Source organism: Myripristis murdjan, chromosome 6 (assembly GCF_902150065.1).
Source record: "Myripristis murdjan chromosome 6, fMyrMur1.1, whole genome shotgun sequence".
Classification (NCBI taxonomy): Eukaryota; Metazoa; Chordata; class Actinopteri; order Holocentriformes; family Holocentridae; genus Myripristis; species Myripristis murdjan.
The window spans coordinates 24,475,546-24,547,634 of record NC_043985.1 but is presented as its reverse complement, the minus strand read 5'-3'; the positions used below and the strand labels follow the sequence as shown (position 1 = coordinate 24,547,634).

Below are 72,089 nucleotides of genomic sequence, written 5' to 3'. Positions count from 1 at the left end.
AACTGAGCTTGCTTCGTGATACAGGCATCAGCTGTACTGCTACTGGTCATACTAGCTAAGCTAGCTAATAAGTTGGGTGATTCAGGACTTCTCTCATAAGCGCTGGAGCTCGATGACTGAGTCAAGGTTTGTTTTATTGGTAGTGGACTAGACTGGACACAGCAATCCCGGATTATTAGTTAGACTTTTGTTTGTTAGCACCGAGCGGGGACCTCGCAGAGCACAGATCACAGACACATCACAGATTCGCCTGCGGAACAGATAAGTTATGTGTTGTCATGCTAACATTATCTGATGGTCTTGTTGGAATACCGGTAACTGTTAGCCTTATTGTAACCATGGTAACGTTAGCTAACGTTAACGTAAACGTCACTTGTTTTATGTTGTTGTGCAGCTTGTGTGGGCGGGGCATAGTTAGCTATGGGTTAGCCTATTGTTGACTGCCTGTTCACCTATCAGGGTTGCCAACTCTCACGCATTGGCCGTGACAGTCACGCATTCAGCCTCAATCTCACGCTCTCACGCTCGAGAGAGAAATCTCACGCCAAATCTGACTTGTTTTCTATTGTAAATTTTTCCACTCCATCCGGTCAGGTGTGCTGGATCTGGTTGATTATTATTATTAGTTGATTATTGATTGTGCAATGCCGCGACTTGCAGTTAATTTTGTGCGCTATTTTGCGGAAGCAGCAGGACGGCATGATTTACGTTGTATCCACGTTCGCACGCTGCGTGCATGACTGTGCATGTGCTCGTGCATGAGCGCCTGTACCATGAGCGCCCGTACCATGAGCGCCCGTACCATACTGGAGCACACCCCCTCCATCCGTGGTTAAGTTGATTTAATTAAACAGTCAAACGTTATTTTGGTGGTCCATAGATTAATTTTTATCATGTGGATTGAAGTTTGCCTCGCCCATATAAATGCTCGGGAAATCGGGAAAAATAAGAGGTGTAGGCTATTAATTCAGGCATAGAACTGTATGCACTCACTCCACATCTGTGGATGGAATAGCTCCCTACAATAAACAGAGGGCTATCATTTTTATATGACGGTCACATACATCCCTAATGAAAAAAATGTATTTATGTAATTTGCTTCTCATTCGGTCTCCTCATCTGTCCTCTCCTTGCAGCGGAGGCGAGCAGGAGACCTTAGGATGGAGGAGGCACAAAATAGAGACATGCGAAAAGAGGGCTGTGTGCCACTTTATTACGTCCCCCTTTTGCCAAAGTATCCAATAAATTTTCACTCTTCTACAGCAGAATGCCGACTTTTTCCAAATGAAAGAAACACTTGGGGTTGGAACTAAAACATGTGAAGTATTGAAAGCCAAGGCCTGACAGTTCAGTTGATTATCACTGGAGTTCAATTCAAATATATGTAAAGCTATATTCAGATATGACCTTTTTACAGTTGTTCCTAAGACACCCTCCTGGTCACACCTCCCACTGAAGTGAAAATGATCAGTACTGTGATCAGTCAATATTGCAGCCCCCACTGTCACCCGACATCTAATTCAGAGGAGCTGTGTTAATGTCTATGGCTTGCTCTGACAATCAACACAAGAGCCTATATTCTTTGATACAGCACAATACCCTGTTTTCTTTCACTCCTCGCTTCTTTTCAGTGATATGCTGGAGAGAGATGGATTCCAGATAGCGGCAGAGGAACTAATACCACAGCAAGACAAGTTAGACAGGAGAAATAGCATAGCTCTCCTTTGCCTGACTTCTGGGCAGCAGGAGTCAGGGAAAAAAAAAGCACAGGATCTTGTTATAACCGCTTAGGCTTATGGTATCCATCACAATACTCAGGTGGCAGAGCAGGCATATACGGCTAAAATCTATCATTACGACTTAAGTGAATCCTCCTGCCAATATTCTGCATGTCCTTTTACGCTTTGCGCTTTCATGCATCAGCTCATTAATTTTGCTAAAATGTTAGTATAGCCCGGGTCATTTCAGCGTGTCCCTGGTGTGTCCCCTCCACCACTGGCTCTGTCCGTCACAGACAGGCCTCCCCGCTGCTCATCAGGCTTGAGAACAGCTTGTGCCTGCAGCATTTCGGTGGAGCGTGATGTCTACAGACAAGAGCGAGCATCTGCACCGGCGATAGTAGTGGCCGCTCAGCTCCACTCACCTGGCTCACACTGCTCATTTGACCACCTAAGCAATAGAGCAGGCTGTGCCCAACAACATTTTTTCCCTTTCATAGGGTCTGGGAGAAGAGTCTGGGAGCAACATCCATCATCATTGCGCAGACATCTAAACAATAAGAGGCGATACAAAACCATTTCATACTGCACAGTTCACAAGTCTCAGTGAGGATCTTCCAACCTTCGATCCTAACCTTTATCTAGATGCATCTGCACCCTTCAGCGCTGTGTGACATTTTTATGCAACAAATCGCCGTTTTGGCTACTTGTTGTGTTCGTTGGTTCCATGGCATGACTTTAAGGGGCAAAACAACAAATCTGAACGGAGCGCTTGAAGAGTGTGGAATGAAAGGCTTGGAGTACAATGCCAACATACCAACTTTAATTCTGATTTGGTGTGTCTGTCCAGGATGTCCCGTCCTACCCTGAGAGGATGTCTATTTTCACCAGCGTAACCCGATTAGTACACACCGTATCTGAGATGCTTCCAAAGGCCAATTTCCAGGCATCTTTCATGTGTTGGTTGAGTCAGGTCCTCCCAAGGTCGTTCTGCCAATTTCATGTTATTTTTTGCCAAACAATGAAATACGTTTGAGTTCATCCTTTTGCTAGTACAGTACTGATAATAGTTCAGTCCTCTCTGCCTGATATCTCTTCACCTACACTAGGGAATAAGAGCTGACTTTCCACTAAAACATATTTCACGACAGGAATACTTTTTTTTTTTTTTTTCCAGTGGAGTAAAATCCAGGACATGTGGCGTAAATGCGGACTGCTGATAGAGTCTCATGCCTTTGCCAAGGGCTTCAGAGCTTTCACGGGGGCTTTTGTGTAAATCCATCCCTTACGACTGAAATGCCAAATGAAGCACTTTAATAAATCTGTGGATTTAATGGCGTGGTTGTCATTATCATTGTCTTTATTGACATTATTTAAATTTGAAATACCTGAAATATTCTGAGTTCAGCACATTCATGGTCAACTTAATAGTGAGCATCGCTACCAGTTGTGGGGGTGGCAGTGATCACTGGCTTGCAATTGGTCGAATATTGAATGCCGCAGTCATGCTGTTCAATAGTGACACAAAGCGCTCGAGGACATGTCCTGCATCTTTCACATTCTCTTAGTGATCTGTTCAACCCGTAACCACCTCATAAGAATACCCTCTACCACAATGATTAAGCACATTGATTTTCCTGTAATTGCTATGCTCGCCCTCTTTTGGGGGCCTGAAGAGTGGGAGAGCCATAGTTATTAAAGGAATAATGGGTAAGTGCTATTTACATTGCTCTGTTTGTAAAATAAAGGGTAATTAGGTCGGAGAGAGGGATGAGACACTGCATCTGGCCCCAAATGTGAAGCTCTGTGTGTGTGATTAGTTGCCAAGAACATCCCCAGATGGCACCTATTGTATTACCTGAGTGCATTAATTAAAGATCCAAGCAATCCTACCTCGCTTTCCCTTTAGAGTTGTGTGCAAGCCGGAGGACATTGGCAGATGCCCTTTTCCTGTGGCAACCTGTATATAGAGTGCACTCACTAAAACCGAGAAGCCTCAGTGACATTGTAAGAGCTTTGCAGGAGGAAAATCAATCTAAATAAGCAGCAAATATTCAAATTAAGCATGAAATTTAAAAAAAAAAAAAGAGGTTGTGTGTGAGCCATACAAAGTATGCCCAAACATACATGAGGTGTTGTATTCATCTGAAGCCTAAGCTACCATTAACTGAGTTTGATTCACAAGAAATTCACTCTGTTGTTGTTAAGAGGTACTTAACTTGCAGCAGGCAGTTTGATTCGGTCTGCAGACATTGAAATGCATTTGGTGGTTGTTGTGTCTTCACCTGATGTGATCGGTTTTCCTGTGCCCTCCGCATTTATTGCAGATCAATAGCGTTTTCATTAGACTATTTAAAACAACACAGCCTGCCTGCCTGATAGTGTTGAGCAATCCCATCACCTCCCTGAACATCACCGATGACATGAGTGTCATTCAATAGCCTGTCTGAAAAGTTTGGTGATAGAGGCGCTCTGCTGGAAAACACACACACACACACACACACACACACACACATTTAAGGTTTGGAAGATGAATGAAAACAAATTAACAGAAGCATGCTGTACTTCAGTTGAAAGCATAGCTGTTGCAATATTTTAAGGACAGCGTGAGGCAAGTTGGGTTTAACACATTCTTCTTTGAATGTTCACTATTGCCATTGTTCTTCAGGCTTACCACAGCATCAGACAAAGGCCATTCGACCTTCCACTGCTGCTAACTAGCTGACGGTATTCCAAGGTATTCCCCATGGAGGAAATTCCTTCTTCTTGAAAGAATTAATTTCTCCCATGTGAGCGCCGCATAATCGCAGTGGTTACAACTTTATTCCGCTATCACACTGCCCAGGAAAGCACTGCAACACCCAGACACACACTATGACACTATTTAAAAACCACACACCTGCCACCTGGCATACTTTGTCACAGCAACGTCATCAGCCGGCTTGATTCCAGCCGAAACAAGGGATTTCACATCACTGCAACTTTTCTCAGCAGCAGTCTGCAGCGGTTTCGTCCTGTCATGAGTCTTTGCTTCAAACTGGGAGAAACAATTGAAACGCAATCTATTTAGTCGATGTAACAAGGAATATACATAATTTTTGTGGATTAATGTCTGATTCTAATTCCTTGCAGTGGGATTTATGTAATTGATTCCAAATAGATTCAGATTCCTGCAGGCTGAAGAAAAAAAACATTTGTCAAGCCAGAAATATTTCCGGGGGCAGGTCAAGCAGGGCAATTTTGCACACAAGCTAGCCCATGTTTGTGACATATTTAAAGCTTGTTTATCAGTGATGGTCTGTCTTTTTGTTGTTTTACAAATTAATCTACACTGTTTTGTGATTCTGGAGCTTGTAGTCCAGAATGTAGAAGGAGTTGATTCCAATTTTATTTATTTGTTTATTTTTTTATTTTTTTACATTTTCACAATGATGGCCTTGTGAATCCCATCCCTAACCGGCTGTCCAATGCCATTCAGTAGTCAAAACCCTCTGGCACTCACTTTCTTCTGCATGTGTGTGTGTGTGTGTGTGTGTGTGTGAACTTTACAGCTCTAAACCCTTTGATAAGGAATGACAACCAAGTGATTTTTTGTTGGGTGAACATGATTACAACAATATAGTCCCCATATAGTTTCCTTTTTGGTAAACGTGGGACCATGACGCAAAAGAATTTTTATTTAATATCATGATAACAAACTGTTAAAAGAAAAATAAAATTGAAGTCCACTCAGTGACAAGCTTTATGCAAAATGTTTACCTCTCACAAGCTTGTTTTATCCAAGAAAGTCAATGTTTCCAGACAAGCCTTTTGTCTTTGAGAAAGCCCTCTTCTTGAATGCTATATTCATCTTTCCATGTGAAGCAATTGTATGCTTCCCCCAGCACAATTACCAAACCATGACAGCCCATTTCAGCTTTGTCTAACTCCTCACTTACCGTTCCAAATATATCCATTACCATGTAGATTGGTCCATTATCCTCTGCAATAGGACACTTATTTTCAAGCGAGATGTTGTTATTTTCTGTCTCAAAATGGCTTGTTTTAAAACCTTTGGTCAAGAATTGCTCCCTTGCCTCTACCCCCAAAAAAGAAATCTCCTTATTTTAGTTCAATTAGAGAACAAAAGTTTTCCCTGATCCTCCTTAATTTCAGACCAACATCAGGTTGAAATAAATCTACACATAATCTATAATGTGAGAATCAGACTTCACAAGGTTTACTACGGTTTCAAACTGAGCGTTGACTGACCTCTGCCTCCTTTGTCTTTCAAACTAGCCCACCTGACAAATAGCCATTTCAGCAGTCACAGTGTGTGGTCTCTCCACCACAGTGAATATTATTGTCCCATTTCCACTCCGAAACCACCTTAGACCATCAATGTCCCTTCTTTAGGCGTGGTCCCCTGATCCCAGGCCTGACAAGGACCTGCCAAACCACAGTTATTTCTGATCCCTTAGGCTGACAAGCCAATCCATCTTCACCTGCAGAGTAACTTTACTCCGTTTGTCATCAGTACCCGCCCTCTATCAAGGAGAACTGAAATAGATATGGTAAAACATTCGCTGCCTCCTGATTGACCATGACTTTCAAGAATGAGTCCTCGACATAAAATTTTATTTCTTCCATTTATAGTTGTTCTGAAATAACTATGATTGTTTTATAATAAGCCAATATTCACAAGTGCACTTAAAACAAATCTCACAAGCACTGAAAACTTGTCTCACCCCCATCTTTTGTTTCTCATTGAGCAAACAGACCACATCAATATAATGGCAGCAAAGTATGACTGTAATAATTTAATTCTGTACAGTATATTTAGAGGGCAAACAGCTAGGTCCTGAATGTTCACACACTAGCACGGAGCCAATAAGCAGTGTCAGGTTTGCAGCACTAACAGGATTAAGCACCAAGACTTTATGTCTTTTACAGCCGCTGGCAGGCACAGGCCTGGAAATAATGGGATCAGTTCTCAAGCAGTTCATCATGGAAGAAACCACCTCTTCCCACATTAGCTCAATGTGAAAGGCCCCACTGCATAGGCAGTATTGCATAGGCCTATGGTTGCCCAGGAACACACCCATAAATAAACTGCAAACAAATACTGACATCATGGACAAATACATGTGGAAACATCCAGTGTGTAGAGACAAGTATTTAACGGGTAGTAACCAATTTAACAAACAAGGACTGCATAAGGGGGCAAAGGTTCATGAAAGAGTGCCAGTCAATCACCCATGCCTTGTTAATGACAGATTTAAAGGAACACAGTTCATAAAGTCTACAGTGATTTTAAATGTGTCTTAATTAGTGAGCCTGTGTTTCAAACTAAAACTTTATTTCATCATGCGTAACAAGCCAGCCAAGGCTACATGTACTTTAAGTGATGTAAAACAGCATAAAGGAGACACAGGAGGAACATGAAGGGCAAAGAGCATGGATTATTAAGGTTAGTGAGTTATGTTTAAAGGCACGCTGAAACCCACAGGGACTGGTGGCGGTGCTGTGCTGCACTAAAGAGATTTGCTAGATGGCAAAATCTTTAACTGCCAAAATAACAAGCTATGACAGTTACACAAAGTATTGTATATCACGATCACTCAGGAATATCAAAAGCATTAATTCTCGTATCAGGATTCATTACCATGAATCAAAATGGGCCCACATTGAGGTAAAGTAAAGTTCCATGTCTTACGGCATTTCCAGGACTCTGCACAAAAGAGATAATGTTTGAAGTGCTAATACCTAACATTAAATTTGTGATCCTCAATGAAAAGAGAATGCGTCATGCACAGTTCAGTTCATTATCAGCAAAGCAGTTCTTTGCTCTCATTTAAGCAGCAGTCCTTTGAAGGAACACGTTCTCTGGCAAGCAAAACGTTAACACTCGATGACTAAATATAGGGCACGCATCGATTTAGATTTGAAGTTAGTTGCACTTCACAAGGCTTTTTATGGAACACATCTGTGACTATTTATAGAAGCATTTGAAATACTCACACGGGTGCTGTGCACAAAGCAGTCTTGGTACATCATGGATTTATTGATCCGAAAATCATGGATAGCACTTTATTCGAAACTGTGTTCACAGCACATTCATAATGCTTGAAAGAGACCCTCATTAAAACTAGATGATAAATTGATGAATGCTGGTTTCAATTCTGAGTTTCGTAACAGCAGATACAGATTTCTTTGTAAAAATATCACCCCGTATGTTGACACTCTTCTTCATGTTACGGTCACTATGTTACAGTGGAGTGGGATCTTATTTGCGGTCCTTATGAAACCTGGTATGTGTAAATCAGCATTCACATATGGAGACTGATAGGTATTCATTATTCAGCTATTCTGCTTTATAAATTTGGTTTCCAAGCAGATTGTGGGCAAAATTGAGCCGCTTGAAATTCCACTCAATAATAATTTAAAACAATATTCTTTGGAGCTTACACCATTTAAATAAATCATTTTTCTACTCTTCAAGTCACGTGTTTCTAAATTCTACAGCATTTCTATTTCTGTTTCTCAGCATTGCATGTGCTCAGGGATAATATACGAAGCTGCAGGCAGGAGGAAAACTGTTAGAGGCAATGAAAGTCGCGGTATAGTAGTACAAGCAAGAACTTCAATCTACTTTCTACAGAAAATAGTCTGGAATTTATGTGATAATGTATTCTAACAGATAAGAGATGTGCCATTCTTCTAGAGAGCACTCCTGCAAATATTATTTTCATAGGTGAGTGATGGCTTGTGATACCTTGTCACCACGTTTGCCCTCCTGCACCTGACAAAGAAGGCCAACAGTCCTCCAAAAAATTATTTAGACCTCCATTTGGCCAATTAACACTACCCTGCCACCTAACTCATGATTGTAGCACTTACCTTGGGCTAATTAGTGTGATGTGAAAACACAAGACCTTACATCTGAAATTATCTTTTTAGCTCACCTGCCAAGGCTGAATAAACTCAAAAACCTCACTTCTCATGACTCATTTTCAGTGGGCAAAATGATGAATACATGTTTTCCATACAATTACAGTATGTCACCCACCCATTTTCAGTGCTATTTTGTGTATATAATATCCAAAAGGACAAGAGATGATTTATAATTTCAATTTAAAACTTGTTCAGTCACTTATACAATAGATCAAGTACGTAATTCATCATGAAGTGGCCCTCCACATGGGAATAACTTTAGCTAGGTTGGTTAACCATCCAGGCAGGGAGACAAGCTTTGCAAACATAACAGAGAGCCAATCAGAAGCCTGTCTGATACAAAGCCATTGTTTTGCATTCATTTGACTGAGTCACCAGAGACATTGTCCAGTGGAGCAAAGTCTTAGAATAGGCAAGGACCACAGACTGTACAAAACTAAGGCATTCATTTCCACTAAAGAAGGAAATGAATGCCTGACATTTAGCACTGACCGGGTGGAAATTTCAGACCCTGGCTAAAACGCAGAGATGCATCATTCCTGAAGTTTAGCCAAAATCTTCTTAGTGGTATCTCAGATATTGTGTGTGCCACATGGACGAGCAAATTAATGGAACAGCACCGCCCGTGGGCTGTACTTAAAATAGTTTTTCACAGGGTAATGCACTGCTTAATACTGGAATAAGGCCACGGTAAGGTAGTGGTGCCCTGTTGGATAACATATTGCATCCCAAATGAATTTTAGAACTGCGATAGAGTGACATAAATCAGTAGAGGAGAATTTCTTAATAAAATAGAGCTTAATGACACAATAAAAGTCCTATCAGAGGGACAGAATTTTTGACCTCTTCTCTTCATTCCAATATCTGTCAGTCTTATTTTGGACCCTTTGAATAAACATGGGCAAATCGTCCCTGAGGGCACAGCGATTAGGCCAGGGGAACGGTAATGAAATACCTGCTTGAGAAAGACCCTGCTTTATTACTCTATTATACATGAAAGGAGCTGAGGGTTCTTAGAAGCCCTCGTTCAAAGCAGGAATCATTGCCTCACATCTCTCCTATGCCCATTTTCATTCACTCCCCATTAATTGCTGTTTATTTTGCTTCCTTTTTGCAAATGAAATGGAAGCCATTCCGGATTAGACATGGAAGAGATTTTGCATGTCTGCCTCTAAGTATGCATCTTGAGAAAATTACTTTAGAGAAAGGGAAAGAAAGGGAAAACTGCTCCAACACAAACATTATTTTCTTAATATCAGTGATCAGCACTTCAGTGGGAGCAAAGGAAGACAGTTACGGTTGGTGGCATGTTTTTATTTTAGACTTAATTTCCTGTCTGCCTGTAAGATTTTCAACAGTCTCGTCAATAAACACGGCAGTTCTCATATTCATGTATTCCCCTTTTTACATTTTAGAAGAATGTCTAGTCAAGTGACAGCCTCCTCTTAATTTACACACATTGGTTTTCATTTGACAACTCTGTCTGAAGGGCTCGGGATAAGGGACTGACAGTGAAACCACTGACTAATAGAAAACTGACTAATATAAAAGTATATCATTAATAACAATGTTTGAAATAAGTTCACATGATACTTTACAGTTTATACATTCAGTGGATGCTCTGATCTTTTTTTCACAACAGGTAAGTAATTATTCTTGCAAATGCAAGAACTGACATGAGCAACAAAGCAGCACTGAAAACAAAGAAATGTATAATGGAAATAAATAAATTTGACATTAATAAGTTTTCCTTCTAATAATATTGTTCATTTCATGTGCTTTTATATCTTTTTACTGTTAAGTGTCTTCAAGCACCAAGAAAAGTGCCTTACAAATAAAATGTAAAAATACTAATAACAGTAATGACGACAAAATGCATACATTTTACTGAGGAAATTTTGATTTGTATGGTCAGCTGATGAAGTAGTGAAAAGGTGACTTTTCACTCTGCGACGGATGATCAGCAATGACTCTGCAGTCCTCGGTGTAGTGGTAAGATGTTCCTATCATTATAGACCCAGGAGATAGAGGAGTTGCAACCAGGTGGTCAAAGGTCATCGCAAGGACAGAAGGGCCCAGACACCCAGCAGAGGCACACTGCAGACCTGAGTAGGGCATATGGTTCCCCAGAGACCGCGAAGGGAAAACACGAGGAATGTGAAATACATCAATTTGGGAAGGTTGTAGACAAGGGCATGAGTTGCACGGCGCAAAGAGAGACAGACAGAACATGCAGAAATTCTAGCCAAGAGTGAGTCACAGTAATCTAGTAGTTTCATTTCAGTGCTCGGGGGTTGAGAGGCGATACAAATAATTGTGCAAGTAGGTTTTGAGCCTGATTTTTAAAAATAGATGTTTCCGATTCCCTAAGATGAGCGCTCAGACCACTGACCATGCTGTAAAATGAGTGCTGTGAAGGAGAAAGACTTACCATCTGTTAACTTTTTAGAAATGATAGGGCAAGTTAAAAGCCCAACTGGAGCATAGGGCCCAAACAGGCGATGCAGTGCTGAGGTAATTTGTTATATGAGAGAGCAAGTCCACAAAATGCCTGTAGGTATGTACAAGTGAATGCAATGATGTGTTCTGTACTGGTTACAGGCAGTTTTTCAGCAGCAGTCCTGGATATGCTGTCGAGGTTATACCGAGGGTGGTATTGGTGCAACCAGATAAAGAGCATATGATAAAAAAAAGTGCATCATTTTTTTGGCGTGTGATAAAGCTTATTTTAGCTGCATCTTGGTGTAGATATGAGCTCAGTAATGTCATTTTTCGGCCTGAAGTTTTGGCAAACACACTCAAGAAGATCTGAAAAGTGCAGCGATGTGTGTGCAACTTGAGTAGTGATTCTGAGTTGCTGTTTTTTGTTTGTTTGTTTGTTTGTAAGTTTCAGTTTTCTCATAGGAAAGCCTGCTAGCACTGGAAATGCACTGATGTCTAATGTGGTACAACCAAGGATACATATTGTCTTCAATAAATACTCTTTAGAGCTTCTCCCCACATGTCTCATTCATATGTAGAAAGTACACTGTGTCTCTCTGTTATGGGTGCAAATTAGAATATATTGCATGAATCATAAAATTAGCACAATCATGTGTCATGGCATGAGACTAACTAGAGCAGGAGTAGGGAGTCATCCACCATGGAGGGCCGAGAGTATTAATTCACTCCAGTGTAGTCTCTGGTTGGAGTGGAAACCTGTATACTCTCAGCTGTTCATGACACGATTGCCCACCCCTGAGCTAGTAGACTCAACTGGCTTTTATGATGCATTCGACAAAACTTGGAAATCTGAAAGACTTAGGACATGTTCTCTTTGAGAAACCAGTGATACGTTCCCAGGTTTGGAATACATAAAACAAAAACAATGTACACAGACACACTCACACCTATGAGCAATCACAGTCACATTTCATTGGCGTTTAACATTCCCTCTTTGGTTTTCCCTCAGTGCTTGGTAACACATAGCAGAGGTGGCCATTATATGGGAAGTAATTGCCCTTAAGAAGGCTAAATCATTAATATTAAGAATAATTAATCCTCAGTAGTATTCAAAGAGTGCATATGAGTTATTTTCATTAACAAAATGACAGTCACAATGGATTTTATACAGCATGTGCCCCTGAAGCCTACACTTACTGACCCTCATAGGTTTTGTCTCAGAAATATCACTTGAGTTATCAGAACAATAAGGGCAGTGGGGATTCCTCCGAGGGGAAATGTTGAAGGGAAGTGGATGAGGCCACACTAACATGGCTAATCAAAGGGGGCTCTGCAGTGTCTAATCCCTTTTGGACTGGAGGAGGACACTAGAGCTACTGGAAAAAATCCACAACAACAGGATAACATGCAAAGGTCATAGAGGAAAGGCCAAGGCCAGGAATCGGACCCAGGATCCTCTGCAGTGAGATCGCATCACCAACCGACTAATTTATTTTAGAGAATATGCTCTTCTTTTCATGCTTTTTGCTTGCAATGTTGATCGCTGGTATGTTTGACACATTTCAGGATTTACTGTTTAGTAAATATGTTGTTATGCTGTTGTACCCTGTCTTCTCAAACTTTAGTAAATGAAACTTAAAACTACTGAGCCACAATGCCACCTGACAGTGTGGGATATTCTTCCTCAACTAACTAGAGGGCAGCTGTGTGGTGCAAGCGAGGCAGGGATTGGAGTGCAAGTGAAGAGGCAAAGAGAGCCAGGAGAGGTCCACTGGGACAATTGGTGCATCTGTGCCTTGTTAACCTCTCCATATATCTGTGTGTCTGAGTAGGTGCTGGACGATGAGCCCAGTACTGACAGCAGGCTGAAGTTACCGCAACAGTGGTGTGGACAAAAAAAATGTTACCTCAAAAGCAAAGTATTCGCACACACTGTTCAACTTATTCCCAAAAGGGAAAACTTCTGCTTTTTGGCAGTGGTGGTATGTAATCTCTGTATGCACATTGTGCATTATGTCTCTGTGACTGGGTGCTGAATAAAACAGACAGAAGCACATGCCCTTCCTGCCTAACAGACTAAAGACAAAACAGGCCATTTATTTTATTTGAGAAAGACTGTACAATGCATTCAGAATTATGCAACAACTTTTTTGAAGTACTTAAGTGACACAATTTAGAATTATATTTCAATGTTATTGGATTGTCTCCATATATGTACCCTTGGATACATATTACACATTAGTACTGAGTACATTTTAGCCTTTAGTGCCACCTAAATTGCCCAAGAGAAACTTACTTTTACTCAATTACAGATTCTTCCAATTATTCTCCGTGTTTTATGTCCCTTGGAGATTCAGTGAAGGTTTAATGGGCTCTCAAAGTGTCTCACTACCCTTTCTCTCATGACTTATAATAGGAACAGACTACAGACTTAATCCTGAAAGATTGTGAAAATGGAGGTCATTAAACTAAATTGCTGATCCTTTCATGCTTTCTTGTCATACATTGTGAAAGTGTTCACACAGACGCCAGGACAAGGGTCAAACATGACAACAAATGCATGCAATATTGCCAGTTAGGACTTTGCCTCTGATGGTATTTTAAAATGGTGGGTGGTGCATTTGGGGATCAAAAAGAACAAACAAACAAAAAAATAAACAGCTGAGATTCACAGTTCTGGTCTGCAGAATTGGGACAGTAAGAGATGATGGTTGGCACAGAAAATTGAAAAGTCTATGAAGGGCACAGACTCTGTGTCCTAAAGCATGAGCATCTTCTAGGTGTTTGGGTGGAAAACATGGACGGCATGCACAGTTAAAGTCAGCGACACTACATTGACTTTAAAAATTATATCTGTTAACACCATAATGCCATGGTAGCACTTGAACAAAGACATTTGCTGAACAAATTATATAATGCACCCAGTGAGTTCGAGTTAGAGAATAAGTTACATTATGGTGTGTGGAGCTGATGCCTGTGAGACTGTTAATGTACTGTACTGTATATCCTTTGTAGCACTTGGCATATAAGAATAAACAAGTCATATTGATTGAATCATTCTCAAGCATGAAACACCCTAAATCTGCAATGGCAAGTACTGGTACAAGTAAATCAAACCTCCCACTCCAAGTTTGCCATCAAAGCTCATTGAACGAATCTGACAGCACTTCTTCCAGTGTTCGGCGATTTGCCTTTTTCCCCACCCACTCACTCACAGCCAAGCACTGAGCAAGCTGAGCTGTCTCAAGCTTATGCTCTGAGACAAATGGATTGTGTAAATTATCAAAGTATGCAGCACAATGAGCCACAAGACCACTTACTGTACTGTCATGCAAAAAAAAACTGCTATCTTAATTCTGTTTGGGCTAAATCAGTTTGTTGCATTAAACCGTCACATATATTTCACTTTCAAACCCGCTCTCTGGGCAACTGGTGCATCCTCGAACCTCATACACACAATAAATAGGGAATTAATGTAATTGTGATTTTCAACTAAGCTCACGTCACGTACATTTCCATTTCCACTTTTAAGTGACCCTGTACAATTTGCTGCTCTTCTTCTGATTCGGCTTCCAGTTCCAACATGTATGGCTGAATTATTCCTTCAGTATAGTGCCACTTGCCACTGTGTAACATACAGTAGCTAGTAAAACAAAGAACAAGCAGAGGTTTGTGTGTTTGATGGGCAGATTCAAAGGTGAGCAGGTGTGTGAGGGGTGGGAGGAGACTGGACTGGGGGTCGGGACTCTTGCATATTCACTGATCAACACATACTAAATGAAGGCAAAGATGTAGAGTTACATCTCCATCTTTTAATGGAACAACATTTCTTAATATGTAATTTTGTTGAGCAGAGATGAGTTTAATCAATGGCAGGAATGAGTCTTTAAACGGTTAATGCAGTCAGTCTATAGAACGCTGCCAGAAAGTTATGAAATGTTACTGTGCATATGAATGCACAAATGAATAAAAAGACTGAATCTTCTAGACCTGTTTCTCCCATGTATCTAAAAATATTCCTCATGTGCCGTCTCTCCACTAATTGGAAGAATAAAATGTCGCCCCTCCCCTCCCATGGCGTTTCCTCCATGTGTGTTTGTTTTGAAGAGTAAGAAGGATGATAAAAGGCAAGTAAGTAAGTAGAGTTTATTTGGTACAGCACCTTTCACAGAGCAAATGTCACAAAGTACTTCACAAGAAGGCAATAACAAACTTTGGCAATACAAAATAAGCACAATGCATAATGTGAAGTTGAAACTACTGTAAGCTTGCAAAAAAAAAAAAAAAAAAGGTTCATTGTAGAGCCAGGAACAGTGGAACAGTTTGCCAATCTTCTTGTCAATCATCTTGTTTGTTTATGGTAATATTTATTTATTTATTTATTTATTTATTTATTTATTTATTTATTGTGCAAAAATTTACAAACTGTGGATTCATTTGTGTTAACAAGGTACATGTAGTACCTTTAATTACCACTGCAAGATTTCAAAGACTAGTCAGCAGCCTTATATAACAATATTTGTTTTTGTGACCCAGCGGCTCATATCCTCTTTGATGTATGTGGCACGATCATTAGTGTGCAGAATTCTTGTTTTACATAATAAAAGTGTTGGTAATGCTAAACATATAGCAGGGCTTTGGAAGCTCCAGAGACTCAGTCAGAAACCAAAACTGTGCGTTGGACACAGCTAAACTTATTTCAGAGGAGGCTGCTTTTTGTTGTTCATAATTTCAAGGTTCGAAACAGGAACAGACATTAAAGTTGACATAAGTCAAGGTCTCCTGCCTTTAATAAGTCGAAGTAATGAACGGGCATAGGCGAGTCAACTGAGACTCATTAATGTCTGGTTGATGTCCAATGAGACTAAGATATTTTTAGTCACTGCTATTGTGCCTTATTACCACGTTATACCCCATTGTAGCTTAATGATGCATGCCCTTTAATTTATGTAGGCTACTTTTTTTCCATTTTTACCTTTCACCCATTTAAGTGCTATGCGTACTGCAAAATAAATGCTTTGGCATAGTCCTGCATTTTAGATACAAATAGTTTGGCAAGGTGTGGCCTGAAGAAGAATCTGTTATGGAGTAGCAGCTGGTTTGCGCTGATTAGCATGATATAATTTCACTTCCAGTGCAAAGTCTTAGAAACTCTCTTGCACTTACAGTATTCTTTGGCCAGAACTGTCACATTGCATAATGAACACTTGGAAAGTATTGTGCTCTGATCAAATGAACAGGAATTCTGTTAGGTCTCTGAGTTTCTGAACCATGCAGCTTGCTGTTAATGTGCTCTCTGCCAGTTTTTGAACACGCGCTTTGATGATTGCAAACATGCATATGCTATCAAAGCCCCTGCTTTCCATACCTGCACCATCTTGTTTGCACGGAAAATAACCCTTCCACAGTTGCGGTACAAAAGCCCTGTTTGAGTGCTGTCACAGACACATTCATCAGAGGGATAAGGTTACAAGGTTAGACTGTATTGAGTCTTTTTGCCTGGCCATTCTCTCATCTGATATGTTCCTGTTGTTGCTATTAGAGCCCAAATCATGCTATCAATGTGTATACAGGGCTAGCCAGGTCCATCATTAAGACTGCTCTTATCAATGTATCCACCAAGCTCACCATCCATGGCTTTGTTATCAGTGAGACCCATATCAAACTGTGTCTGTCTCACAGGGGCATACCACATAAACCTTGCTGCCAGGCACACTGTCTGCAAGATGTTGCCTGATGGCCAACAGAACTCACCGCAACCTTGACATTAATGATTCAATGAGCATGGTAATTGAGTGCCTTTCTCATTTCCTGGCAGCTTCAATCACAAAGCTGTGGGGTGAGGGTGGTGGGGACAGCAGAGATACAGAGGGAGGAGGATAAGAGGGTGAAATAGAAGGGCTTATGAAAAACTAAAGGTAGGAGAAAGAGATAGGACTGTGTGAGGAGGATAAGACATAGAAGGAAGGAAATAAGGAAGGGGAGTAAAGTGTGGGGTAGGATGAGGAGAGGATCAGAGGCAGAGGACACTGAGGAGAGAGATTGCATTAGCTCGTAGTCCCAGTGGGATTGGGTGTGCTCTGAGGTTGACAGTCCTGAGCGCTCCTGTCCTTCAGCCTTCGCATGTGCCTGTAGCATTATCTCCTTCTTACCAAAGAGGGCCAGGCAATCAGCGCTGCAAATCACTGTGAATCACATCCTTTTAATGTGAGTACATTAGAAGTCAGTATAATATGGGAAATAACCCATAGTTTCTACCGTGATCTCCAAGAAGGCCTGCTGCTATTTCATTTTCTCACTCAAATCCACCATTCTGCTGTAAAAGTTGTGCAATGGCAATTATCAGCTATATAAATTATAGTTCATCGCATTCATGTTCATTGGAACGATAGTGATCTTTAAGCATTTCGCTCGGGCACATCTGAAGGCATTCACTTGGTAATGATGAAGTTATCTAGGAGTAAAAACAGCCTTGAATAGGGCAAGCCTTTTTATATCGCACCAAGGACAAGGACTCACAGTGTCATTGTGTTGTGCAAGTTCACACTTCACAAGAACTAGCTCAAAGTTCAGTTCACACACATTAAAATGAAGTAATTCACAGTTTGGAATTCTGAACTAAATTCACAATCCTAAAAATGAACTAATTCTTGTTCATTTCTTCTATTTTTTAATGAGTTGATCTGAGCTATTCTTTTTCAGCAGAAAGTACCATCTAACCCCAGCCACCGATCACAGCCAATGCCCACTTCCAAAGCTAAATGAATAACAGCATGCTACTGTAGAATACAAGACAGACAGTAGTTTTAAAACACGAGGAAAACCAATGTGAGTACATGTTTTATCACTTTTATCACTGTTTACTAACATGTTTTATCAAGTAGGGTCAATTTGATCTCAGTAATTTACACCTCCAGAAATTGATTATAATAAAAAAATGTTACCCGGGTTTATGTGTGAAGTACTTTATGTGTCTTGCTGACTATCTAAACAGCCCTTTAAATAAAACTTAATCTCCCCCACTCATCCTCCTTATACATGCATCATGTTTTTCCTTCCCAAATGTCATATAGACTGGACTGGTTCTCTCAATCCTACGGTGTGGTTATGTTAGGTTAGGGCTCAAAAGCAGAGGGAAGTTTATTATTATTATTATTATTATTATTATTATTATTATAAATGGCATGTTACAGTTCCTCAATGTCATACAAAACCACTAATGCAAATGTGGGTAAGATGCTGATATTTCTTATATATTTTATACAGCTAAAGGAGCCTGGAGTTCAGTAGACCCAAATGAGACACCAGTTGGTACCAGATGTGTCCAGGACATTGAAAACATATCATCATGTTAATTTTATGTTTACCCAGCTGGCACCATTAAATTAGGAAAAGTCGTGTAATATCAAGCAAAGCAATGTTAGTCAAGTATTTAGAAATGTTAACCATTGAACCATTGACCCTAAAGATAACAGGAGGGTTGAAACAACATGTTATTGGCTATAACAGGACAGTATACTACAGCACAGGCAGTGACACAAACATGTAGTAAGTATGGACCTTAACATCACATTAATTCAACACTGATGTCCTCATAACCAAAATTCAAGTTAATAAAGATTAATAATAAAGACTCCATTTGTGTGTTCCACCATCCTCCATGGAACAAAATAATCCAAACACGTTAACAAACTGCACATATCACGGTCCTTTTTTAAAACATCACCTTCCTCTCCTTCGTGGCGGCAAACCTGCCAATCACTTTGTCTTTGTCAGTGTTTACATGTCATGCTCAACACTGAACAAAGAGAGGCTGGATGGTAGGCTGGCCTCATCCATGCATGAACACAAATAGCTCTTAATGAGCCTCAGACGGCTGAAACTTCATTCGGCACCGGCGCTGCTGATGGGAATGGTTTTGTAAATTCTATGGAGAATGTGTCCGATGTGGGTCTGCTTGATCCATGTGGTTGGCAGTGAGGAATAGCAGCTTAAGATCCATGGCTAACCAGGAATAGGATGCCGGTTGTTCTCCTTGGCCTCAGGTTCTGTATAAAAGTGCGTGAGTGTCACTATCTGTCGCAAGAGTGTTGTTACCTCTCCCAAGAGGACATTCAATGAACTTCTTCTAATGTGATCATGCACAACACTGTCTACATTAGTACCTATCATTCAAAATCTGTTATCAAATGGAGCTTTAGGGGGTTTCATTTTCTACAGTAACACATTCCCAGAGGGCTGGATGGGTATTACCTTTATAGGACATATTCACGATCCTGATAAGGCCAAGTCAGTGGCTCAGCAAATATCCCTTTTGTTGGAGCTGAAATAGCTGCAGGTTTTACTAGCACCATAACAATATGTTAGCAATGTTTTTTTTTTTTTTTATAGGTAATACTGCTGTAAAGCTAGCTTGCTAAAAAAAAAACTTTTGAGACCGTTGTAGTCGATGTGAAAAAGTCCACATCTGACGCCATTCCCAGCTAATGAGGGCACTGCTCCTTCCACCAGATTAAAGCACTTAGTTAGCCCTAGGCCCTTCTGCTATAGATTAGTAAGGAGGTCTTTGTTAAAAGGGCCAGTTTCATCAGCCTCTGCCCTGGCCCTCGATGAACTGTAGGCATTTTGATGAGAACATTTCATCCTTCGGAAACAAATGCAAAGTAGAATCAGTAGATTTACACCCAGGAACACAAAATCGGTGAGACATGTTGTCAAGCTAATATTGTTGGTGTTTTTGATTACTTGTTCATCTCCAAACACCAACTCAAACTGAATCAAATATTCATGTTTTTTTTTTTTTTTTTTTTTTGGGCTTTGACTTACTGCTATCAGTATTCATGCCTTGTGTGCCTTAAGCAGTAACAGTCATTAAATGCTTTACACATTTTTAGCCCAGTTGAGGCTTAAACTAAAATAAAGTTCATGCTAATAATTTCAATGCAGTACGCCCATGGAGCCAGATACTTCAAGACATCAAATCTATCTTTAAGCAATGGCCCATGATAGGGGTTATGTGTTGGGAAGATGCAGTGCCTTACATGCTGTGAATGACAAAATGCTTGAGGTGTGTCTCTGGTGATTCAGCAAATATGGAAAGTCTAAGCATGCTGTATAGAATGCATATCATTATCAGCAGTGATTATCAACCAAGAGTGATTTTGTACTGATAGGTGTTGTGGTTTTCAAAACGTTTAGAGCAAAAGATATGAATTATTAAATATTATTGACGTTGTACAAGTCAAGGAATATCAGACCACAAAGGCTGCAAAGGCTTTCTTGTTGAAAGAAAGAGAAAAATATTTTGTTGTCCAAAATAAGAATAATTCATGGCATACCTACTATGGTGGCAAACCCCATCACCGCTCCCACCCCCAGAGGATCCCCTGGTGATTGCTGGACATAATTAAGCACATTGATTGCAAATACAATTAAGTTTCTTAACTGCTGCGTGGGCTCTTTTCAAGCAATCACGGTTAGTTGTCTCATTGGAATATATTTGTTGGTATAATCTAATTTTTGAAGTGCTGAACGGCCCTTTTCAAGCCATATCAGCTGTCTTGTTGTTGAGAAATGGTGAGGTTGGAAATTAGTTTGGAATTAGGTTGGAGTGTGAGTTGCGAGGCCTGCTCTGGGTGCAACATAAGCGTTGGTTCGGTGACAGGTGCAGTGTAAATGAATACAGGCCTGTTAAGCGTTGAGAGCTGCTGTGGATTTTAATGGCTTCGGGAAACCAGAACTTGAGTGTCGAGGCTTGGGGAGGTATCATGGGTAAAATTCAATCAAACATCTGTGATGGGAGGGACCCACTGGATAATCCCAATGGCTCTGTTACCTCCCTCTCTTCCCCTGTCCTTTCCAGCATTCAAGCTGGCATTCTGTATTGGACAAGTGATACTTACACCATATTTCAGTGATTAGTAACGTGCAAAACAAATGTCTACTTCTTTAATTAAGTAATATTTTGTGCAGAGATCATGTATTTTAGAGCTGTATTTGTTTGGGCCTAGAGAAAAAAATGAAGGGAAAAACTAATACACATAAACATCCATAAATTATTTGAATAAATAAACACATCTGTTGTTATTTGCATGAGTTATAAATGTGCTTTAAATATATGTTTTTTTCATTGATCATTTTTTTTTTTTTCCCAGTGTAATTTCCTGCCAACAAAGCACGCATCAGTTGTGACCATCTGCTGAGTGATTTGTGACCCCCCACCCCTTTGGCCTCATCATATTTGCTCTTTGTGACAATAAATTAACTTCAATCCTGATTCATTACTTGACACAACTAATTGTTTTCGCTCACTAAGCGACATGAAAAATGGCAACGAAAAGGACATTTATCAAACTTAAAATTACCAGAAACCATAAGAAGGAAGACGGATGAAAGAAATAGAAATTATTAGGAGCTACACCTGGAGGTGTGACGGGTAATTTCTGTCTATTACAGTGTCAGCAGATAACATTGCAGTTGAATAAACAATCATTTCATCTCATTAACATATAAGCTTGTAGCCATAATGTAAATGTCTGTACTACCTTAATACCACTGTTTGTGAATGAATTTCATGATGGTTCAATACTTTCACCAAATGTGTTTCTGCAGGCTGAAAATCGAAGGACATGAAGTATTGATGAAGATGAAGTATCGGAACAGACAGAGCTGCAATCTGGCTCTTGACAGTGGACTGCGGCAGTCTGAATCAAAAGGTTGAAAACATTTTACAAGGTCAAACGGTTCAATAAGCCCCGAATTGAAGTTCAACTAAACTTAACTGGTGCCCGGAGCGAAAAATACAATAATTTCAGTTGTGCAGCTGGTAAAGATGGATGCTCAGCCATCATATCAACACCCCCTACGCAAATGCTACAAACCTGTCTAGGTTGAGTGTGTCAAACACATTGCTTGATGTTGTTTTTCTCCTTGTTTGCCAAGGCAACTTTGAGGTATTGTATTTTAAATCTTAAACTTAGTATTGGTATTGAAATCAAAACTCTAGTATCATCAAAATTTGAAAATTTGCTTCACTTTCATTTGTATTTTGTTTTTAATCCTCGAGTGTATTTGATACTGTCACCTTTCAGGTGGAACCTGCCATGTTTCATTATTTACAATTTAAACAAAAGGTGAAGCAAACAAATGTCAACAAAGTTCGGGGGAAAATCTTCCCCTCAAACCAAAACAAAACAAAAGAGGGTTAATTGAGTTGAACCTTGTTTGTTTGCTTGGAAAATGGAGTCAGAGGCCTACACTCACTCCCACTGTAAAGCCATGACAGGAATTGACAGGCGTGTCTAAAAATAGAAAAATGTGTGGTAAGTCAAGTTCGAGTTTATACATGATGCTCTGAGTTTATGGAGTGTTGCTGTGTGTTGGTGGTGTAATTACAATGGATTAATTAAGATGGATCTTTGCTTCATATACATTTCTAACCCCATGGAACATTGCTGACATCTCTCCACTGACATTAATTCACTCTGTCAGTGCTGCAATACAAATGCTTAGGGGGAGATTTCCCTGGGGACAGTGCCACCTCCTGCTCCCAGCAGCCTCCCATGGCCTGAGATGAACATCCTCAATGGAATGGAATTTCCCCTCCTTCACCATAGCCCTCAGTCTGCGGATGTATAGCAGGGATTGGTTTGACAGATGCTGAGCCACAAATATTGTTGCATCACAGGCCTCTTCATATTTGAGGTTAGGATAATTTGGCTTGGTGCAGATTTGACACGCATCTTTGACTTGATTAGGACTGTGACTGTGGCCCCAAGATCATAATTTCATCCCTGAATTTCAGAGTGAGCAGACAGACAACACACACTAGTGGATGGTGATCGAGCCCATGAGCTGTGTATTGTATAAGTGAACAAATACAAGGTAAATGGGTCAGTGACAGAGTGTGGAGCTGTGCATCCATTCTCGGGCCAGACTGTCTGACTCAGCCGCCTGTCAGCAGGACGAGGCAGATGGGAGACATAAAACGCTCCATGCCTTGACAAGGTAGTCTGTCAAAGTTAGGGAGAACAGTCACAGGGGTAATGTTTTGACAAGGCATTAAATGTCTCCTTCGCAGACGTCCTGTATGTCATTCCATTAGATTGATGTGCAGATACAGATGGCTGCATAATGCATGCCTATGGGTATTATGTATACTCATGTCTTGACTTTTGTTATCCTCTGGCCCACTTTTACATCGTACAGCTAATGATTAGCCTTTAGCCGTGTCACTCCAAATCTCAAAGGGAGCAGCGTAATTGAGAGATCAAAACAAGAGACTGAAAAATAAGGCTGAAAGGTATACATTCACTCTGGTGTCTGTATTGATTTGTTCTTGTCATGATTTGATGCTTTTGTTGCCTACATTGCTATTAAATTGTTCTGTCTTGTTTAGACTGTTTATAATGAATAGATGTCCACACTGGTCATTCCTGTTTGCCTTGTCAGAGTCCATTGCCCCACTGACATGCACATGCATACTGTGCTAGACCTTGATTAAATGTTCTCTCCTCTCTGTGCTGTTTTCTCCCACCTCACTCTCCGGTCGTAATCTCCCATATGCAAGGCTGTCAGAGATCACACATCTCAATCCATGGTGAGACAATTATATCCCAGTCATGCCACAGGGCATGCCCTCAGCTCCCGCAGACCTTTTACCCTGTATCTATCCATAATGATCTGTTTGGTTACCAGTGTTTCCTCTGAAATCTTTTAAATAACCGGACAGAACCTGAGGCAATGCCTGCAGAAATGCGTTGCTGCAGTTTGTGGATGTGTTTAAATTTTCACTGTAATGCTCTAAAAACACGTCACTGTTTACATAACATCTGCAGGACGCGTAGGTCAACAGTATTTTTCTCTAAGAAAACTCTGGAATAAGTCACCGTTTACATAACAAACAGTGACTGGGTTTAAGCCACGAATTTGCAGAGGGTCAAATGGACCCCCCGCTGCTTTTCTAGCAAATCAGTGCCTTGCGGTGTCAGCAGGAAACATTGATCTGGAGACTGTGTCACACGTCGCCTCGTGAAATATACTGTACGCTTGTAATTAACTGCTCAAGGAAATTTCTTCAAAAGCTTTTATATCTTTCAGATACTTGGTATAAATGAAAGCATTTCAACTGTATTTTTTTTTTCTATAAAGCCAAATGCTTCTACAAATGAAGGCACTGCTAACGGTTTCCTTAGAAAATGCAAATTTATTATGCTATTATCTGAGCTCATTTTAAGGCTGCATTCACTGTGGAGTCAGTTGCACAGATTGGACAGTCAACCTTTCACATCCGTTTATTTATTTATTTTTCAGACACCATGTGCTATAATCTCTCAGCTAATGATGTTTCTACATGATTTGAGCTCAGCCCCCCTCAGCAGACAACAGTACACTGTGTGAATCATATATATGTAGCTTTATAACTAGCTAAATCCACAAAACATTTAAGCATCTAACATCTTACCTAGAGTGAGATTTGCAAGAGGCAAAAAAGTCTTGTGCTATGGTAAACATTTGGGCTATAGTCTAAAGCAAATCAATCAAACATTTGCACAGAAGGTCCTAACATACTGCACACAAAAAATGCTCTGTGCAACTGGATTGAAGTGGTTTTGAAAGAGGTCGCATGAGCATCGCAGCCAAATTGCTGACTGACATTATATACAGTGTTTTAGGTCGCCAGGGGAAAAGCATGGCCCAGAATAAACTTGGATTATTAATGACCCGCTCCCTCGCACAGCAGGGAACTTTTCTGTTTTATTGATTCATTAAATTGCATTGATGTCTTTAATTGAATGTTACATTACAAATGAAATAAAACTAATTATGTTAATAAGGTCAACAATAATACACACTACGCACCTTAACACAAGGGATTTATTAAAATTTTAAGTGATTTAATTAATTAGTTTAGTGTTAGAAAATAGTGCAGTAGTCATATCAGACAATGGGATTGCTTGCCTATTTAACCCAAGTATGAAATCAGTCATGAAACACAAAGGACTTGATGCTCAATCAGCTGTTGTGCCATGTTGCTTCATCTCCTGTATCGACCAACAGGTGCTGGTCAAGTAGCAGATCCATCCTGCCCTGAAGAACTGCTGCATCAGGATGCCCTCCAGTCTGCAGCTGATTACCCTCAGACGGGTCACAGAGACTGTTTAATAATTTGATTACCTCCTCATCATCATCTTTTAGGGTGGATATGCAGGAGTGTGTGTATGTACACACTGCAGCTGTTAAGCTCATTTCACTAGAGACTATAAATTCATTAAGCACCCACAACACAGTGACGGTGTCCAGAAGCAGACCACATATTTGTTATTCCAAGATTAACATTCCCTGCAGAGCAATGGTTTTCAACCAGTTTCTCACATGCCAGCCTGTTTACTGGAGACAAAAACTGGCCACGTGCCAGTGGCTGCTGAGTGGCATACATAATGTCTTAATAACATTAATAGCTCTATGTTTTTGCTCCAAGAAACTGCATGTATGGTATATTTATTTCACAACAGGTGTCACAATTGAAATGAGCCTCTGTTTTGACATTTTGTTTCACTGTGGGTTTTAAGGTCGCTGCCTCTCTTTACCAGCCCTAATGCATAATAGGAATTACCTGGATTGGATGTTTTGCTGAACATAGACACTTCTCACCTGCTCCACACCCTTCTTCATGAGACATGCCTTGTCTGCAATATGGCCAAGCAAATTGAATCTGCCAGTCAACTGAAGCGCCACGCTCATCTAATCCGACCTGTAATACAGGGTTATGCTCTATTGCCTTTGCATAACATCCTCTCCATGTCTGTAACCCCCACCCCCGGGCTTGCACTGAAGTATTGTCATTTCATTTATAGTAAACCAAAGCCAGGCCCACCTCTAGGTATCCCTGCTCATTCTGTGTTTTCCTCTATTTTGTGAGGGTGAGTTCTCTCTGGGGCTCAAACACTAAAGTTCACATTACTCACATAATCACAAACGCTTACTATGTAAATGCACACATAGCTGATCACAGTGAACTAGGGGAAAAAAGATACATAAAGTCATTGAGTATTCATCACGCCAGGGAGTAATGCATTTCTGCCTAAGTCAGCAAGGGAGATGTTAATGCCGCTGTGAGAATTAATGGAAGTATTGGCTTACAAACATTTGGTGATACATTATTGTGGCTCCGAGCGACCAGCTTTGCTAGGGTTGTTTTTCAATTGCACAGGTCGCAAGGGAAGCACTTCATGTTTTAATTAGATACAGCCAACAGCTGGATAAGCAAGCAGTAACTCAGATAAACTATATGTCCTGTGGTCAGGTGATTCCTATTTCACAAAAAAATATGATGCCTATTTAAGACTTTAACACAGAACTAAGATATAATGATACAAAGATTTAATGATTTGATACATGATGTAAGGCACTTATTGGTCAAGGTGTGTGAACAAGGGCTACATAAAAGGCAAGAATATTGTATGAGGGTGAATATCATGTACCTTCGCTAAACTTTTGCTCAAATTATAAGACTCTAGCTCTTGAGAAACATTGCATTTGTGAGAACAAACATCTATTAAAGGGTTATATTTGGACATGTTGTAATTGCACATGTTCTACACAGTGCTATGGTGTCATTAGTGGCTTTTTACAACAGTATTGCCTTTTCCTCAATAGCTGTTTCACAACATGTATTTTTCGAAAGAGAACTGGAAAAACATACTTATTTTTGAGCTGAATGACCTTTCTGCTGCTCCAAAACAGACTAATGTCTCAGTAATACTAGATTGTGCTCTAATGCCAGGTTAGTGAAAATGAACACGCACAAAAAGCATACCTACTTACCTTGGCTTAAACTAAATGGCCTCCATTTAGTTCACAAAGTAAGTGTTTTGCCTTGGTTTCCATGGATATATTCTTTTGTTTGTTTTTTTTTAACATCTGTAGAGGAAGAGGCATTGCTGCAGCCGCAGAGCATAGAAATGGTTTAGTCCTTCAAATTAGTGATTCATGCATGGTAGGTAAGTCGTCGGCGGGTAAGAACAAAATTCAGTAGATCACAGAACATACAACAGAGCTATAATTTGGCTCTTGACTTCTTAAGACATACTCTTTCTTCCTGTTGCAGGAGTGAAATTATTACTTTCTGCTTCAGTAAATCACATGGAGTCATTTCGGTAAGCTCAACTTTTGCTGACACATCCCAAAAATACATAGGGACCACTATAAAACCGTAAACAGTCAGTGCCCCAGTTTTAATCATATTTTACAACTGCACACACCAAATATTTTCTCATAAACCACATTTTTCTCAGCTCACTGTGCCTTTATAGTCTGAACATTACAACTGTTTGGGTAGATAAATGAAACACCAAAGCATCAGCCAGGCAATACAACCAGGTGTCACTGTTGTTGGTTGGTGTGACATTTAGTTTCTAATAATGATTTTAAAGATAATCTGTGGCATTTTTGAAGTATGTGAGTACTGTAGCAGTGAAGGGAAAAATCTTGCCCAGGACAGCCAGCCCTGCCATCAAAGGTGAGCTCTTGTTACTCCCTCTATTGTGACGTTAAAATCAAAGCTGTAGCATGGTCATGCAACCTTTGCGATTTTCTGTGTAGCCAGCCAGCTTAAATCAAATGCATGAGCAATGTGTGCAGTACATACACACCCCTTTCCCCCACCAGCTACCATGAGAGTATGAGCCAGCATACAATACAGCATGTTCAGGTTGTCAAGAATCTATTTTAACATGATCCTACCTCCAAATCACGAAGTCTGGAGAAGCCGCATGTCCATGCAAGTCTTTTACTTCTAAAAGAGAGGATTCCATCTACAACCTTAGGCGATTTCCTTGATGCTCCATATATAAGATATTTAATATTCCAGGCATTTTCTGTAATATGTATGTCGATGCTGTACAGTGGAGTGAAGATGCATATTCAAAATGATTTATTCAGTTCAGCACTGTCCTTGTTGAACCCATAGGCGTGGATAGTGATAAAGGAGAAGGCAGAGTAAAATTCAGTGAATTTCACCACCCAAGGTTATGGCTGTCTTTTTCACAATGAAACATAAAAAAAAATAAAAAAAAATGACATGCTAATACAGGCCAGAGCTGGTAGCCTTTGGAGCTCAAATATTATTGTTAATTTTTAAGTACTCTTGGCAAAGTGCATCGACCTTTCATTAATATCTGTTGAAGTAATTGTTTCCATGCTGGATGAAATTGTAAAATTTGAGCTTAAACTTCTGTGCCAAAAAGGTTCTAAAGTCTAAATAGGCTTTGAATGCTAACATAATTATTTTTAATTGAAAATAATACCCAGGACAAGAGTCTGTTTTTCATGTTTTTTTATTACTTAGTTTCAAGTCAAAAGATAACTAGCTCCTTTCAAACATTTGTTAATAGGGCCAAGAAGTCTTTCACACTTTTAATTACAAAGCAGATGAAAATTTCAGAATTGTTGACCATAGTCTCATCATCAAAATTATCATATGTCTTAACATTTTCCCTGGAAGTGTTTCTGGTCTTGATCTTAATGGTGTAAAAGGGCAAGGAATCGTAAACTTTATCAGGCCTATAGCACTTGTCATGTCGTGACCAGAATTAATAAAAATGATTTGGAGCTCGGAAGTGAGGTCGTGTTCAAGTTCAAGTTCATTTATTTATATAGCCCTTCACCACCAACATGTCTCAAAGGACTTTAGAAAGAATGAGCTTACCAAGATCGAACTAATCAACAATCAATCACAGAGCAAAATGATGAAACACAAACACAGAGAGCAAACAAAGCACAAGACACCCAATAGCCAGTTCTAGCAGGATATACCAAGCCTGCCTATTCGATTTGTCATTACTAAAGTAAGAGCAAGTTGGTGAGGCAATGGCAATATATATTTTTTTCACTTGGTATTTCTGCAGTGGCAGATCAGAGACACTGGTTCGACCTGAGATAGACAACATAGAGTGCTGCAGGTTTTCCCTCTAACCACAGACAAAAAGGTTATTTCTCTGATTAGCATATAGGTGAAAGTCAAAGCACCTGTGGTAGTGTTTGCCTGGAATTATAACATCTATACACTTCACCATCCATGGTGTTGGTTAGTAATCACACATTGTGGATAGGTGGGATTGTGCTGCACAGATCTATTGACTGAGCTGGATATATTTCCATGGAGATGCATGGCTCAAAGTAAAATTGTGGGTTGAAGATAAGCCATCAGAGCCTCTTTGTTTATGTTTAGAGACATGATGGATAAATGATGCCAATAGTGCCTTATAGCATATACTGTATATGTAATCTCAATTTCTCTGTATCAGCATTGGGTCAACAGCTGCCAGCTGGAGTCCTGTATTGGTATTTCCATGACAAAACTCGTGAGAATTAGTAAGGTGTTTGGGTACTTCCAGTGAGCGCAGTGACAGCTCTTGTGCGAGCAGGAACATTGCCTTTGTGAGCTATATTGCAGCTTGCAAGCAGAAATCCATACTTAAGCATCCACACAGCCTGAAGGAGCAAGCAAAGTTCATTCTCCACACACAATTACTCTGTGAGCTCTCTGAGGCCACATTTCAAATGGGATACTACCATACTAAACACAACACTTGTGCTGCACAATTACATGTTCCTTGCAGTGTGCATAGTGTGAGTACTCTCCAATTCCTAACAAGCCTTTGTTCTCTGCTTAAGGTTTGCTTAGTTTTGAAAGTTGGCAAGTTTCGGCGCCTACTGCAAAGCACTGTACTGTGTTGTGATGATTTGTGTTTGAAAGCTACAATAAAGCTCCAAATTCAAAGTTGCCATTTTCTGATGTGAACAACTCTCGAACTTGTATGCAACTTAGGCGAGGCACACACCATACAATATCAATGTCATAGCTGATGTAGATATGCCAGACAGCTCCAGAATCGTTTGAAATTTTTGTTGTTGCTCCTATAGTGTGAAAGGGTACAATAAGCCAATTATATTGCAGTAGGATATAGTATCAGTCTGTTTAGTGAAATACAGTGGCCATGACTCCACTATTTTACAATGGAAACTGTCTCACTTTAAATTCTCTTTGTAATTCCAACTGATTTAACCATGTACATGCCCCAAACCCTAGTTGCTGTCTTTCTCTTTCCATCTACATGTACGCATTTGAAAACAAAGATCGTGGCCACTTGATGTGTGATTGCTGCTGTCTTCATTGGGCTCTGAGACACAAGCATCTACACTAATGGCCCATTTGGCTTTCCATCTTGCAGATCTAGTCCCACGGGGGCCAGACTTACAAGACTTAAATATCCTGTCAAGTGTTTTTGAAGTCGGGCTCACTCTAGGCTACGCTGTCCCTTGTAGCTCAGTGTTGTAATGTGCCAACTCGTGTTATTGCCTCATCCTGAAATGTAAGCTCTGTTTTGATGCAAGATGGAATTTGGTGGCTCAGTAGCTCAACATTTGGTCGTGTAATGTGCTTCTTGTCTTATGCTTGTGAGTTTTGTCACAAAAAACAAAACAAAAAAAAAAAAAACACCATCTATCTGCAAAGAAAGAAATGCTAGATGCCACACTGAGGGAGGACAAGTTAAGAGTTGTAAGTGTGAAGCCAAAACAGGTGAAGACAAATCATGTGGTGAAGGTAACAATAGAAATGTATCACCTCTTCTGTTAATAATCACTAGCCTGCACAAGCCAACTTCAGACATACTGTACAAAAACACAAGCCGATGTGAGTTTACCTCCTGTGTTCTGTTTGGATGCTCCACACTCACAGGTGATGATTGCAGTCAATGTGCTGTTCATAACAATCTGCTTATGTAACCCTGCCGCTAAGTGGGCCCGGCTCTCTACGTGGGTAGGTATGAGGGAACCGGCCCCCTAGCAGTGACAGCACCCAGGAAATGGAGAGGTAAATGTAGATCACGCAGGCCTCTTTGTGCTGTGTGACATGGAGGGGACTCTTTGAAGATCAAATGCTTAGGAGGGGGCACCAGGATCCTGCCGGTCAAGCATAATTAAAACCTCTATGAGCCTGAGATGCTCTAAAGAGATAATGAGAAAGGGCTTCCTCTAATCCTGCCTAATTATGTTTGGATGCAAGGTTGGATTTCAGTAAACAAGGAGAACTACATTTCCCTAGACTCAGCAGATCTATCCAGAAGTGTACTTAACAGCACGGTGACTGTTATTGAGATTTTTCTTGAGCTGTGAGATAAGGTTAAAAAAAGGTCCAACAAATCAACAAATGTGTTGATTGATGCAAATTTATGTAAAGGTGTCAGATTTAACAGATCCCTGTTAGTGTGAACAGGATTTGTTTTTTTTGTTTGTTTTTTTTCCTCTCAACAGAGCAAGTGTTATGTATTTTATTTACATTCACACTCGACATAATTGTGTAAAACAATGTATGTATAAGTTTAAATGCGGATGCATTAAGAAAAGAGATTATGCAGCACCTAACTGAAACTCAAGTAAAATGCCATGTAGCCTGTAGTGACACTTGTTTTCTGTTGACCAAAGACCAGTGAATAAACACTGTATAGCCCCATTGCCCTCTTCTGGAGGAGGAAAACACAGCAACATAAGTATCTTAGCTCTGCTATACAGCATGCATGTATTCTGCACTTTAGATGTCCTTGAACTAATCACAAGCAGAATTTTCTAAAAGATTATTGGTTCAAATGCCAATCACCCTACCCTGACAGACACACACATTGACACACATAGACATAAAGGTCATCCAAAAGGGGATACAGTTACAGTATCGTAACTTATAGGCTATAGCTTCTCCATCCTATGCATCATGAGCTCTTGTTGAGCACCCATGAGCTCATTCATATACACACCTGTGAGGGCCTCTAGTGCCGTGTCATCACCCTGAACCAATCAGGGTTGGCGTAATGAGACCCAGGCTCATCCCTAAGGCACAGCAAGCAGTGCCGTCAAAGTCCAAAAGAAAACAACAGAAGGATTCCAAGATTTCCATGTTGTTGTATTATCTCTGTGTAGTCTATGTGTCTCTATACTGATTCTGTCATCTACTTTCTTATCAGCCAATCATTATTCTGTCTGTCTAAATTCGTCTCAGTGGCACAAAGCCATTATTTCTCAGCCCAGTATGGCAGCCCTATCTCTCGGTTTAAAACACTCTGTCACTGTGCGTGTGAGTGTGTATGTGTGTGTGTGTCCGTGCATGCATTTCTCTCTCTGGCTCTATTTACACTTGGCATTAATATGCATCTTGGGTGATCAGTTCACAAGTGGACACCACTTTGTACAGGGGTGAATGCATCAAGTGCGTCCTCGATGCAGCTCCGGGCCACATATGGCCACATTGTTTCAGCAGTGTGCACGTACTTGTGTCCTGGGCCACGCTGAAGGACTGCCCACTCAACTGACATCCTCTTCATGAGCTGATGTACGTACTCATTTGCATGCCAACAGCATCATATTAAAATGCAAACACTTTCACTGTTTATAAAATGCAAACACTTTCACTGTTTATTGCTTTCAGTCTGTCGTACCATCAGAGCGTACGTCTGAGCCTATGCTGTGAAGACAGACCGAAAGCTCTAAATAAAATGAAAAACTGCATAGATCCAAGTTTGTGGAAACCTCCTCATTCAGTTTGGCTCATTGTTTCTTCCAGCACCTTAGCAAAGGTTTATCCACATTGTGCAGTAGTCATCCTGCATTATCTAATGGTGTTGAACCTACTTCAGTTAAAGCAGCTTCATAGTGTCTTTCTCTATATTTAAAGGACAAGTGCTTTGGCCGGATAATAGAAACAGGAATTTGCAATTATTTGTGCCAACATGTAAAGTAAGACAAACCCTTTCAGAGCTGCCTTTAAATGAACATGTGTTAAGAATACTTCTTGTTTTGTAGACGAGGCATGGGAAGTGCATTACTGCCTCCTGTGGGTTAAAAACAGCAACGCATTTGGTCTGTGCAAACGGAAATGCTATAAATGTCTATTTGCATATACAGCGGGGCAGTGATATCAGATCACAAGTGGTCATTCAAGACGCATGTGGAGACGCTTTCTGGAGACAGACGTACTGAGAGCTATCCACTTGTGATCGGATCATCCAAGACGCAAGTTAACACCAGGTGGAAAAAGGGCTTCTCTCTCTCTCTCTCTCACACACACACACACACACACACCACTGCTCCATGCAGCTGCTGTGTTGTAGTTTGTTCCTGCAACATTTGCGGCATTTTAGGTACGGGAGCCAAAAGGCTGTAGTCAGCTCCACTGATCAGAAGTGATGTAAAACTAGTGTCAAACCATTAGTCAGCTCCACCGATCAGAAGTAATGTATTAACATGAGAGTCAATACCAGCTCAGCTGGCTTGGCTCAAGACAGCAGCTTGCCAGCAAAAACTATTGAATTATGTTCTACTGCCCAATTTCAAACCATTAGATAATGTGAATGAGGCAATGAAATACAACATCCCAGCCAGGATCAAATACACTCATTATAGACAAATTTATGATAAAGCAATGTAAGCTCACAGTTGAGAGCACAGTTGATTATCCAGGACAAAATTTTGTTCTATCACATCTACTTACCCAGTGGAAAAACTGCCACAGAGCTTAAAACACCTTAAAACATTAGGTAAACTGGATTTGGGGAGTCTGGGTGAGGGCTAAGGGCTTTGTGGTTTTACCAGCATTAGATTATCTTAAGTGTTTGTTGGGTCTAGCAACTACAGAAACATTCTCTCACACAGACTGAACTTGGCATCATACACCCTTTTCCTGGCCTTGACACAAATACACACATACACATATGCATGTACACAGGCACAGACACACACCCTCTGTTTTTCCCGAATTTCTACATCACTTAACCACTTTTCCTCATTCAGTGTCATTTCCTTTATTTTGCACCTTCTGTTAGATTCAAAACATATTCATACTGACAATGACAAGCCATACTACAGCAGCTGTGCATCTTCACAAGTGTACAACAATCAATAAATGCTGATTTAGTCCCTTGGAAACTTGTCTATCAATTGTGTGTGTTCGTTCACAAATTTTACCATCTTCCCTCTGCCTGTGTCCAACATTTGCAGCGCACAACATAGCACTTTTTTTTTTCCTGCACTGCTGTTCTTTCTGCAGCTTGACAGGATGACAGCATTTATAGAGCAACAAAATGCCACTAGCTGTCAAGCAGAGAATGAAACAAAACTGCCTATCTGTTTTGGGTGCATAAGGGAGAAGTCAACACAATTTAGACAGCAATTTAGACAGACAAAAATTGATAGTCACGGTAATAAAAAAAAAAATGTGGCTTTGGAGTAAGGAACCTCCGTCACATCTTGATCCCACAGAGAGGAGAATCATATTAGAACATCTACACACATGTAGCATGTCCATGTATTATGTACATTCTCTTAATGTTAAGTCTCAGAGGAAGGCGCTATTATTACCCGCCCATTGCAAGATGGGAACTACAGTATAGACCCTGTCTGCTTTCCTAAAGAAATTCAATAATGGACATACAGGAAACACTAATTGGGTTTTATGTCAATTTAAGTGATTCTGAGTCTTGTCCTTCAGCATAGTGTCCTTGAATTCAGAGGGCACAGGTCCTGTATCCCAGACACACAAATGGTTTTATAATGAGATGACCGACATGTTTTGATGGGTGCTTAGCATAGTTGAAGCTGCAGAGCTGAATCTAATGGGTCTGCTGAAATGAATGGGGTGCGCCTAGAGGTATAGGATTGTTGCATCATTTGCGCACCAAAACAAGAATATACATCAACAATATGAAAACATAGTAAAAAGTGCTTTGAAAACACTTTGAGACTATAGAGTGCTTTGAGTGACAAGATTACTTTGTCAGACATGATTACGAACTCACATGGGAAGTAGTGGTATTTCAAAACCTTTCCCCGAATCTTCCTCCGAAGATGAAAAAAGCTCTCAGTTGATATGGCCATAATGGCCTATTCATGATCTGTCCTATCCCATTATGTGGTTGCTGTATTGATTTTCAGCTCAAGCCTAACCAAGGTAGAGGCTGTGTGTGCATGTTGTCGACAGGTTACTTGGTGCCTGTTTGATTCAAAGAGTGATATCAAGTCCCCATTCTTGCAGAACAGTAGCTCTCAATCCCAGTCCTTGGGATAAAGTCGTGCTGGTTTTCATTCAAGCCACATAAACAGGGACTGATTTACACCTGGAACATCAGGTGAATGCAATTAACCTGCAGGAAGGTCAGAAACTGAGCAGTATCATCCTGACCTGACATTGTGGTGACCTGACACTCGTTCACAATCCTGTCTTCAGAACCAGGACTGAGAACCACTGTCAATAGAGATAAAAGGGCTCTCAAATTTTTGAACTAGACAAATATTTTTTCTTGTCATTTCGAGAGAATAGTACCGGTGTTATTAATGAGCCTGAAACTCATGCATACATAAACACACACACACACACACACACACACACACACACACACACACATACACACCCATATGCACACAAAATTGCACACAGTCAAGAGCTGAAGACCTGCCGCTCATCAGACATGTCGGGAAGTTACAGCCTAACCTCGGTTGAGCCATTATCAGGACAACCTGAAAGCCATTACCAGCAATGATGGAATGGATTCCCATGGGAACAATAGATGGACAGTTACATAGATGGCAGGTGATGAGGTGGACTAGGGAACATGGACGACGGTTATAGCTCTTATTCCTCATACTAAATCACTCTGCTGGGCTTCGCTTTGAACCTACCCATGAATTCAACTTATGGCAGAGTTATCATTTTGATCATGGTTGGATGGGTTAAAAACATTTAATGGTGGCCTGGAGAGAGCCACTGTGCAGCGCACCTTGAAACAAGTGCTCGGGTTTTTGAAACAACACAATTTCAAATGGTTTTCTTTGTCCAATTAAATCTGTTGGAAACCTTCAAAAACACAATTCATGGATTATGATGGTTTTTGTTTTGTTCTGAAAGCAGTGATGACCATTTTCCCATTATTACTGCATCTTGAAAGATTTCACTAAAGCTGCTACCTGTTTTTTTCTCCCTCTTCTTCGCCTTCTTCTTCTTGCTAATCAGTTCTTTTATATTTGTTTTGAAATGCTTGTCCTAAATATATATGTTTGTGCATATGTGCTATTTGTTCTTTCTATTCTCTTGTTGTTCTTTCTATTCTCGTGCTTTTATGACAATAAAAATGTGTGCCAAAAAAGAACAATACCTTGTAGTATATTGGTGTGTGTGTGTGTGTGTGTGTGTGTGTGTTGGGGTTGGGGGGGTGGTTCAGATACACATACATGTAAAACTAGGATGATAAAGTGTGACTCACAATGTTCCTAACTGTCACCGCTCAGTATTTTACATGTGTGCTATTTTGTCACGGTTGTTGTGTGAATACTTTAAATGGTAGCCTGGAGGCAGAATAGCTCTTCAGCTTCACATTTTACACTCCATCCACCATTGTACATATTAAACACTCAGCAACTGAAATCAACTGATATAGTATTTTGGCTGCAGGGAAACAGGACTGATGTAAATATTAGTTAATAATTTGGCAGCCAGTTTCCTCAGTTACAGTCAACATGGGTTTATGGTGTCCTCACGTCTCAGTGATGTGATGTGTTAATGTCATTCATTAAAAGCGTATGTGGAAAACAAAGATAATGGGGGCATTTATGAAGGGTAAAGCAGTGACACCTGCTAACACATATTAAGGATAAAGGCCTTAATATGTGGTCTAATAACTGTTTAAATGCGCAGTGGCTTACATGATGTCAGTCAGTGAGACACTGAACCAAAAAAGCCAGGATCTCAGTCTCATTTTGTACTCTAATCTGAAAAGGAGAATGCAATATTCAGACAGAAGGCAACATAAGTATAATGGTTTGTAGCTTCGGGAACCTGTGCATGGCAAGATTGTCTCAGCAGGATGTTAAATGTTTCCACTAAACCTGAGGATTGGTTCTTTTGTGACCCAAATACGAAACAACGTTAAGCCCTGATTCGCTGACAGAATATCGTAATACAAGGTAAGTTACACTTGCACTGCCCACACAGCAACTGTCGCTCTTTGGTTTTCCATCAGCTTCACAGTGATAACAGCATGTTGGCATTTATACACCACTAAAGCTGATTAATCTCAAGCTTGACAGTAAATATGCTAGCATTTGAGTCATGCACACAGAGGGGAAAAAAAACTTGGGCCATGAAAACATCGCTAAATGGCTAAAATATATTCCTGAATGATTTCGCTATACCCCAAGCACTTGCAAATGGCCATTGGCTGTCAGAGCAGAGGAAAAAGCAGCTGAGGACAGGTATCTGGTATATTTCATTAGACATGGAGCCTTAGGGGAGCTGACTACACTGTAAGTTTGTCACAGAGGATTGATGACTGCATTCTATAAAGGTAAATAAATAAATAATACCAGTAATCCCAGAGATGTGACGGCCATAATGTGTCTCGCAATAAAAAGCTGCAGTCTGAGGCTTCTGATAGAAGTTTAATTCACCATGTAATATGTCTTATTTATTTATTTATTTGATCTCGCCATTTATTTATGCACAGCTGCAAACATGTTGCTTAAAGATTGGATTCTCTTTTACTATAAAGGCATGCGGGTTATCAGGTGTATTGCCACCCATTAAAGCATCCTCTGCCTTCACACCTAAAGAGTTGACAGTGAATGTTGGCCAGAGAAGTGGCTGTTAAAAAATAATAATAATAATAATAATAATAATCTTCAAACTCAAATGATGCACCCTTTCCTCCAGGCTCCTTAAACATCCTTTTTAATCATCATGGCATGAAACACTGAAACAAATGAAACAGAGAAACTACAGAAGTAGGTGTATCTGTGTTTTTATTATTGTTTTTTTAAGATAATTAATTTAAGATTATTGTTTAAATATACATGTTTGTGATATACTGTATACACAGCACATATATATATATATATATATATATATATATATATATATATATATATATATGACTCTTGCAGCACCTTATGTGGATGCTTATTATATATTCATAATAGAGGATAGTAATTACCTCAGTCACATCTGGCATTTCAGTCTAGTATGACTCTGCTCAGATATAATACTGCTGAAAGTTGGCACTCCTGTGGCCTTTTCTTTTTTTTCTTTTTTTTTAATCATAGAAATCTGCAAAGCATTTAACAACAAATAGTGCCACCCATTCCACATCAAAAACAATCTATTTTGTGTCGTCCCATAATATCGCTTTCAAGAAAACCTGATGAATGTTGAAACGTTGCTTGATTGGCATCAATCAATAATGTAGCTGCTCTGCAACTATCCAGCTGACTTGAGCTTTCTTGAACTTTGAATGAGAAAACACAGTATTGTGTGGCATCATCATTTTGTTTTTGTTTTTTTACGACGCTCAAACTGAAAGAGCACATGTGGCGCTCCCTCTCCAACCGCCCTGACTCAAATATGCTGTGGTGAATGAGGTTAATGATATACTGAATTGGTATATAATTTGCAAGCAGGAAATACATCAGCTTCATGGTTGTTAGAAACATTTTTGGATTCTATAAATCAAACCGTTGACTTGAAAGAGCACCTAAAGGCCAAAGGAGCCCTGGGCTAGTGCTGTAACTCAATTAAACTCTGGAAAACAAGGTTTAGGGCCTTTTACACAAACTCTGTAATACATAGAATATATGGTGTATATCACTGAAAACTGAGAAAAGGTTATATACAGTGTAAATCCTCTTGCACATATCCCCAAAACAGCTTTGCACTATGTTGATTTCAGATTTATTGAGAGTTATTGGGTGTGAAATTGTCCTCTAAATAATGTCATCCTGAAGAGGCTGAAACCTTGTTGTGTTAATTACAGCTCAAATAAGCATGGCCAACGCCTTGTGACAGATAACACTCATCCCATAATGCACTGGTTTTCAGGTATGAGACTAAACAGCATTTAATATAATATATAACCAAAACAATCAAGTGAAGCAAAATACCCAATGAACTAGGGACTGCAGTGACAATTTTTCAAGGAAATTTAATTACGTCCAAGTTAAGGACAAAGGAGTATTAAAAGATCTACTGTCGGGAGCATATTCCCATATGTCCACAAAATATTTGTCAACTGAACAAAGTGCGGCCTTTCAATTATGGTCTCTCTGCTTTTTTTCCCCTCTTGTTTTCAGGTATTCTGAGCCACACCACGTTTTATCTTTTTGCCGTGACCTTTAAAAGGATGGTAAATTCAGTCAAAAACAGGGATTTTCTTATTTAGCATTGTACTTGAGTACGATCTTCATCGTCCACCAACATTTAAGAGTTCTTAAAAGTCATTAGTTGTAATGGAGTTTTGGGAGGTCTCATTTTTCTACAGTAAAACAGAAGGCTGGGCTGACTTTTCTTTCGTAGGGTAGCAACATCGTTGGGACTAAAGACCAAAGATAGCCAGATAAGTCTTACTGTCACTGCAGAGATACCGTATTTCCCCAATTAATTGCCCGGCGTTTAATACGCAAAATCAACTTGGACCCCAGGCGTTTAAAAGAACCAGGAGGCTATTCGCTGCAGGCCTTTATTTATTTTTGAATAGACCTGCACCAGGCCATTTTTGTGATGACAGTTACCGTCCAACATATTTACAGTCGGTCGATTTAAGATTACGGTACACCCTTTTTTTCTAACATTAGCTAGCTCTCTTATTTTGACAGAAAACAGAAGTGCCGCACAGTTATTGTGCGGCTAACTGTTTACTTCTGCAAAAAATAAGGTGAATAGCCTTATTTTGGGTTACCTCAATATAATGCAAATAATTGCCCCAGCGGTTATTCGGGTGGGTGTTTAATACGCAAAATGGGTGCAGACCCCAGGCGTTTAAAAGAACCAGGAGGCTATTTGCGGCTGGGCGATTAATTGGTGAAATACGGTACGTGAGTAAATGTTTGCAAATGTTCACTCACTAAAAACATACACTTTGGAGGCTTGTAGTGGTAAATTTGAGAAAATCCATGTCTGACACCATTACTGCAGCTCCATTTTAGACTGAAGCACGTTACTAGTCCTCTTTGATAGATAGATACTTTGATATATCCTTTATGTTGACACGGAAGCTAAATAGCACATCCACTAGAGGGCAGCTCAGAGTCAAATGTCTCTGACAACAGCAAACATTGTGACATGGAGGAGGTCATAATAATGTATTTGCTAACAAAGAGGCAAAAGCGGAGGCAGGGTTGTAACGGCGGTGTTGTTTGAGGTCATTAAACACATCACAGCAGCAGGACGGAGAATTCTTTACTATAATATTAACAAGATCAGAAATTTCTTTGTTGCATCTCGCTCATAGACTGGTCTCGCTTGAATTATTTCCTACAATGCCTCCCCAATTTCCAGTGTTGCTGCGCTGTTTGGTCCGTTACTGTAAGCTTCCTGAAAACATGCACAAATCCCGACAAAATGAATGCAGAGTACGATACTCTCTGCAGGTAAAGGACTTCAGATTCTCACAGTTTCGTGAACTTTTCTACACCCAATGATGGCAACAAAGGACATTTCAATGGAAAATTCCATATTTTAGTTTAAAATCCCTGTATTGTTGTCAAAATTCATGCAGTGGGGATTTTAGAGGAATTTTAACCTTTGATGCTGTGAGGAGAACAAATTGTCCTATGTACAGTATCTTTGTGAGTGAACTTACAGTATCTTTACATATTTCATCGCCTGGTGTTTCAAATAGCTTCCATTTTACCAACCATGACACCACTATAGGCAATGGACGATACCTACTTACATTTTTCCTGGACTATTTGTGGCCTAATTATCTAATTCTACACCAACATCACAAAACATTACGACTGATTAGTTGAAGACAGCCATGTTCCTGAGAAAGCACTTCAAAAGATATAACAGACTAAAAATATAATTAAACTTTAAGTTTTTTATTTACTAAAAGTTGACATTTAAAATGTTTTTTTTTTCTCTTGTTTCATTTTTAGTCTTTGACAAACTAATTGCCAGTTGTATCATTTAAAGAAACTTTTGGGCCTTTTTAATTGCAACAGCAAGGTGATTAAACACTGGAGCTGTGAGTCTAAACTGTTCAACTGAAGTAATAAGGAGAACAAAGACAATGACATTGACATTTTATTAGCAATAATTCACTGTAGAATGATAAGGCACACATTTTGCCAGAGCAGCGCTTCTTTTACAAAGAAAGGAGTGTAAGAGTGGATAAAGTGTAAGCCATAAATTCTCAGAATCAGATATTGTAAAATATTGCTTATCTGCTTAATAGATTTAATTTGCCTAGAAGTAGAGAACCCATTTGCAGACTGCAGTAACTATGGTACATGTAGAGCCAAGTATGACTAGTTGCTACATAAAAAAATACATTTATTGCTGTTTTACTGATTATTATTCTAAGCAAATATTCAATAATTTATGTAGTTCATGTGCAACAGTAACCAGACACCAAAAATGATGGATTTAATGTTCCTGTTGCTGTAATATATTGCATTCAAATGCAAAACAACACAAAATAAGCTTCTCCAAGACCATTAAAGCACAAATGGAGATCTATTTTCCATATTGCATAAACATGGAGCACTCATCTCTCTGTCTTATTTACCCATAGATAATATACTACAATACTGCTGTACAGCAATGATAATTAAAAATTGGATGGCTGAAGAAGTAAACTCCATATTACTAATTTATTCACTCTACCCCCTTGCTTTTTCCAGTTTAGGACTGTAGCAGGGTTGCGGCCTACCCCAGCATACAGGAGATGGAAAGCAAAGAAACACCCTGGATAGGTACAGGACAGAAAATCACCCACCCACACATTTATATCTGTGGACAATTTAGAGTGTCCAATCCACCTGAAGAGCACGCCAACTTCACATGGGACGTGTCAGGGTCAGGACTTGAACCATCTTACTGTGAGGCGGCCGTGCCACCATGTATTAACTCATTGTAAAACACAGTGTAATTTATGGAGCACAGTATACTGTATTCCCTTTGCCACTATCCTTACTTACAATTATTTTCTGACCCATCTGTCGACTGTACTTGGTACAAAACTTTTCTTGGAGCCACACTGTAACACGTTTACATGATAAAAATTCACAAAAAATATATATTACTACATAAAAAGTTTAAGTACATAATTTGGCATGCTTACTCAACCTGTTGTTTAAACGTTTGGACTGAAACACAATCAATTTTTCATTCCAGCCTGAGCTAAGAATGGTATTGATGTGATTTAGCAAAAAACAGCATTGATCCGTGTAACTTATTTTAATGCCATCATCTGGGCTGATTGCCATGTCATTCTTTATCCATGTGACAATGTTTTGCATTAATTCCTTTGAAGTAGTAGTGAAAAAGTTTAGTAGGTGCTAATCATGTGATATGAAAGTTTTATAAACCGTGTTTGAAAGAGATTTTCTGACTATATGTGGTTATATGTGACTATAATGATGGTCGTCACAATAGGCAGGAGCACTAATGAGCCAGATGATTCAATGACCTTGAAAACAATGCCACGCGGGTTAAATACCTGGAACTCCGAGCTGAAGATGAGAAGTGAAACATCTTCAGGGATCTACAAACAAGTCCCTTTGCCCTCAGTTCAACTGTCCTTGGTTAACCATGACCAGGGTGACTGAGAGCCTCCACAGACTGCTGACTATATGTAGGACACATAACACACTCTAAAAATCAACACTATTCTGAAACTGAGATAAACTAATATTCTGTCATCCTGCCCTCCCTGAATTGATTGCTGGCAAAAACCAGACACACTCATTTTCTGTCAGGGGAGTTGGTCTCAGTCCAATAATTTATTGGGCTGGGCAACCATTTTGGTACCGTTTATCCTCATTGATCTATTTGACTCTCAGGGGCCTCTTTCGCTCGGTAGCTATTGGGATATAAGATGAAGTGACTTAAACGTATTGGTCTCTCTGTCCCAAAAGGTAAGAAAAGAGGGGATTTTCCTGACAATATCACAGTCACTTCAGGAGAATGTGCTCCTAATGGATAAATCCTAACTTCACACACACCTTATACCCCTTTCTGGCGTCCATGGCAACCCCCACGGGAAAGTATTTCTCAGACTTCTTTCCCACACCCCAACATGTAGGTGTCTTTGAGCAGGCACACACACACATACACACACACACACACACACACAAACACACACACACACCACACACACACACACACACACACACACACACACACACACACACACACACACACACCTTATACCCCTTTCTGGCTTCCATGGCAACCCCCACGGGAAAGTATCTCTCAGACTTCTTCCCCACACCCCAACATGTAGGTGTCTTTGAGCAGGCACACACACACACACACACACACAAACACACACACACACACACATGGACACAGACACACACAACTTTGCCCCTTTTTGCCTTCCATGGCAACCCTCACGGGAACCTACCACGGGAACTGCCAACACCTGTCACCTGACAGGTGTCAGGTGTCAGGTGTCAGGAAGAAGACCCAGCTGAAGTTGTGGTCACCTTTCGGTCCAAGAGGAGTGGAGAACTAAACCATTTGCAATATCCTTTCTGAGCATACCTATAAATACATCCACTGCCAAAGAAGAGTGATTTCTTTAGAACATTTAGAATAATAATATTTAGAATAATGAAAGCTTGAGTTGGCTTCATGTTCAGAAACAATGCATTCGAATCACAGGATGAAAAAGTTGTTTGTTGACAAGGGCAGAGTCTGACTGGTGAGGATTTGAGACAAAGAGCCAGGATTATCCCTCTTCCCAAGTGGTCATTATCCCAGTTTCCTGATAGAATCAAGGTCTTGCAAGAAGGCAAACATAAGCGGAATGTAAGGAAATGAAGGGCATTTAGCTTAGAAAAGCCAATAAACAAGAACATTACTTTAAGAAATAATTCTACCGTCATCCCTCTCAAAGACAATAATGCTAAAAAAAAAAAAAAAAAAAAAAAAAAAAAAAAGGTTCTATTCCTCCTAATGGATCAATAGTCCTCTGATGTCTGGAGGAGTGTAATGGCCATGCCCCCGAGGGAGCACAACCGCAGTGCTGTGCTCGACACTGGGTTTCCTGATGACCTGGGGACCTGGCCCGCAATTGACCCCAGAGCTAACCACCAAGCCAATTAGCACCGGCGCTCTCTGGGGCCTGCCTATCTGCACAGCCCATCAGGATGCCACATAGTCCAGCTGAGGCCTGGTGCACACTCAGTACCTGACCACAGAAAGTCCCCTCGTCCCAAGGGCCTCATTTCTTAACCACTCTGATGAGCAATGTAATATACACTCTTAGAAATAAAAGTGCTAACTAGAACCATATAAGGTTCTTCAGCTTGTCCCCATAGGAGAACCCATTTTGGTGTCTGGTGAACCTTTTATAAAGGTTACATCTTCTATGAAGAACCATATCATATTCTACAGATCAGGCAAAACAATTATTTCATTACTTATACTATATTGTGGTTGTTTACAATGTTGAGATTGAGGACACATTCAAACAATTTTAATGAGAATTTTGTTTTATTTAAAAATCTTGGAACAATGATGGATAAGGAGGGGAGAAGACAGCCCAACAGAAGAGGAGAGGCTTTGTCGGTCCCAGGGGAAAACAAGTCAAAAGTGAGCATAGGTCCTGTGGAATCAGCAACATGATGATAGGACTCAGGCCAGACACATCATGCTATAATCATGTATCATAATCACATCATGTAATCTCCAGCAATGGTGACATGGCAGGGAGAGAAGACAAAAGCATCAATCCAAGGTACACTTACACTGCACCAAATGAAGCTGTTAACTATCTACAAACAATAAAATAATGCATGGTCCAATGAGAGCAATCAGCATATGGGCACATACAGTACTAATGGTGACAGTGGAATAGAATCAGATGAAAGTGAGGGAAGTTTAATTACATTAATGTAGGATGTAGGGTGAGGATCTTATACCCATGCTTTCAACAATACTTGAAGAACTCTTTCTTCCAGAATGGGTTCTCTGGATCAAAACAGTTCTTACCAGAACCTTTAGTGTTACAAAGAACCCTTGAAAAACCCTTTCTTCAAAAAAGGGTTTTTCAGAAGCAAATGGTTCTGGGTAGAACCTCAGCCCCTCAAGAAGAACCCTTTTGGAACCCTTATTTCTAAGAGTGTAGGAACAATGAAATACAGAAAGCTCATAAGAGGCTTCTTGTGTGACTCAGTAAATGAATAAATGAATAACTGACAAGTTGATGAAGGAAGAGTATTATGTAATTACATTACAGTAAATTTCAAATTTCACAACTCTGATTAAATTTCTATTTTATTATTATTATTTTCTATTTTAACAGTCACAACACCTGAACAGGTGAACCTTCAATAAAACAATATGAATACTGACACAATTTTATTTTATTTTATTGATTGATTGATTGATAATTCAGACATCTTGAAATTTGAAACATAACATGTTACATAAATGTGTAAAGAAGCTGCTATGAAACCGGACTGTCCACTTGTGGCTTTTTTTTTTTTTTTAAGCTGCACTAATTGTTTGTTGTTTTTTATTATTATTATTATTATTGTTTATTTATTTTTAATCACTAGAGGGTGCTGAGAGTTCCAGCTTAACTGAAAGTTAAGATGAAAAAAAATGTTTTGGGGATGGCAATGAGGGAAAATTTCACTCTCACAAAGCTCTTGGTGGATTGCTGGGATTATTTTGCCTGTGACCTCCAATTCAAAAATGTGGTCAAGCTGCAGATGTTCAGCTACAAGGTGGGCTACTTTGAATGAACTTTTGTTTTCACCATGATGCTGATCACAGTGACAGAGGCACTCGTCCAACTGATCTGAAATTATCTGACGAATGTGTTGAGATACTTTGGATGAAGCTGAAGCAGCGAGGGGCTGAAGAGGTTGGGCAGAGGAGGAGCTTATTCATGGGACGCTAAACATTTTAAAAATGTAAGCCAGGAAATAACCACAGGCTGGCAGTAAATTGTACAGTGGAAAGAAGACCAACAGTGATGACTATCAAAATGTAAAGAGTTATTTTACTGTAATAAATAAATTAATGCAACATTGCTTTAAATACAGTATAAATTGTGTCATAACCTCATTAACACTGTTGTGAACTGTACATCCCTTACAATGACAATGTATCTGAATCAAAGCACTTTATATAATTTCCAAAGGTCTTTGTAATTAATTGTTCAGTTGGAAATAATATGAAAATTAAAACTAATGCATAATTATTAGATCGTTTAAATTCAAACACCAGTAGGAAATATTGGTTTGGTGGTTTTTCTCACTCCTTGAAATTCTGTCGGGACAGAAACCTGCCATAGTCCATGTCCAGACACTGAGGCATATTACAATATATTCACCTCTATTAGCTATGCCTGTATTCCCTGCCCAAACTGACAACAGCATGTGACAGGTGATACTGTCACATAGCACAATTGCAGGAGCTGCATGACTGATGCAAATGAAATGGGCTTTTGCCTTGATGTACATTTTCAATTTACTGTCATTGCTGTCATCTTGATTCACAACATATGATTTGTATGTTGGAAATGTAGCAGAAGTCCCACATTTTGCACTGTGCTCGCTGAATGCCAAATGCACATGTGCTCTTTGGCAAGGTGAACTGTTTGGAAATATCAGATTTCATCCAGTGGAGTTTACAAGTAATCATTTTGTTAGTTTTATTAATGGCTAGTTAAAGAAAGCCTTTTTGTTTGTTTGTTTGTTTAGAGAGAAAAAAATCTATCTATCTATCTATCTATCTATCTATCTATCTAGAGAGAGAGAGAGAGAGAGAGAGAGAGAGAGAGAGAGAGAGAGAGAGAGATTTTTTTTTTTTTTCACAAAGACTACAAGTGCATCTGCACAAAACATTAGGGATACAAATACCATTTCCCTACCCAAGAGCACAACTGAATGCTAATGATGCAATCAAATTGTTAATTCTGTTGTGCCAATAAGGCTATCCCCCAGGGCCTCCATTCACCTGTTGTTAACAACGTTCTCTAAGGGTTTTCTGTCAAGTGCTGACAGTGAGGAAAAACATATGGTTGCTTTCATCCAGTAAAGCCACACGAGAAAAATCCCTGTGAGGCTAGCCTGACCCTTTCCAACGTTCTATAAACCACATGTTGACAGATATTGTTTCTTTACCTGAAACCATTGTGCGTACCTGAAAGATGCCTTCATGTGTCGGGGAAAGTAAGTGTCAGTAAGAATAGGAATACAAAATGTTTTAGAGGAAAGCACTGAAATTATCTGCAGACCGCTCGCTGGCTGTTTGTGAAAGATAAGACAATGATTTCAACCCCCAGCCCTCAGTATAAGAGTGAGAAAATGCCCCATGCTCTTTCTCTTTAATATCTTAAGCATTTCTTATCTCTGAGCAATGTTGCTTTAAGTGCTCTTTGGAGTTCAAGGGCTATAAACCAAGACTACATCAAAAATATATTTTGAAGTGGTAGCTTATTAGCTGCCATTTAGGTTGTTTGTATTATTCCCTGCAAAACACATGAACATTAACGTCTGGTTTCCTTCCTCCTTGAGCTAACCCCACTGTCCCCTGCTGTCCTATTGATGATCTGCTGGTTTAGAGGTGCTTTCGCTGCCTTAAGAAAGACCTGTGGTGAGTGAGCGGGCTGCTTGACAGCTGATGGTTGCCTGTGGGCTGTATTGTTCCGCTGGTGCTTCTCAGCTGTTTGAAGTGTCCTGCTTATCTGTGAGTGATGCAAAATTCATGAAAATAATTAAGAGCAAGGAACCCTCTGCCATGCAACAGCTCGTGCAGACGGTCAAGCTGATTTCCCCTTTAGAGGTCTTCTCCTCTTGTCCTCTTTTAGTGTGTAATTTGTGAATTTAAGGACAAAGGCTCGTCATGGTGAGCCTCTGGAATTTTAAGAGCTAGATGAGTAAGCCAAGCATTTAATTATATTGCACTGCTTTAAAATCACTGCAAGCTAATACCTCCCCCCAACACACACACACACACACAGGGACACACACACACACACACACAGGGACACACACATTCACATACACACAATAATCCAAAAATAAATATAAAAACAGTAATATGACACATGCACACAGCCATGCACATACACACAGACACACATACATTATTCAGTTTGTGAGCAGTCAAGGACCAACATGGGTCATTCTGGGGAGACAAAGACACGACCACTTACTGTCTCTGCATCCAGGGGCAAACTTTTTTTTATTATTATTCAAAGTATTAATTTACAAGTGTAAATTTAATTTGTTGTGAATTCACACCTAATAATAGCTGGACTGACTAAATAGTTGTCTAATCCTGAGATAAGACTTAAAAAGTTAGCAACTTAAAGCACTGTACACTGCAATTAAATTTGTCATTAAAATGTGATGCTATTGGACAATGTCTTCAGTTAATGTGTAAATACAAAATAGCTGTAAATATGAATAAAAGCGAACAAAGCACAATAGTTCAAATATTCTAGTTAGCCACCACATAAATCAGTATGGATTCACATATTCACAGCAACATTCTCTTTAAAATAGAGGAGACATGGCCTATAAGATCCATGTAAATAAAGATGGGGAGTAAATAGACATGGAATTGTGGGAATTGGGCCGGCAAGGTAATCAGAGGCAGACAGAAGACACCAATAACTCCTCCAGGAAGGAGCCCAGCCACTTCCAGTAGCACTTCTCATTTCCATTCTCCACGCTCTGAAATCCTGTCAGCGCTCTCTCCGGCAGACAGCAGCAGCATTTCACACTGTTCTTTGCACAATTGGGAGTTGGCCACTCAAGCTCTACCACTCACCCTTTATGTGTGATGTAGTTGTAATTTTATTTATTTATTTTATTTTATTTTATTTTATTTTAAGAAATTGCCATAGCTTTTTCTGTTTTTATTCTGGAGTTGAGTAGAACACCTCTGGTATGAAAAGGTCCAGATTGGTAATTTTCATATATTTTTTACTTTTATAACTTGCCAAATGGTTGGAGAGACCACCCTTCATTTGATGGACCCAGATTCAAGTGCTGTCTGGGTGAGTATGTACCCTGCTGAAGTGTCCTTGAGCAGTACACTACATTTTTCGCAGCTTTGGGGTGCAATTAGCTGAACCTCTCTGACCTTGCTAGAAGCAGACAGAGCAATACATATACATATATATATATATATATATATATAGAGAGAGAGAGAGAGAGAGAGAGAGAGAGAGAGAGAGAGAGAGAGAGAGAGAGATACTGTATATGTAATTAAAAATTAAATAAAATGTATCTCATTCATTATATTTTATACTTTATGTGTAGGCCTACACTTATCAGCTATTGTGGAGGGGAACTCTGAACCCGCTCCCTCCCTTTCAGAGCTCAGTCCTAGGCTCCCTCCTCTTTCAAGCTACACAAGATCACTTGACCAATGATCCTTTTCCCAAAATGTCTCCCACTATTGTTAAGTCAATGACTTTCATTTTTCTCTTCAAGCTACTGATATTAAAGTTGATGCATATTTGCCTTTCTGACCTGCCCATTGAGCTACTCTTTCCCTTTTCATTGTCTTTGCACTCCTTATTTTTGTTTTCTTGATATTAACATAATCTACAAAGTGAAGCTTTTATCGTTCCACTCAGTCTATCTATCTATCCAGAGAGAGAGAGATGGCTGTAGATATAGATAGATACATCATTTTAGTCCCGCTTGTGCCCTGCTGTTCCTCCTAGGGCCCAATAAATGTGCCACTCCAACCACACTCACTGTTTGGAAAGGCAAATTTAGAGAGAATGGCCACCAAAGGGGCATCTCATTCAACTGAGAAACATGTTAATGCAGTATGGAGGGAAAGACTGCCTTGGGAATATTGAGTGACTGTGGATGGAGACCCTATAAACTCTCAGTGACACAGTTCGGTTTTGGAGCCAGATGTAGAGACGGGCAAGAGACAGATGGAAATGAAAATGAAAAAAAAAAAAAAAAAAATAGCTTGCTTCTTCACCAAAAAAGGCAGGGACAACAGACAAGAAAGCAACAAGCCTGCATAATCTACAAAACATGGAGGAAAAAAAAAAAACTAGTAACACCTGAATAGCTTACCTAACACTAACTGTCAGATGGAACGACAGTGGAACAAGCCTGCGAGAAAGACTAAAGGCAGTACTACCTGGATAATGGCTGGAAACTTGATTTTGGGAAAAACTTAAACAAGAAACGTGTGTAACTGAATGCAAGGGAATTCTTCATGCACGAGATGGAGCTCTCCTCGACTTCAGCACCACGGATAGCGACAGCCATGACACTCAGGTTCTCACTGTGAGTTAAGACATGAGGTTCACCGTGGGATTGTGCCTCATGGAGAGCCCTGATGCTTTGTTTGACAGGCCAGTCAGAAAGAAGTGTGAGTTGAACGTTGATTGTAATGACAAATATTTTCACCAACTTGTTTGTACGGACTTAGTAAAATGTGGGAGTGCTGACATTATTATACTGTGTCTGCTGTCTCTATTTATACACAGATAAAATATAAAACAAAGTTTATGTGATACATTGTTCACAAATATTCAAACCAAAATTACAAACCCATTTTTTTTCCCAAGTGTTCTAATGGCAGTTGAATCTTAAACACTCACCAAAATTATTTCAAACTTTTCAAACTTTTAAACTAGTTCAAATCTTAATTTTTTAAACTTGGCTTGATGCCTCCCACATGGGACACTGGGCTTGCTCCATATATTTTGGTCCTCTAAACACCAAAGTCCCTTTTAAGAAAAGTCAGCTCACTCTGGTGCCATCTTTGTAAATTTAGGACAAACAAGTCATTATCTCTATCTAATGCTCTGACATAACACACACAGCCATTCATGTTAAATATTTACAAAAAAATAAATTGTTACAACATAGAATGTTTCTTTCAAATGACACCTTTGTCACAGCAAAATGGCTTTTTTACACTTGATGCGTGGGCTTACGCCAATCACCAGCTGTCCTTTAAATTTGTCATGTCAGGCAAGCTACCCACAAGAGGGAGATAACAGTTGTATGTAGGATTATTACATTATAAATATATATATATATATATATATATATATATATATATATATATATATATATATATATATATATATACATATATATATATATATATACATATATATATATATATATATATATATATGGCAAATGTACTGATAAACACAACTCTGCAGTTGCATAAACCTGAAAATTTCACCTGTGGACAGACAGTGTGTGCTGTGCTGTGCTGACAGACTTGTCATCCTTAGAGCTACAAAACCTCCCATTCAACCCTACACTGCCTCCATATTGAACTGTCTCTGGTTCACACTAAATACAATTAAAATTTGTCTGGAGATTATATTTTGCCATTTCTTTACTCAACAGCTGGGAGGCATGATATGGATACATGACCCTGATGTCATTAGATAACATAACCAATCAATCAGTAAATTAATTTAACCATGTATGTATTAGTATTGAGACTAAGGATTAATTTTTTAGACTAATGTCTAGGTTCACATAAAAGCTGTTATCAACCAGGATCAGGTGGTTGAGAAATTCTGCCTTTGTTCAACATAAGTAGCATCAATGAATCTGCAACAGACACAATCTCTGGACCGGCAGGAATATGTGGGTGGGGGGAATAAATGGACAGTGCTCTCCCTTCCCTCAACATGGCTGATGTGTCCTTGAGCAAGGCACTTAACCCCCAAAACCAACCCATTCCAGTGGAGCTGCTAGTGGCCAACAGGGCAGACTGTCGTTGTACTGGAAGAAGAGACAGAACAAGTAGTGGAAGGTTAGATTTGAATTAAAACCAAGTGATCCTCAACACTAGAGGAAAATACATTGATCACAAATGTTTCACAAGTTGTCAGTGATTAAAAATTTCCATAATTCATCTATTTCCATTTGTCATTTCTGTGTGTATTTATAAATGCATAGAGTTTGTACTGCCAAAAATGTTCCTCTTTGTTCCAAATTACAATCATTGGGATGTTAATCAAACTCCATTTACTGAATCAGAAAAATATGGAGGGGGAATATGCCTCCCTCTGATATTTCTTTTATGTGTTCATAGATCAAAGAATGGTTTTGGCCCTTTAAGTACTCATTCATGCTTTAATCCTCACTAAGAAAGAGACCTTTAATGCACAACATGTGTTGTATTGATCTGGATGGCTACTGCCATCTAAAAAGATGAAAAGAATTGGTCTTCATTTCAGAGAGATAATTGAGATAGACATCCACTCCCATGCCCGACCCCTCCCCTGCTCTCACTTTCACATACATGAATGCACTCACATCCATGTGCACAACATGAGAGAGGTCTAACAGGCAGCACTGTGCGTATCAGAAATACATCTAAAATGTCGGCAGGGATTTAAAAAATGTATTTTTGAGTATTTTTGAGTACCAGTGATTTTCTTTGTTCTCTTCTTTAGAATCTTGACATTATGTTAAGAGGCTAATGGGTGTACCAGTCAACCAGACAGGCATAGTGCCTTACACTTTCATATAAACATTTGAAATGTCAAGCCAATCCAAAGCTCTGCTGACGAGGGTGAGTAAGCTCCAAACACAAATAAGACTGTCAATCCTTGTCATTGTCTCTCTGTGTATTAATCTGAGAGACATGCCATTCCCTTGTTGTGGGTTTGTTTACTTTATCACTGAGTTACAAAGAGCTCTTCCCACTGTCTCACAACTGCCACTGTCCGTAGTTGTCCCTGTTCATGTCTTATCAAAGATCCCTGAGGTGTGACACCAAACTATTCTCCTTTCCACTAATAACCCTCCACTTTTGTCTTCATCATTCTTGCATGAAATTGGCTATTAGATGGTTCTCTGGGACAGATAGGGACTTAATACTTTAATACAATGGCCCTATGCACTGAGAATATTTGCTGGAAAATGCTGAAAATATGAATGCCTTAGGGCCAAAATTCCTGACCTGAGTGGGATGTATGCACACGTGCCAAAAATGAATGAGAGAGAGAGAGAGAGAGAGAGAGAGAGAGAGAGAGAGAGAGAGAGAGAGAGAGAGAGAGTAAACAGCCTCCTGTGATGTGTTTTAAAACCCCATAAAATGGCTTCAAATCACTGCAGGGACATGTTAAGAGGGAAAGGGGGTCTTTTCAGTTTGATTTACTTTGAAGCCATCACTTATCCCTGTGGGTGATTACCATGGGTCTTTGCAGCCCACGACCTCACCCCAATCCCGTTAACACAATCAAATTTCAGGGCCCTGTTTGAGTTGCCATGTGCCAGCTACCTAATCATGAATGGAGCACGGGAGGAGGGGTTATCTGTGTGAACTTGGCTTCTTTTTGGGAGACCTGACACTGTGGACAGTCACCATCATCAAAGCCCGTCATTCTAGACTCAACAGGGATGATTAAAAAATTGATATAATGGGTTATGTTTACCGGACGGTTAAAAAAAAAAAAAAAAAAAAAAAAAAAGCAATGAGATGCAAAAAGAAAGTCTGACTGTACCTTTCACGGTTCAAAAGATGAATATGGATTGCTACCCTCAAACTATAATTTCTTGTTTCAATATCCTCTTTCCACATCGCATTGAAGTAATGAGATTATTTGGCTCCATTAAAGGTGTAAAAATGGCAATGTTAGTTTCAGTTGAAGGTCAGGTAATGGGAGCTTTTGGAGAGGAAACTATCATATTTGAGATGGGAGTTGTAGTCTTCCTCTGTATCTTCCACCACTGCTGTAATGAATAATGATTGGGTTCCTTTTAGCTATATGCTATGAGGCCAGCCTGTAGCTGTGGAAGGCGATCCATTTCAATCAAACATGAGAAACATATTCCAGCAGCTAAAAATAAGCCAAGCTGGAAATCCATCAAGCTCCCTTCATCTTGCAATTCTTTTATTTGTTCCCATGCTTTGTTGCAGCAGATGTGGATTTAATGTATTTTTCAGTGCACCCATAGAGCAACAGAAACAAGGTCGATAATTAGAGATGCATGGAAGCTACATGTTGTCCCATCCCCACCTAACTCCTGTCCTTCCTCCCCCTTTTAATATCTCTCCCTACCTTGGTTGGGGGATACTTCCCTCTCCTTTAGTTTTATGGTAATGAGACACAATGAGTCACAACTATTCTCAGAGAGGATGTGCAAACAGTTGCCAGCGTACACTTGAATAAATGATTCATTTTCCATATTGTGCAAATACCTGTCCTTATTATGCTTGCCATCAGGGCAATCATCTACATCTGGATCCCCCTTTATTTTTGAGGTTACCAAATGTAAGATTTGGATCTTTCTTACATTACAGTATGTAACATGCCAATATAAAAAAGATATAATGTACAGCAACCCCTATTTAAAACGTCAAAACTGCCTGGGTCTAGTATCTGTATGTATGTATAGTGCCACTATCTGTATGTGTATTCTATTAAAATGGAGGTCGGTGTGGTCTGAATCTTCCTAAATCAGACATGTTGCCCCTAGCGAAAGGCAGGTGCAAAGATGATAGCTCATTGAGGAGGGGGTGAGGACCAGTATAATAAGCCCTGAAAAATAGCCTATTGCCTATTATTGAGGCTATTGACCCATTTTTCGCCATTGTCTTTGGTTATGCTTGATTTGGCGCCTGGTTTGCCCGGTTTTGACATATGGAGAAGTGGGAGTGGCAAACCCCTGAAACTGTGTATAAACTAGACGTCGGGTCCCACATGGGTCAATAAGAGACACTGTAGTCTATGTACTACTTTTAGAGACAAAATCCCTTGCTCCCAGATGTTGAAGCCATGTGCTTTTCTCTTTGTTTCTGATCTTAATGCCTTCTCCTGGTTGATGGTGTTTCTGTCGTTCTCATGGCCGTGTCTGAGGGAGTGAGGCTGCGTCAGACCCAGGCAGTTTTGGCGTTTAAATAGAGTGCCAACCCCTACCCAGCATGCCACCGGCATATTTGGCATACAAAAAAAAAAAAAAAAAAAAAAAAAAAAAGCCTGTGTATTTGCTGGACTTCATAGCAAAGATACTAGCCAGTGTTGATAAATCTCACACTAAATAAGCAATACATAAAATGGACAAAACTGAGAACCTAGCGTATTGTTTTTCCATTCACAAATGGTAAACTTGGAAAGCTCACAGATCCCCTGGTAGACTTTGCAGTGGAAAGACAAAATCATCAAGATGGTGGCATATCTGTTGGCCAGAAACATACTGTGGACAGGCTATGATGATGATGTAAGACAGATCCAAGATGACTGCTGAGACAAAAGGACGGCGTAGAAAGAAAGTTATGAATACAAAGAGCAGCCTGATGATATTTCAGAACCATGGTTGGCACTGTGGATTTTACCAATAAGTTGCACAGTCCTCCTTCGACAGTTTAAGAAAAATCAGCTGGGCAGAGAGTGAATATAATAACCAGGAATATGTCATCACATAGCTAAATAATACAGAGAGCAAATAAATACACATTTTGGCCAAATGGTGGCTATATCCAAATGAAATAGCATAATGTTAATGTCCAAAAACTCGAACAGGAGAAAACTAGTCCCCTAAACTCGAACTTGACAAGACAAACACCACATCATGTCTTGATTTTCATATTGCTGCTTAAAGTGCTTTAGGTTATGCTCAAATTTTGATTAAAAACAACAAGGCAAACATAGAAATAATGCAGACAGACTGCCAGCTTTTCACAAACTCCCGCTAGCTAAAGTACCTCAGATTCATCCTGGTGGGGCCCCTACTAAGGGGGTGCTACAGAATCAACGACAGTGCAGACAACTACAAAACAGCACATACAACCAGCCAGATTTATTGAAAAGTACTCCTGATTTTTAAGCTATTTTTGATTGCTATGATTAAACTTCAGATTTACCACATTATAACTTGCAAAGCACTAGCCTTGCATATTGCCGAACATCAGTACAACAACCAAAGATGAAGAAAAACAGTTGACTCAACCATATGATGAAGTACTGGTCATGCAATGTAAGACATGTTGTGAAGAGCAAACAAAAACTGAATTTTAAGAAGTTACTGTCAAAAAGCAGCGTACAAAACTGTGTGTGGGCCTACAACGCAACATCAGTGGAATATCCTGACACTAATCTCACAAAAGGTAAACAGGGGATGACCACAATACCATCAAAGTGCATCATGTAGATTAGACTGAAATAATTGCCTTACAGGTTCAGAAAATACAATAGATATCCCAAGTAAAACATTAAAAATAATACAATATATGATAAAATAACCTACTGTAAATAATGCTATAGTATACAAAAAAAATCACAAACTATTAACTCATTATAATCAAATCTTCTTAACTGCATTTATCCATGTAGTCTTTATTATCTCACATACCGACTTTTTTTTTTTAAGTATAGTCACAACAATCATTACGCTTGAGTTGCAGTATAATGATTGAGATTACAATTATGTCTTTTTGCCCTCTATGCTCAACCTGCTCAGTAATCATGATACATACAAGTGAAAACAAATGACTTTTAACATCTTTCTGCTTTAAATCATTTGTTGCCCCTGTAAGTGATGCTGCCAAAAGATTAAAGTTGTTGCCTCTCTGTCATGACTCTCAGATCATAGAACTGTTACATTATTTACCAAAAACGTCACCCACAGCTGTCAGCCGCACTTTATATTAAAGCACTAAATTAGTTTCCACTTGTTTTCGATATTTATTTCTTTGCCTTTGGTGTTGGAAACCAATAATGTGGTCCAATTTACTTTTAGTTTTATGGATTTGAGGGTAGCTTTTAGTTGGTATTCACCATGTTTCGTGTGTGTGTGTGTGTGTGTGTGTGTGTGTGTGTGTGTACATACATATACATAGTAGCTAAAATATGCGTCGGTAATCTTTAATCTTTTAACATAAAGTATACATAAAGTATACTATACTTTATGTTAGTGGCAAAAAAGATTAAAGATTTTTTTTTTTTTCCCAGAGAAAATGATATAAAAATGAATCATGTAAAGTATCTATTTAATTAATCCCTGGCCTGTGCCTACAAATGTCACCTTGGCGGTGCACTTGTGTTTGTGAAGCCTGATGGCTCTGGGGAAATTTGTAGAGCAGAGACTGAGGACAACATTTGGCACAAGAGATGTCTGACAATCCTCAAGTACTAACCTGTCACACTGGCAAAGCACCAGCACTGCTCACAACTCCCATATTTCTAGATGCTGTGCACCAGCCAAGAGAAGGAGTACAAAAATACATATTTATTAGTTTTCTGTGAATAATAAGAATATACAACTATATGACTGAAGATTTCCTGTACCCTGCAACTCTGGGAAAAATAACGCCCGTGATATATATATATATATATATATATATATATATATATATATATATATATATATGGCCGTGCGTGTGTGTATGTGTGTGTAGATAGACAGATGAAAGGCCAATAACTGAATGAATATAATTGAATTTTAGTTGCCATGTTAAATAATATTTCATGAAGCATCATTTTATCCAGTACGGGTGGGCATGCAGCAGCCTCTCACTTCCAAAGATCTTATGTCATCAGAGGAGCAATGAGGCCTCCCTTTATTGGAGCAAAACTTAGATAATGTCTCATAAGCTATACCCCAGAAAGGGAGTGGATACTCATGAGGGGAAACTGAGAATAAATTATGTTGGCTAAAATTGTAGGTGCTTTTATTTCCTAAATTATGATAACAGTGGAGAAAATCTCCTCTGAGTCTCCAGATTTAAAGTCCAAGATTGAGGATTATACTGTGTGTTAAATTGTGCTTCTGACTGCATTTCCCTAATGGTGCCGTCTCCGCCTTTATATGAAGCAAGAGTACAGTCTTGCCGGCACAATGTGAAATGTTTCCTAACCCTGTGAAATGTAACCCTACCTTACCATTTTTCATGTTAAATATATTAAATATACCAATAAATATACAGTATGCCTCCCTGATGTATGCATACCAGGTCAAGGTGAGGAGGATGTGAGACTCAGAGATTAATCACTTGAAAGGCTGGCCTGTTCACCTTCCCCACTGAAACCTGTATTTTTATATTTGCTACCATCCAATTAGCACATGGAGCAAGTTCATCCCGACCACATTTAGGGGGTTTCATATGTCATGAACAATTACTAAACTGGTACACACTGATGTCTGGTGCTGAAACTGTAGGAAGTAAGGCAGGTTTGATTTTTGTGGTGAGGTTTTATGAGTAATCTCTAAAAATGGTGTTTATAGTATGTATTCCAACATGATGTCGATAAATCCATTTTGAGGGGGGTTCATCTATATTTTCTTCATAATTTGGTTGTATTGTTACCTTTTAATATATGAAAATAATTCCAAATGAAAATATAAACACATAAGAGTGTGTTAAGATGTGATTATTGCATTGCTTCTGCAGGTTTTGCTGATGTCCACATCTAATTAACATAAATCAGTTTTTTTGAGGGTTGAAATAATATTAAAATCTTTCCTCATACCTGACTAAACTTGAAGATCAAAATACATTCTATCACCACTAATAGGCCTTGGCCTTTACCAGAGTGTGCCACTTGAGATATTACAACCTGGGGGTGACATTTAGCATCATACAGTGGCCGATAGAAGGGTGGAAAGTCTGAGCATCAGCAGGTTCCATGTCCTGCATGTTGGGTCCTCAGCAGCACCTCCATCTGTTTCTCTGGTAATGCAATTTGCCTTTAATTTCCTAATGTTCCTCTAATCACCAGGCCGGGTGCAGCAGGGCTAATAGACGGGTCACAAGTTGAAGTCTGTCCTGAGGAATGGATTTAATGGGGACCAGAGAATGCAAACTGCATTATAAAACACAGCTGCCTCTCCCTTACAGCGAGCCTGCTGAATGACGGTTTCAAATTTGATCGTGTGAGTTATGCAGATCTTGTTGAAAATTCAATTCATGCCATCTGTACGAAAACCTGAGCATAGGCCTGACATGGAAATTCAGTGGTATTATGTATCCACTGTGGATATTTACTGACCTTAAAAATGTCTACGAGGCCAAAGTATTTATGAGAAAAAGCTGAGGTTGGTAAATTTTCTCTTATAAACAGGATCATTTAATAATGAATAACCAATTCAAGAGTTAAATACCACAGGTGAGGATTTTTTTCCTAGTTATGTTGAATACAAAATCAGCAGTTATATGAACATAAAAAACACACTGACCTAATATCTCATTTCTCAACCTTCAATGGCTTCATTTTGTAAAGGTCTAATATTTATGCAGCACATACAAAGCCATAATTTCAGCATTCCTACTTTTCAGGCTCAGGACACATGAGTATGTATATGTACTGTATTCACTTGCCATCTCCAAATCTTCAAAAATAAAAATTTGCCTTAGATATACTTATGTATGCTGGATTTTAGATCAATGGCATAAAGCCCTGGAAGAAAAGAGATGGGAAAAACATCCGCTATGAGGAACTAAAATAAGCAGCCAGGCGCTGCATCTGTTTATTTGCACTCTTCTAAAACTCTCTGTGCCTTTAACTGAAGGACCTCGCGGCCAGACACCCACAGAAAATATTTATTGGAGACGTCCTTACTCCAAAGTCTTTGCAGTTGTGGCATGTTTGTGTATTAAAAAATCTTAATTACCATGTTGGAAGTGTCTGGTAGACTTAAATCTTCATTTGTTGCTGGCTTTCATGCTTAAATGTAACTCTACAAAGAGTTACATTTAAGAGGTTATGAATTCACTTAGTTTATGAATTCACTGAAATGTATCCTTTCTGAAACTATAAGAGTTTCATGCAACTAATTCATTTTCCATAACCGTCGCCTTACTTTTACAGACAATCTTTAAATCCATTTTGCCCTTTACCCTTGGTCAAGTGTGGCAAGTCAGTTATGAAAAGCTTGTTTATGCATTTAAACGGGAGCTTGGTCACATCTTGAGCCAAAAGAAGCCAGGAGAGGAATACAAGAGAGCAACTAGGTTCTGAACAGAGGAAAAATTATATTCCACACTTTCACCTGGACTAAATTTAACCATGCTTCTCTCTATATATAGGGTGTAAAATACAGTTACCCAATGTTGCTATTATTTTTTGTACCTTGGCAGCATAGGAAAAACTGGTTCTCTTCATCCAAGCATGGCTTTTACAAAAAGATGTAGAGGTGCAGGGGCAAAAGCACTTGCCACCAAAGAGACCAGGGTTTGATTCCTGGCAGCAGAGCCCCCGGCTTGCCACGTGTCCCTATGAGTGCAACTGGCTGAGTTTGCACACCGGAGGCTGTTGAGGAAGCGTGTCCTGAGGTATAAGGTGGAGTTACACATCTGGGAGGAGTCATGTATGCAACTCTGCCCCTTATCCAGGATGCAGCTGTGGGCTGGGGGGGAGGGGGAGGGGGTGGGGGGGGGTAAGAAAAAGGCTTTAAAAAAGATTTTAAAAAAAGAAATTTATAAATGTCATTGACTGTTTGTCAGCAAACTTTTTCTTTCTCACTGTGACAACCTTATGATCTCCTTTTCCTATTCTGAGCTGACAGTGGCAGACTGTGAGCCTATCTACTCTTGCACAGAAAAAAATAGCACACCAAAATAATGCAAAGAATTAAGAGAAACACAGCCCAGGACAGAGGAGACCAGACGCCACAAATCAATTAATTTATTTGGTAGCTCTAGAAGTAACATCAAGGCGAGTGTCAGTTCTGCTAACATCAGCGTGCAGTTGCATAATGTTGCCACTTAGTATTCTAGGTTTTAGGCTGCCTTCGAGAGCTGTTGAAACAATTAGAATTTAGAGCTGAGTGCATATGAATGGCCAAATAAATAGATAAATACAAGAAAATTATTGCTGTGGTGATAGGCAAGTTTGGAAAGGTCGGAAAGGTTGATATTCAGGGTGCCAGTTTTTAAGGTGTGGACACATGAGCCATCAGTAACTGATAAAAGTGATGTTTATTGTAGCAGCTGAACAAAAGGTCGGTGCAGGGATCAACGGCGGAGCCTGTTGTTTGCTATCCATGGCACTGAATGATGTTTGACATGTTGGTGATTTTGCGTTTGCTGGTGTTTTGTTTGCTCTGCAACTATCAGCTAGATTTGACTGTGCATTATTTCTTGATTGCTGGGGTTTCATGATATAACCGATTGAATGTTTGTCCCACACATTATTATTTTATACCAGTGACATATTGGCAGTAACAGGAAATTCAACTGTACATCTTTTAACATACCGGAAGGCCTGTTATCGCTTCAGCTGATTTCACACGTGCAATATACTGAAATTTGTCAGATAACAGTGGATACTGGACTAGTTCCTTGTGAAAACCAATTGCTATGTCAGTGTGTGTGTGTGTACTGTATGAAATGAATGTAAGAGCCCATGCCACTGTTACCCCTGCCCCACACCTGAATATTGCCCCAAAGGCAAGCAGGCCCACAACCTAAGGGCGCAAACCCCATTGCCTTGTTATTTTTTTGTCTTTTCTTAACAAGTTCCACATCAAGCATCAGTCCTTTGCTGAGCACAAGACTCGCCTGATGCCTTCCAAGGAAAATAAAGACAATACTGTCTGTTGGTTTGTGTTGGCGTGTGTTCTCTGAGGCTGTATTCAGCAGTTGTGCCGAATGCTGTCAACATATAATTTGCTTCTATTTTGCCTCATGTCCTTGTTGTTACCGCTCCACACAGTTAAAGTTTGAATAATCTGCTGCCTAAGTAATTTCAGTCTACCAGTGAATTGGTGTATTGCTGAAAAGGCCCTGAATGTTGTCCTTGGAGCTGAAAGTGTTGTTGGTGGTTTATCTCATGCACTGTTGTCATTAGATGTTGTCTTCCCTCATGAAAATGTTGGATAAAATAGCTCCAATAATTTGATCCCTTAATTAATGTAGGTTAGCGCCATGGAGCAATTAATGTACACAAGCCTGCTATATCTGACATCTGAAGGCATGTGAAGTTTGTGTATGTCCATGTCTTCATCCACAATAAGCTCTTCCTCACAGGGAGATCAGCTAACTCAAATGCACTGGATGGCTACTAAAAAGCATGTTTGCACTGACAGCCAAGCCATTTTACCTATAATGTTCTATTAATGTTCAATTGTGTAAACAAAGCTACATTATAAATTATTAAGCCCTCCTCAAATGCATGTATGCATAGGCGCATTCATATTGTCAAAGTGATCATTTAGCTCTTTGATTTAGACTTTGGCCAAACAGCAAGCTGTGTGTTTAGTATACAGTGCTAACTAAATGCTGCAGTGTTACTAAATACTGCTATTAAAATGTAGATATATAAATGCAAATATGCTGTGTTGTATTGTATTCCATACCACATTATGTTGCATACCCAGCATCATGTTGGATTTACTTAAAAGGCTGATGCAAAAAGCTTTTTTTTTTTTTTTTTTTTTTTGCAAGCGTCACTGTTCACAAGCCAGGTGCAATGCTACACTATGTTTGTATATGGAGAGAGGGCTTCGGAAATCCCAGGCTCTGTCGGCTGAAGGACTCCAGCTGTTTGGAAGAAGTTGGAAACAGCAGGAGTCAATTCCATATGTAAGTAGGGCCTCTTCCCGTGATATAATGTGCTTCTGGAGTGCTGTAAATTCTGCTTGTGATTTCCCCTCAGTATGAAAGCTTTTACCTTTTTTCAAGCACAGTGATCAAACACTCACGCATCATGCAGATGCGTATTCAGTCAGCTGAAACAACATTTCCCTTTTCGCAGAAATGTCATTTGAAGTGAACTGAGAGGTGAACAGATCAAAAGGTGTCCTCTCAAATCTTGTCAAATATTTATCATGACTTAGATGGTTTCATATTTGGTCAGATGTTATTTCACACAATAGAATATCATTGTAACTTTGCAGTCAGAAGAGGAAAGCTGCAGAAATCATGCATCTGAAAGAGTCAGGGACTCTGCATAAATAACTGATGTGCATCTTTACTCACAACCAAATATGAATTGTTAATTTACATTTGAAATTGTTTTTCATTTGCCTCTCTAATCTCTGAATGAAATCAGGGTGCTAGATGTCAATAGCCCTCTATGATGAATCCCAAAAACAAGCAGAGGTTATGTTCACATTGATTATTCACACACATACAGCACAACACAAACCACAAGAATAAAGCTTAAAAAGGCACAGTTTGGTAACATTCAACTGTACATGTAAGGGAGCCAACCAATCCCAAAGTAGCACTTTTTAGTTTGCTTTTTTTTAAATTTATTTATTTATTTACCTTGGCGCACAGGCAAGACTTTTGCTCATTCATCACTAGAGAGAAAGTTTGCATTTGTTTAAAGTGAAGTGAGGTCAATGACCTGTGAGATCTACTAAAGAAAATGCTGACCAGCAAATGAATTGCCAACTGGGTAAGACTGCAAGCTCAGGGCCCTAATTTCTATTTGTGGCACTTTAAAGACTAATATTCTCAATTAAAAGGCTAGCATGTTGGACTATATTTCAACAGCAAAAAAGCATTACTGCATAAATCATGCACTCTTAAAGATACAGTAAAAGAGGGGGGAAAAACTATGTATAATTTACATGCAATGGAACAGGCAAAAGCGTACGAAATCATGAAGTTGTTTTATGATGTTTCTGTCCCAGAGCACAACGTCGAAACTCTGTGAGAAGAAGCTGGGAATCAGTGAAAAGATATTCTTTCATGTAGTACATAAGAAAGGAGAAAAATTACTTCCACAATCCACATACATACACAGTAACATTCCTACTTAATGCTTATAAAGACAGCATCAGTGGAGGGTTTAAAAAAAATGTAGTTATGCTGTGGGACAATTGAAATTCACTTGGAAATCTGTCAAAAACCTGTGAGACTTCCACTAAATTGGACATGGTTTAATTAAAAATAAAAAGGAAAAAAAAACAAACATCATCCTATAACTGTATGCTTAGATCTAAATATTCTTTGTTAACGAGAATAATTGTAAAAGGAGAAGTGTTTCCCTCTTGATACATCAAAATCATGAAATATTTGATTGCTTTTCAGCCTTTCCTGTCTCTACCCATCAAATGTTATTTTTCCCATAAACTCTGTTCACTCTAAACACAGAAGTATTAGAATACAACACACTAACATTCAGAAAGCCAGAGCACTTTAATGGGGAAAAGAGATCATAACAGAAGCATATGGCGGTCCAAACCCCCACTGTAGATTCTTGTTCACTCCAGGCCAAGCCTAAAATCTAAAGCTGCTTTTTAATAGGATTCAAAACACAAGGGGGCCATGTGCACCCTTGTGAAGCACCAAAAGATCAAGCTGGGGTCTTGTTACAACTTCATGATTACTAATTCAAGAAGCCTGAAGTTACTTTAGCTGCTGTTGATTCAGCATTACTGCGTGGAACAACTTATCAAAGTCTTCCTATGGGCAGCCAAGCCTGAAAAGCAAATGCAGTGATTGCTGAATAGGTTGGTTTTTTGACTATAGATAATATTGCCATAGAAAATACAGCTTAATTAAATTTGAGACTTGATTGAGCAAACTTAATTCAGAAATGGCAGTCCCACCACATATTCAAATGCTGTATCTCTATTTTCTCTTCTTTTTTTTTCCTGAGGCCACCTCCAACTTCCTCACCATGAATGTTTTGTTGTGTTTCTCTCTGTATCCCTGCTGTTGCTAAACACACTGAAACTAAATAAATTCTGAGGGGAGGTGAAAATTCATGGCATTTTCACCTCTGTCTGAACTGACAGAAGAGATCGTTGGCAAAGAGCCAGCGCATTTCTCTTGCTTCTTTGGAGGTCTGTAGACTGAAGTATCCAAGATGACATGGAGATTTCCCAGGCATCTGTTTCTCCTCCCTCTCTGTCAGCCATGGAAGCTTTTGTGCCAAGGTCTTCAACGACTCCTTTCTCCTGGGCTTTGGGCCTGATAACTCAAAACAGTCTCACCAAAGCTCACCCACACGGCATGGGTCACACACACAGTGGCATGCCTAAGTGACAGATGGAGCTTGCAGAGAGAGATGGCCTGATTGGATGCAGTACACAGACATGCTGCAAGCCATCCCACACAGTACAATGCGTGTGCCCAGAAACACAGGCGCCTGATGCAAAAAAGCAGCAATGTGTTGTGTTGGTTTTCCTTATGATACACATGAGTGATGGTTCAGGGGTCAGCGGTGGAGGTGAGAGCTGTCAGTGTGTTTTAATTCTCCTTTAATGCCCCTGTCTTTTCATTGAACTTTCATGCCACTCCCCAGAATCTTCATGATGGCAGTGTGCTGTATTTATCAAAGTGCTGTGGGGCTGTGGCCTCCATGTAGTAATCATTTGCACTGGCATTACTGCTGTTGCGCCTGTAAAAAAAAAAAAAAAAAAAAAAAAAATTCCCCATAAGCGGAAATCCCCATAAAGTCCCCATAAATCCTCCATAAAGTTGTCCCCCCTCCCAAAAAAAAATTGTTAACACTAATAAATAATTTTCAATAATACAGTAATATTCAATTAAAGTAAAATGCAAGCGGTGCTAATTATAAATGTAAAACAGTGTGTTTTTTAGTGTTAAAAAGTTATGACCCCCGTCCAAATACTGAGCTTTTTATTCTTTCAAAAAGTCTGTCAGGATATTAATGTCAGAAATAGTTAATATTTTACTGATATTTTGAATTTGTCTCTAGATAGATATCTATTTTTTTTTGCATTTTAAGTTGCATTGTTTCATTTTATTTTCTTATTTAATCTAAAAGGGACTGTACAGCTCAAACATATATTGTATGTCACTATTTGATGCCATATCTTGCTTTGTTTTTTGTTGACACTACAATAAATGTTTTTTTGAAGAATACTTCAATGTAGTTGGATTATTCAAGGTATTTCCTCTAGTTTTAGAGCTTATTTTGAGTTTCTGGCTCTTGTAAAGCTACTTTGACGGACTGTAGTGGAAATAGAACAGTGAGCAAAGAAAGATTATTGCTTTTTATTGCTTTTAATAGCATTATTTAAAACATATGAACATGCTGAGCGCTCAACGCTGTACGGCAAGTTTCAAAGGAGCGTAACAGAGAAAGAGGGTGGTACAGTTGTGCCAGACAGCAATTTTTTCATGTCCCCCCCCCCCGCGCCGCCCCCCCCAACAATTACTCTCAGAAATTTTGCTGTTTGTTGTCCCCCCCAATAATGAAATGGGATTTTCGTCCCTGTTTCCAACCTACAAAGTGCATACACAAGAATTTTCTTTATGTAGAATATTATAATAGGCACATGATGCTTGGAAATCCATCACTGAAATATTTATCATGCATCCCTTGCCTTGCTGATTTTCACTTTCCATTGAATTAAAAAAAAAAAAAAAAAAAAATCAGCAATTTGAGATCGCACTGCATACTCACTAACTAGTCTATGCTTGCGTAGCCTAACCGCTGATTGATTTTGTGTATTTAGGGCCTAATGTTCATGTTCAACTGCGTCATCAGACAAAAAAAAAAAAAAAAAAAACAGCAGATGACAAAAAAGAGTGACACCATCAACATGTTCACTGCACCAGAATATTGAACATCTGTTTGCAAAGTCAAGCAGACAAGGGGTAATTTAACAAACTCAATCTATTTGCTTAATATTTCTTCTTATGCAAGCTGTTGTGCCAAGTGGGGAGGCAAATTGTGTGTTTTAGAAATAGTTTCTATTTGTTGTACTTTAAATTTATTGATTCCTGTTGCACAGAGCAATATGAGGAGTAGTCATTCAAAATTTAGATTTGATTATTGACATAAATTTTCAATTAATCACAATTACCTAAAATGTCGCCTTCATGGTGCAGAGCAGAACAGGAAAACTGAATATTGGTCTGTTGGTCCAATTTTTGTAGCACCCATGACTCACAGGCCAAACTTCACCAGCTCTAGAGGCCTTACTTAAAATAATGATGTGAAATGTCCAAAAGTGTGGCAATGTGTATTATTCATATGATTTGACTGTGAGAATTTGGGGCATTTTTATACACTGAAGTTTAGTTGGTGTCTCACTTAACATTCCTGATTTTGCACTCAGAATAATGAAGAAAAGAGACCAAGTGACTACAATTAATTCTCTTTTTCTTATTTAGATGGATGAATTTCTCTTTCTCTCTCTCACACACACACACACAAAACTTCACTGTGGGGAAAAAAAATCACAATGATAATAGAAAAAAAATCCACTGAGAGGAGGAGTAACAGTGTCCTGAAATGATTTAAGAGGAGGGATCCCCTTGCTCAAGAAGCCTACAGAGATTAGCTGCTGCTTGTTTTCACCAGCAGCAGCAGCCAAAAGTGACTTGAGCTCAGGAAAAGAATGCTTCATTAACACCAGTGAAAAGAAAAATGACACTGTGGAGGCATGGCAAAGCACAAGGGAAATACTACTCAATGTGAGTGCTGAGCTCCTTTGTCCTCCAGATGACACAGGCTGCACAGAGCGCAGCGTTTCCTTCACTGATGATGAAAGTGAGATCTGGCGATGCAATGACTGCGGAAGTAAAACCTGATGCACTTCTGTCTGCGTCCAGATCGTCCATCAACGCACCGCTGTGGGGCATGATCTAGAAAGAGGAGGTTTGCAATCAATCAATACTTTCTCCTCCATTTTATACACCAAGTATTCTATTGTAAATTAATCAAAGTGTTATTTGGAAGTGTCTCCAATGTATATAAATATAATATAAACTTAGAATCGGTCAGTGATCAAGGACAAACCGGGCATTTCGGTTGAAAGGATGCGTCACTACAGTTCCTAAACAACAACAACCCCTCAGTGGCTTTTTCGTGTAGCAAATAATCAGTAGTATAGAGACATTTTTTTAAACCTTATCTCAGAGAAATATGTGAAATGAACTCGACTTTCTTAACACTGCATTATGTGGTGGTGCCACGAAACGGGTTAAAATTACGATGGAATCAAGGCAATATGCACCAAAGTTCATGCGTGCACACAAACGACAAGCTGTGGGTTTGAACTCTGGTCAACTGACTGAAAGTTGCACTGAAAAACCCATCCTACCTGTTACGACCCAGGCTCGTGGTCCGCACATAAAGTGGAGACAGACGTCAGATAACATATATTTTTATTTCAATAAATAACTTTGGTTAAAATCTAGGGCAGCAGTACAAAATGTAAACCACAAAACAGCTTGTGGTGAGAATACAGCCTCCCTCAGGAGACAGGCTGGCTGCCTTTTATCCCCTCCTCCTCAGGTGTGGACAATTAAGCCAATTTAGCCCATGCACCACCCAGGACTCTGCACGGCACTGCAGTGCCAGTGGGTGTGCAGAGGGGCATAACACTGCCTCCTAACGCGGACTGTTTTGCTCTTTTTCTGTGTCCAACACCACACTTTGCATTGACATTGTTTACATGGTGCCGACATGTCATTTTTCCCCGCTTCATGATACCGCCATGTCATACATTGTTAAGAAAGCCGTATTCATTTCACATATTTCTGTGAGATCTGCCTCCGTTTCTTAATCTGACTCTTAAAAATCGAGCTTTGTGTAAGCAGGTCACATCTGTTTGTGCTTAATACATATAAAGCTTCTCCTATGAGAATGTTGCCGAAGATGAACAAGTTTAATGTCTTTAAAGTCTTCCGTCTGTGTTGTGATCATTCTCTTGCAGGCAAGTGAATTTCTTCAGCGAGTTCCCATGGGCTTCAGATGGTACTGATCAAGGAAGGACAGCCACCAATGTGACAGGTTGTGTGTACTTCTAATAAAAGTATTTTATATCAGCGTAATTCATTTTTGTATGTACATTTCAGATATCACAAAACATGCACATCCACCTTGCACTAGTGCACAAGGGGTGTTGCTGTACATTTTTGTTGCTTTTTTTTTTTTTTTTTTTTTTATCTCTGTCATGAATTCCAGGAATCCATGATGGTTGGATCCAGTTTTGCAAGTGTGAAATGGAAATTGCAAGACTATTATGTTGCAGCCTTTGGCCAGCAACTGTTAAGCAACCCCAAAGTGCCATTTCCATCAAGCTCATGGACATGATCTGCCGGCTGCAGCTTGAATGTGGTGCATCGCTGAAGGCTGTGTGTGCAGCAATTCAGCATTCTTCAGTGTCTTTCAAGGCTGGCTTAATAGTAGCCTCTGTCTATGTGATTCCTCCTTTACATCATCTTTGTCTGAAAGCTCCACAGGTATGGTGTATTCATTGTTTGTGTTAAATTAAGGATGATGTATTTAATTCAGTAGCTGCGTTTTAATTAATGGACTACAATAATTCAGTTTTCTCAATCACCATAATAAACACTGTGGGTAATTTCTCTGCATACTAGCATGAAGGTTTGCAATACCTAAAAATTAACTAACTATTTACTTGTCCTCTTTTTGGTGTTTGCATACAATTTTTGTGGAATCTGTTTTTCAAAACCTGCAAAGTACATTTAACATTTTGCTTTGTTGTCATTAATTGTGTTAGTGACAGTTAAACTATATTTTATCATTAATACAGTATTTTCATTTCTATTTTTTTTTCTTACAGAAGTTTTGCCGAGATCTTCTGATTCAAACATTTGCTGTACCTCCATTCCATGCTTATGGGCACATGACTGTTTTTCAGGTTATCATTATTTGTTTTTGACACTGTTATTAACTCTATTGCAATTTATCACACACATAATTACTAATTTAAATATTTAACAGCTTTACAGCAGCTTATTCATGCTGTTATCCAGTTAGCCAATCACAAGGCAGCAGTGAGAACCATTAAAGTCCTGCAGATACAGGTCAGGAGGCTTCACTTAATTTTCACATCAAACTTCATGTTAAAAGCAATGCGACCTCAGTGTGTTTAACATTGTCGGTATCAGATGGTGTGTACCCTGGGTGTAATTTGTTCACCTAATGTGGGTGTGGTTGTGGTGTGTTCTGCTTTGCTGCCTTGTTTTCTCTCTGTCCCTCGTTCTCTGTCTCTCTCTCTCTCTACCTGTTTCCTCTCCAGGTGTGCGCAGCTGAAACCAATTAAGTACACTGATTGAAATAAAGAAGACTTGGGCGGCACTGGGTATGACAGACATGCTGAGGCCCGACAGCCTGCAACAGCACAGCTTTTAGGAGTCTTTTACTTTTCTCCCCAGTTGTTTTTTTCCACCTAGATTTTGTGTTGCATTTTGTTATTTTAGTCTGGATTGGATGTTTCTGCTTCAGTTTAGCTCCCCCCCCCCCCCCCCCCCTTTTGGTAGTTTGCAGGGAGGAGCTGGGTTCATATGGTCCATTACAAGGTTGGCCCTGTCTCTTCCCCCTCTCGTTAGGTTTGGGTGGGATCTCCAACCGCTTTTGTTTATTTTCTGTTGTACTTTGAGCAGGATTCTTTTATTCCTAATAAAAACTTCTTTTTCTATGTAACTCAGGTATGGCGTCCTTTTATATCTCCGGTCTCCAGTTGAGGCTGTATTTGTTGAGACGCCGTAATAGATGCAATCATGTCAACACGGAGCAGAATTTCAATGCAACGCTTCCAGCATCTTGTGGAATTTATGACACCAAGAGCTGAGGTTGTTTTGAGAGCAAAGGGAGGCCCAACGCAGCATTAGTCTGGTGTTCCTAATAAAGTGCCGAATGTATGATATCTCAAATGTATTCCCATGCACTGACTACATCAACTATCACATCATACACACACTTTGTATGAAGCCTGACAGGAATAGATGTTTCCTCTGTTCTTTTTTCCTTGCATGTTTTTCGATATGTCTCGCTCGTGCTTTTACTGTGATGAACTAAATATGCGAGGGAATGGTTAGGTAAATGGCAATGCAAAATTGCAGAATGTGTGAGCTTCAATGCATTTATATACATTAGGAAACAGAACTGTACAGAACAAAACATAAGGATTACATTTCAGTAATACATACTGAAATGTTTAACTTCTAAACTAAATGACCTTCAGTGAACTGAATAAAAATGTCAATTTTAACAATTATGTGTAACTGAAAATGTGGAGGGGGAAAACAAAGCTTATTGTATTTTTGGTTGAATAAATCCTGGACTTTCTTAACCAAAACATTGACATATTTCATGGTGGCAGGTGACGAAGAGCTCTCTAAATGTATATCGACAGTGTATCTTAATTCAAAAACCTATTTTAACACAAACCTGGTTTCCTTTGCACATATGAGCTCACATAATCCTTAGTGGGTATACTGTAAATTGCCAGAAAAAGAGGTGGCTATATTCTGTTTTCCCTCCACTACACCAACAGTGTTCTCTTTGTTGTTTGCGATATTAGATGATGAACTGAACAGATTCAAACTACACGATGATGTTCCGCAGCAACTTTGTTGGGTGTGATGCTGACATAAGCCAATCTGTGAATTGTGCAGCGGAGGGAAATAAATCTCAAATGGTGTATCTTTCTATTAAACTAAATGTAACTAGATGTTAGGATGCACTTGTTGTTAACTCCCAAGTGCCCCAGTGTGCTAGTGTGGGGCTATTGAGTTCTTTGGTTCGGTGTCACTTGTGGCCTCTCTGGCAGAGTTGGTAGAATCAGCCTCTTTCGCTGAATCATTGAATCTTGTTCAGTGAGCGAGAGAACGTAGGCACTGCAAAATGGGATCTTCACTTGCTCACTGACTGAATGTATCAAGCCTGTTCAGGTCAAACAAGAACCAGGACACTTTGTGATGATGTGATTGATTTTATACACTCAAGCAAATATAAGACAACTAACTTTTTTAACTCCTACAGCAATGTTTATTTCTATAAATACTGCACTGCACACCCTAATTAGACTAGAGACTAAGCTTATTGGTTTTGACTATATGACTTAGTCAGATAAACGAAAACACCTACACAGCAGTCCAGTTGTCTACTTTCTGCCATCATAACTAACTGAGCCAATTACTGCATGAAGTGAACTGAATCATCTCGTTCACACAAAAGAGCCGTTCAAAAAGAACGACTCTTTTGTGACCAACACATCCCCAGGAGAAAAGACCCACTGTGGCATTCTGTGGTGCACCTCGGTGGTCTGAAGGTGCTCTGATATGACTCCAGTGTA

The 72,089-nt window shown here is 39.5% G+C and overlaps 2 long non-coding RNA genes across 4 annotated transcripts; one reads left to right on the top strand and one right to left on the bottom strand.

Moving 5' to 3' along the window:
* Positions 1 to 43,293: 43,293 nt before the first annotated feature.
* LOC115360875 (uncharacterized) lies at positions 43,294 to 68,227 on the bottom strand. The gene is made up of 3 exons (XR_003928367.1): positions 68,085 to 68,227; positions 67,182 to 67,626; positions 43,294 to 43,334 (listed from the first exon to the last, which is right to left on the bottom strand). It is a non-coding gene; the product is annotated as an uncharacterized LOC115360875 (long non-coding RNA).
* On the top strand, positions 67,213 to 70,435 carry LOC115360876 (uncharacterized). Of its 3 annotated transcripts, none has more exons than XR_003928369.1 (6): positions 67,213 to 67,639; positions 68,700 to 68,776; positions 68,951 to 69,228; positions 69,573 to 69,650; positions 69,734 to 69,816; positions 70,032 to 70,435. It is a non-coding gene; the product is annotated as an uncharacterized LOC115360876 (long non-coding RNA). The 3 variants fall into 3 exon arrangements; XR_003928370.1 differs by lacking the exon at positions 67,213 to 67,639 and adding an exon at positions 68,367 to 68,525; XR_003928368.1 differs by lacking the exon at positions 67,213 to 67,639 and adding an exon at positions 68,367 to 68,575.
* Positions 70,436 to 72,089: the final 1,654 nt, after the last annotated feature.